Here is a 69,794-nt window from a genome sequence, read left to right as displayed (position 1 = left end):
CGCCAGAAGCGCACGCTCCGATTGGACCGTTCCCCCCCACCGCTACGCCACGCTCTCCCATTGGGTCGGCGTGCTGTCGATCAGGACCTTGAACCACGCCCCGCCGCGACTGGTCCGTCCCCACGTCAGAAGTGCACGCTCCGCTCTTACCATTGGCTCAATATGCTGTCCATCAGGTTGCCCTCGTAAGATTAAGTCCCGCCCCCGCTCCCATTGGTCCGTCTCCACGTGACGCTCTTTCCATTGGCTCAACGCGCTGTCCATCAAGCAGCCCTCGGAGGAATAATTCCCGCCCCTGTTCCCATTGGTCTGTCTACACGCCAGACGTGCCCGCTGCGCTCTTCCCATTGGCTCAACGCGCTGTCCATCAGGAGCCGCCATCTGAAGATTGAGCCCGCCTCCACCATTTACCCCCTATTAACTTTTCCAAATTGTACATCTTTTTCGAAGAAAAAAACCCACCTTTCCCTCAGAATTAACCTTATAATTTATATTCCTCCCGGATCTTTTGATTTTTGAAGATAAAAAACTCGTTTTTTTTTTAAATTAGAGCAACTTTTTTTTTCCCGCCTTTTTCAAATTTGGCAGGCCCTCGAAATCGAGGAAGACTTGCTTCCACTCGAAAGCAATCCAATTCTGTGGCGGATCCGTTGGTCGGGCTTGCGCGTCGTCGAAAGTTTTTGCGAGCTCAAATGAGACCATGTGCAAGAGTTGGTGCTGGTCCCTGAATTTCTCGTGCAGCTGCCGCGCTGGTGAAGATCATGTCCGCTGTGCCCCTCAGTGGACGGAATCGGCATTGCGAACCCCGGGAGGAGCTCTTCCGCCACCTGGGGGGAGCAGGCGGTCGAGGAGGATTCTTGCGGTGACCGGCAGCAAGGGAGATTCGAGTGCAATTGCCACAGTCGGGACTTGTCGCCTTGTCCCACTTGTCCCGCTCCAGAGATTGGTGTGCAAAATTTAAGCACATGGTATTGGGGGTAATGTACTGACGTGGATAGAGAACTGGTTGGCAGACAGGAAGCAGAGAGTCGGGATAAACGGGTCCTTTTCAGAATGGCAGGCAGTGACTAGTGGGGTGCCGCAGGGCTCAGTGCTGGGACCCCAGCTATTTACAATATACATCGACGATTTAGATGAAGGAATTGAGTGTAATATCTCCAAGTTTGCACATGACACTAAGCTGGGTGGCGGTGTGAGCTGTGAGGAGGACGCTAAGAGGCTGCAGGGTGACTTGGACAGGTTAGGTGAGTGGGCAAATGCGTGGCAGATGCAGTACAATGTGGATAAATGTGAGGTTATCCACTTTGGTGGCAAAAACACAAAGGCAGAATATTATCTGAATGGCGGCAGATTAGGAAAAGGGGAGGTGCAGCGAGACCTGGGTGTCATGGTTCATCAGTCATTGAAAGTGGGCATGCAGGTACAGCAGGCGGTGAAGAAGGCAAATGGTATGTTGGCCTTCATAGCGAGAGGATTTGAGTATAGGAGCAGGGAGGTCTTACTGCAGTTGTACAGGGCCTTGGTGAGGCCTCACCTGGAATATGGTGTTCAGTTTTCGTCTCCTAATCTGAGGAAGGACATTCTTGCTATTGAGGGAGTGCAGCGAAGGTTCACCAGACTGATTCCCGGGATGGCAGGACTGACATATGAGGAGAGACTGGATTGACTGGGCCTTTATACACTGGAGTTTAGAAGGAGGAGAGGGGATCACACAGACACGTATAAAATTCTGACGGGACTGGACAGGTTAGATGCAGGAAGAATGTTCCCGATGTTGGGGGAAGTCCAGAACCAGGGGTCACAGTCTAAGGATAAGGGGTAAGCCATTTAGGACCGAGATGAGGAGAAACTTCTTCACTCAGAGAATTGTGAACCTGTGGAATTCTCTACCACAGAGAGTTGTTGAGGCCAGTTCGTTAGATATATTCAAAAGGGAGTTAGATGTGGCCCTTACGGCTAAAGGGATCAAGGGGTATGGAGAGAAAGCAGGAATGGGGTACTGAAGTTGCATGATCAGTCATAATCATATTGAATGGTGGTGCAGGCTCGAAGGGCCGAATGGCCTGCTCCTGCACCTATTTTCTATGTTTCTTAAGGATGGTCATCGACAGCGAGACAACTCAACTCGACCCAACCTCCTATTGGACAGGCGGAGAGGGCAGGCTTGTGATTGGAGGTGGCCGACGTCAATCGCGGGTTAGGCGGTGGGCGCAGTGGATCTACACGGCATCCAGGAGCGGCGTTTGCCATGAGATCCCAAGTGTTTAGATCATCTTTCTACTTTCAGATAGCGCTTTGGGTTTTATTTTTGCTACTCTTCGGTCCGTTGCGGCGGAAAAGTTCAAGGGGTCGATTTACAATCTATATTAACGCCTTGGAAGAAGGGACCGAGTGTAACGTAGCCAAGTTTGCTGACGATACAAAGACGGGAGGAAAAGCAATGTGTGAGGAGGACACACACAATCTGCAGAAGGACCTCGACAGGCTGAGTGAACGGGCAAAAATTTGGCAGATGGAGTATAATGTTGGAAAGTGTGAGGTTATGCACTTTGGAAGAAAAAAAAATCAAAGAGCAAGTTATTATTTAACTGGAGAAAGATTGCAAAGTGCCGCAGTACAGCAGGACCTGGGGGTACTTGTGTATGAAACACAAAAGGATAGTACGCAGGTACAGCAAGTGATCAGGAAGGCCAATGGTATCTTGACCTTTATTGCAAAGGGGATGGAGTATAAAAGCAGGGAAGTCTTGCTACAGTTATACAGGGTATTGGTGAGGCCACACCTGGAGTACTGCGTGCAGTTTTGGTTTCCATATTTACGAAAGGATATACTTGCTTTGGAGGCAGTTCAGAGAAGGTTCACTCGGTTGATTCCGGGGAGGAGGGGGTTGACTTATGAGGAAAGGTTGAGCAGGTTGGGCCTCTACTCATTGGAGTTCAGAAGAATGAGAGGTGATCTTATCGAAACGTATCAGATTATGAGGGGGGCTCGACAAGGTGGATGCAGAGAGGATGTTTCTACTGATGGGGGAGACTAGAACTAGGGGGCATGGTCTTAGAATAAGGGGCCGCCCATTTAAAACTGAGATGAGGAGGAATTTCTTCTCTCAGAGGGTTGTAAATCTGTGGAATTCGCTGCCCCAGAGAGCTGTGGAGGCCGGGACATTGAATAAATTTAAGACAGAAATAGACAGTTTCTTAACGGATAAGGGGATAAGGGGGCGGGCAGGGAAGTGGAGCTGAGTCCATGATCGGATCAGCCACGATCGTATTAAATGGTGGAGCAGGCTCGAGGGGCCGAATGGCCGACTCCTGCTCCTATTTCTGATGTTAATTGGGTAACCGCCGTTTATGAGGTGGACTCGCCGCCTGAAATGCTGATTTTTACCCCCAGGCGTTAGGTGCAGGCCAAATTCAGCTTTTAACACCCAAAGGATGAGGGAGCGGCGCTTAAAAAGGTGTCGTTGCACACTCATCCCCGGACGGGACAGCTCAGCAAGCCGACTGTATGTGGCATCGGGAAGGAAAGGGAAGAAATAAAACCTCTCAGAGCCACACACAAACTTTCCCCGCTGTTAGAACTGATGAAGAAATAAAGAAAGAAAAATGTTCGAACGAAGCTCAACGCAAGCTCGAGGAACCGCACCTCATCTTTCGTTTCGGCACTTTACAGCCTTCCGGACTCAACATCAAGTTCAGCGATTACAGAGCGTAACCTCTGCCCAACTTTAGCTCCCTTTCTGCATCCCTGCCCCTCAAGCTTATGTTTTTTGTCTCTTTGTGTCCAATGGCAGCTGGCCATTACACCGCCATTTGCACCCTATCTAGATTAACCTTTCTCTAACTCCGGCCATTGCTTAACCGGGATCCGATGTAGGTCAGCGAGCACAGGGGGTGATGGGTGAGCGGGACTGGGTGCGAGTTAGGACACGGGGGCAACGAGCACAGGGGGTGATGGGTGAGCGGGACTGGGTGCGAGTTAGGACACGGGGGCAACGAGCACAGGGGGTGATGGGTGAGCGGGACTCGGTGCGAGTTAGGACACGGGGGCAGCGAGCACAGGGGGTGATGGGTGAGCGGGACTCGGTGCGAGTTAGGACACGGGGGCAACGAGCACAGTGGGTGATGGGTGAGCGGGACTCGGTGCGAATTAGGACACGGGGCAGAGAGCACAGAGGGTGATGGGTCAGCGGGACTCAGTGCGAGTTAGGACACGGAGCAGCGAGCACAGCGGGTGATAGGTGAGCGGGACTCGGTGCGAGTTAGGACATGGGGCAGCGAGCACAGGGGGTGATGGGTGAACGGAACTCGGTGCGAGTTAGGTCACGGGGCAGTGAGCACACGGGGTGATGGGTGAGTGGAACTCGGTGCGAGTTAGGACATGGGGCAGCGAGCACAGGGGGTGATGGGTGAGTGGAACTCGGTGCGAGTTAGGACACGGGGCAGCGAGCACAGGGGGTGATGGGTGAACGGAACTCGGTGCGAGTTAGGTCACGGGGCAGTGAGCACAGGGGGTGATGGGTGAGTGGAACTCGGTGCAAGTTAGGACAAGGGGCAGCGAGCACTGGTTAATGGGTGAGCGGGACTCGGTGCGAGTTAGGACATGGGGCAGCGAGCACAGGGGGTGATGGGTGAACGGAACTCGGTGCGAGTTAGGTCACGGAGCAGTGAGCACAGGTGGTGATGGGTGAGCGGGACTCGGTGCGAGTTAGGACACGGGGGCAACGAGCACAGGGGGTGATGGGTGAGCGGGACTCGGTGCGAGTTAGGACACGGGGGCAACGAGCACAGGGGGTGATGGGTGAGCGGGACTCGGTGCGATTTAGGACACGGGGGCAACGAGCACAGTGAGTGATGGGTGAGCGGGACTCGGTGTGAGTTAGGTCACGGGGCAGTGAGCACAGGGGGTGATGGGTGAGCGGGACTGGGTGCGAGTTAGGACACGGGGGCAGCGAGCAGAGTGAGTGATGGGTGAGCGGGACTCGGTGCAAGTTAGGACAAGGGGGCAGCGAGCACAGGGGGTGATGGGTAAGCGGGACTCGGTGCGAGTTAGGACACGCGGAGGCAGCCAAGTTTCAGATCACCTCTAGTTTACGTAGGGTACAATGTGGGAGGCCAGCCAGGAGCGCGTTGGAGTAGTCAAGTCTGGAGGTAATGAGGGCACGGATGAGGGCTTCAGCAGCGGATGAGCTGAGGCAGGGGGCGGAGACGGGCGATGTTACGGAGGTGGAAATAGGTGGTCTTAGTTATGCTACGGACATGTGGCCGGAAGCTCATTTCAGGGTCAAATATGACACCAAGGTTACAAACAGTCTGGTTCAGCCTCAGATAGATGCCAGGGAGAGGAATGGAGTCGGTGCCAAGGGAACGCTGTTTGTGGGGGGGACCAAAGACAATGGCTTCGGTCTTACTGATACTTTAATGGAGAAAACTTCTGCTAATCAAGTACTGGATGTCGGACAAGCAGTCTGACAATTTCGAGACCGTGGAGGGGTCGAGAGATGTGGGGGTGAGGTAGAGCTGGGTGTCGCCAGCGTACATGTGGAAACTGACTCCGTGTTTCCGGATGATGTCGCCAAGGGGCAACACGTAGATGAGAAATAGGAGGGGGCCAAGGATAGATCCTGGGGGGACACCAGAGGTAACGATGCGGGAGCAGGAAGAGAAACCGTTGCAGGTGATTCTCGGGCTACCAATGGATAGAGAGGAATGGAACCAGGCGAGTGCAGTCCCACCCAGCTGGACGACAGTGGAGAGGCGTTGGAGATGGATGGACTGGTCAACCGTGTCAAAGGCTGCGGACAGGACGAGTAGGCCACAAACTTAAGTTCCTGAGCTACAGACTGACAACAGCCGAGACTTGGAGGCCGCAAACGTCTGCAGAGATCCGCTCCTTGCCACATCGCTGCTTGTGGGAGCTTGCTGTGCGCAAATTGGCTGCCGCGTATCCAACAGCGAGCACACTTCAAGAGTACTTCAGTAAAGTGCTTTGGGACGTCCGGAGAGCTTGAAAGGTGCTATAGAAATGCAAGTGTTTGAAGGGACAGGGTCTGTTAATCGTATCTCCACCGTGGGAAAGCCAAATAATAAACTGTGGATTACCTGCTATAACACTGCAGCTTACTGTGGCCAATGCCATGGCTTATAAAAAGTGGGCACTAGAGGGCATGGCGGACCACATGGCAGGGCCCGGAAATCGGCGTGGTCCCAGCCTGCAAGACCATCAGCAGGTCGGGGTCCATTGGAGGGAGCAGCATGCGGTGGCAGGTACAGCAGGAGGGGCGAAGGAGCGGCGAGAGATTGTAGAGGGACGTGATCGGGGCCCAGAAGTGGCATGAGTTTGGGGGCCAGAAGAGGCGAGGGCCCAGGGGCAGCACGGGCCCAGCCCACACTGTGCTATATGTGCGCGCGCACTGGGTCCGTGCAGCAGAGCTGGTCTCCAGTCGTCCTGGTTAACCCTTGCCACTGGACCAAGACCTCGCTCTGTCAAGCCCGTGTGGTGGCTGGTGTGCAACGGTCACCCCACGTTAAAAAAAATCCACCCACAGGCATCTTCCACCCTTCAGGGTGTGGTTCAGGACCGGGAATATTAGGTCCTTCATTGAAACACCTGTGAGCTCATCCCTTTTTGGCGTGGAAGCAAGTCATCCTCGATACGAGGGACTGCAGCTTACTGTGGTCAAAGCCACGGCTTATAAAAAGTGGGCACTAGAGGACACGGCAGACCACAGAATTCAACTGTATGATACATGCCAGAAGTGAAATATGAAAAGATGTAAAAGAAGAAAGCAATTGGCTCTTAGAGCCAATTTTTTTTTTTTATTCATCGGATGTGGCAAGGCCCATCCCTAATTGCCCCGTGAGAAGGTGGTGGTGAGCCGCCTTCTTGAACCGCTGCAGTCCGTGTGGTGAAGGTGCTCCCACAGTGCTGTTCGGGAGGGAGTTCCAGGATTGTGACCCAGCGACGATGAAGGAACGGCCGATATATTTCCAAGTCGGGATGGTGTGTGTGTGACTGGGAGGGGAACGTGGAGGGGGTGGTGTTCCCATGCGCCTGCTGCCCTTGTCCTTCTAGGCGGTAGAGGTCGCGGGTTTGAGAGGTGCTGCCTGTGATATATTCAGAGAGCACAAGGACACACAGCTCCTAACATGGCAGGCAGGTCTGTTGGAAGCCCTCCGGAAATCTGCCTGGTTCTGTTTAATTATTAACTATGCAGTTGCAGTACACAATAGTTCCACATCCATAGTGTGGAGCTACAAACATTACAAGCTTACAGACATTACACTGCCGAAGAAGCCTTGGCGAGTTGCTGCAGTGCATCTTGTAGACGGTGCACACTGCAGCCACGGTGCGCCGGTGGTGGAGGGAGCGAGTGTTGAAGGTGGTGGGCAGCGTGCCGATCGAGCGGCCTGCTTTGTCCTGGATGGTGTCGAGCTTCTCGAGTGTTGTTGGAGCTGCAACTCATCCAGGCAAGTGGGGAGTGTTCCATCACACTCCTGACTTGTGCCTTGCAGATGGTGGAGAGGCTTTGGGGAGTCAGGAGGTGAGACACTCGCCGCAGAATAACCAGCCTCTGACCCGCTCTTGTGGCCACAGTATTTATGTTACTTTCCGTCCCAAGTTGGGTTGTTGCTTGAGGCTCAGAAATGCTCTGCGCTTACGATCCATTAGTTCTTGGATCTCCTGATCGTTTTCATCAAACCAGTCCTTGGTGTTTTCTGGTTGAGTAAGCAAGTGTCTCTTCACAGGCACTGGTTATGGAGGCCTGGAGGGCAGACCAAGCGCTGTGGGCATTGAGCATCTCAGGGTCATCAAGGCACGCCAGAATGGCTGTGAGGCATTGGCTGTATAGGGCTCTCTAGAGTCGATGTATTCACCGAAGCATATGAAAGCATGGGCCTTACGCTTAACATCCATAAGACAAAGGTCCTCCACCAGCCTGCCCTCGCCGCACAGCACTGCCATCAAGATCCACGGTGCGGCCCTCGAAAACGTGGACCACTTTCCATACCTCGGGAGCCCCTTATCAACAAAGGTAGACATTGATGCGGAGATTCAATATCACCTCCAGTGCGCCAGTGCAGCTTTCGGCCGCCTGAGGAAAAGAGTGTTCGAAGACCAGTCCCTCAAACCTACCACCAAGCTCATGGTCTACAGGGCTGTAGTAATACCCGCCCTCCTGTATGGATCAGAGACATGGACCATGTACAGAAGGCAGCTCAAGTCACCAACGATGTCTCCACAAGATCCTGCAAATCCCCTGGGAGGACAGACGCACCAACATCAGTGTCCTCGCCCAGGCTAACATCCCCAGCATTGAAGCACTAACCACACTCGATCAGCTTCGCTGGGCGGGCCACTTAGTCCGCATGCCAGACACGAGACTCCCTAAGCAATTGCTCTACGCGGAGCTCCTTCGTGGCAACTGAGCCAAAGGTGGGCAGCGGAAACTTTAAAAGGACACCCTCAAAGCCTCCCTGGTGAAGTGCGGCATCACCACTGACACCTGGGAGATCCTGGCCGAAGACCGCCCTAGGTGGAGAAAGTGCATCCGGGAGGGCGTTGAGCTCTTCGACTCTCAACACTGCGAGCGTGAAGAGGTCAGGCGCAGGCAACGGAAGGAGCCCGCGGCAAACCAGCCCCACCCACCCCTTCCCTTGATGACTATCTGTCCCACCTGTGACAGGGTTTGTGGCTCTCGAATTGGACTGTTCAGCTACCAAAGAATTCACTTTAGTAGTGGAAGCAAGTCTTCCTCGACTCAGAGGGACTGCCTATTATTGTGTTCCTAACACAGATGAGGCTGCACACAGGGAGGTTAAAGTAACAGTGACCTCAGTCTTTATTAAGACACTCCAAAGTGAGGAACAGGCCTTAGGGGCCGGCTTATATACAGTGCTCCCAAGGGATGCTGGGATCCCTTGGAACTTCAGGGGACCATTATTTACATTTTGTTGCTGCCGCCTGCTCGCTACCTGATCATGCAGGTTGGGGTGAACCAGCTCCCTGGTGGCGGAACATGGGAGTGCATGCTTTACAGATACACAACGTCACTCCCCCACCATAGTCAAAGTGAAAACTATTTACAAGGTGAGGCGGTCGGGAGCCTTTCTTTCCCTGATGGACCGCCTCAGTACAAATATCTGTTCTGGTGTGTTGGCTGTGCCCTCGCTGGGCTGGCGTGTTGTTGGCCCTGCAGGGCTGCTGGGTGAGCCTGGCCTTGCTGGGCTGTTGGGTGTGATGGGTTCGATTTCCTGGTCCGACGTGGTGTCGTTGACCCTGTGGACTCGAAAAAGGTGGTGTCTGCTGTGGGTTGTTCAGGGCAGTCTGTGAACCGCAGCCTCGTTTGGTCCAGGTGCTTTCTGCAAATTTTTCATTGTTTAGTTTGACTACAAACACCCTATTTCCTTCTTTAGCTATCACCCTGCCCGTGATCATCTTGGGACCATGTCCATAGTTTAGCACATACACAGGGTCATTCAGATCAATTTCCCGTGACACAGTGGCGCGACCATTGTTTACATTTTGTTGCTGCCGCCTGCTCTCTACCTGATCATGCAGGTTGGGGTGAACCAGCGAGAGTTTGGTTTTAAGTGTCCTTTTCATGAGTAGCTCAGCCAGGGGCACCCCTGTGAGCGAGTGGGGTCTCGTGCGGTAGCTGAGCAGTACTCGGGACAGGCGGGTTTGGAGTGAGCCTTCTGTGACTCGTTTAAGGCTCTGTTTGATTGTTTGTACTGCCCGCTCTGCCTGCCCATTGGAGGCTGGTTTAAACGGGGCCGAGGTGACATGTTTGATCCCATTGCGGGTCATGAATTCTTTAAATTCGGCACTGGTGAAACATGGCCCGTTGTCACTGACCAGTATGTCAGGCAGGCCGTGGGTGGCAAACATGGCCCTCAGGCTCTCAATGGTGGCGGTGGTGGTGCTTCCCGACATTATTTCACATTCAATCCATTTTGAAAAAGCATCAACCACCAGCAGGAACACTTTACCGTGCTGTGGAGATCCGAGATGACATCTCCCTGCCCTTTTTTGGTAGCACTACGCGGTTACCCCACAACAGGCAGTCTGCCTGAATGGACAGCTCGTCCTTTCACTGCTGGAACAGCTTGATTAGCTCTTGCATTTCAACAGAGATGCTGGCCCAGCTCCCATGCAGTACACAGTTTTTTACAAGGGACAGCAGAGGATCTTGGCAGGTCCAAGTCCTAATCTGGCGGGCCGTGACAGGTGATTTATAATTTTCAAACGCTTCCATTACCATCAACAAGTCTGCGGGCCGGGCCACCATCAACAAGTTTTCAGGCTGCGCCATTTCCACTCCCGTGGTGGGCAATGGTAGCTGACTGAGAGCATCTGCACAGTTCTCGATGCCTGGCCTGTGGCGGATGGTATAGTTATACGCTGATAGCGCAAATGCCCACCTTTGTATGCGGGCTGAGGCATCAGTATTTATCCCCTTGTTTTCAGCGAACAGGGATGAGAGAGGCTTGTGATCGGTTTCCAGCTCAAATTTGAGGCCAAAGAGGCACTGATGCATTTTCTTTACCCCGAACACACACGCTAATGCCTCTTTCTCAATCATGCTGTAGGCCCTCTCGGCCTTAGACAAGCTCCTGGAAGCCTAGGCGACAGGTTGCAACTTCCCCGCAACGTTAGCTTGTTGTAATACACACCCAACTCCGTACGACGACACTTCACATGCTAGCACAAGTCTTTTACACGGGTTATACAATACAAGCAGCTTGTTGGAGCATAAATTTTTCTGGCTTTCTCAAAAGCCATTACTTGTTTTTTTCCCCATACCCAGTTCTCACCTTTGCGCAATAACGCATGTAGGGGCTCTAAAAGGGGGCTTAACCCCGGTAGGAAGTTACCAAAATAGTTGAGGAGTCCCAAGAACGACCGCAGCTCTGTGACGTTCTGTGGCCTGGGCACGTTCCTGATAGCCTCTGTCTTGGCGTCTGTGGGCCTAATGCCGTCCGCCGCGATCGTTCTCCCCAAAAACTCCACTTCTGTTGCCATGAAGTCGCATTTCGACCTCTTCAGCCGCAGACCTACACGATCCAGTCGTTGGAGGACCTTCTCCAGGTTTTGTAGGTGCTCGATGGTGTCCCGACCCGTGACCAATATGTCGTCCTGAAAGACCACCGTGTGTGGTACCGACTTGAGTAGGCTCTCCATGTTTCTCTGGAAGACCGCTGCAGCCGACCAAATTCCAAACGGGCATCTGTTGTAGATGAACAGTCTCTTACGTGTGTTGATGCAGGTAAGGCCCTTCAAAGACTCCTCCAACTCCTGCGTCATGTAGGCCAAAGTCAGGTCGAGCTTGGTGAATGTCTTGCCTCAAATAGGTCGTCTGCCTTAGGTAGTGGGTATTGGTCCTGTAGCGAGAAACGATTAATAGTTACTTTATAATTGCCGCAAATCCTGACCGTGCCATCACATTTGAGTACTGGAACAATCGGGCTGGCCCATTCGCTGAATTCCGCTGGGGAGATGATGCCCTTGCATTGCAGCCTGTCCAGCTCGATTTCCACTCTCTCCCTCATCAGGTGAGGTACCGCTCGCGCCTTGTGGTGAATAGGTCGTGCCAATGGGACCAAGTGGATCCGCACCTTCGCCCCAGAAAAGTTTCCAATGCCTGGCTCAAAAAGGGAAGGAAATTTGTTGAGAACCTGGGTACATGAGGCCTCATCGACATGTGATAGCGCTCGGATGTCATCCCAGTTCCAGCTGATTTTGCCCAGCCAGCTCCTTCCAAGCAGTGTGGGGCCATCGCCCGGGACAATCCAGAGTGGCAGTTTGTGCACCGTGCCCTCGTAGATGACCTTTACCATGGCACTGCCCAGGACAGTGATAAGCTCTTTGGTGTATGTTCTCAGTTTCGTGTGGATGGGGCTCAGGGCTGGTCTGAATGCCTTGTTGCACCACAGTCTCTCAAACATCTTTTTACTCATGATGGATTGGCTAGCGCCAGTGTCCAGTTCCATGGCTACAGGTAAGCCATTCAATTTTATGTTTAGCATTATAGGTGGACATTTCGTCGAAAATGTGTGCACCCCGTGTACTTCAGCATCTGCCTCCTCTCTCTGAGGCTCGAAATTGTTTTGGTCCACCATGGACCGATCTTCCTCTGCCACGTGGTGGTTAGCAGGTTTTGCAGAGCTTGCAGCTCGTTTGCAAGCTCGTTGGAGGTGCCCCATTGTTCCACAGCTCTTGCAAACATACCCTTTGAAGCGGCATGAATAGGCTGAATGGAAGCTTCCACAATGCCAACAAGGTGTGAATTGCCTTGCATTCATCCTTTGTTGGGGACTCTGAGTCATCTGGGTCACCTGAGGCCTGCTGGCAGTTGCAGACTCGTGGGTTCTGCCCATTTCTACTCGCAAACACAGTTCCAGTTAATTTATGAACATTGTTAGCACTTGTGTGCTGAGAGATTTGTTTGGTGTTATCACTGGTGGACATAAACACCTGTGCTATCGCAATGGCCTTACTGAGGGTCGGTGTCTCTACAGTCAAAAGTTTTCATAGGATGGTCTCGTGGCCAATGCCCAGTACAAAAAAGTCTCTGAGCATTTGCTCCAGGTAGCCATCAAACTCACATTGTCCTGCAAGTCGCCTTAGTTCGGCGACGTAGCTCGCCACTTCCTGACCTTCAGATCGCTGGCACGTGTAGAACCGATATCTCGCCATCAGCACGCTCTCTCTCGGGTAAAGATGCTCCTGAACCAGTGTACACAGCTCCTCATACGACTTATCTGTGGGTTTCACCGGAACCAGAAGATTCTTCATGAGGCTGTAGGTCGGTGCCCCGCAGACTGTGAGGAGGACCGCTCTCCTTTTTGCAGCGCTTCCTTCTCCGTCCAGCTCGTTGGCTACAAAGTAATGGTCTAGCCGTTCGACATAGGCTTCCCAGTCCTCACCCTCCGAGAACTTCTCCAGGATGCCCACAGTTTGCTGCATCTTTGCATTAGATTCGTATTCTCGTCGCCAGTTATTGTGTTCCTAACACAGATGAGGCTGCACACAGGGAGTTTAAAGTAACAGTGACCTCAGTCTTTAATAAGACACGCCAGAGTGAGGAAGAGGCCTTAGGGGCCGGCTTATATACAGTGCTCCCAAGGGATGCTGGGACCCCTTGGGACTTCAGGGGATGCGCTCCCTGGTGGCGGAACATGGGAGTGCATGCTTTACAGGTACACAACACCTATGATATGATGATGATGTTACCTTCCCGACAGGACATTAGTGAACCAGTTGGGTTTTTACGTCAACCGACAACTTCACAAACACTTTTACTGAAACCAGATTTTAATTTTCAAATTCACTTCAAGGCAGCCACGGCTAGCTTTGAACTCACGTTCTCAACAATGTGAGACAAAGTAAGCGATAGAATCGAGACGTGGTATACAATCTTTCGCGCGCGCAGTGTCGTGTGCTCAGGGAGCCTTTGCAAAATTGATTCTCATTTTGCTTTGTAAAGCATAAAATGAATGTGTCGGCTGATTGGTAACGGGCAGGACCCAGTTTCGTTCGAAGGAATGTTTCATGTGAGTTAAACCCACAAGAGATAGAGACTGAGGGATAAACTTTCACCTTCATTATCTGCGCTTATCTCGGCTGTTTTCGGTGGAGAAAACGCGCGTCGAAAGTTTCCCCCCTTTTTGAAAGGTACCGCCCATATCTCGAAACGCCCGTCGGGAGAAAATCGCCAGGGCGTGAGTTTGGCCTCAATGGAAGCTCGTCCAGGTGGCCGAGGGAACCGCCCTGTGAAAGCAGCTGAAACAGGGTGGTAGGTGAGCACTTTGAGAAGAAAGGCAAGTTCAAGGTTCTTCATTTATTTATTTTTTAATTGTAAAACAGCGATTAGCTTTAAAACTTTCTTGGGAATGTTTTTTAACTTTTTTTTTCCAAGTGAAAATATTTTTTTTTGTTTCCCCCCCCTCCCTAGGCCCAATCACAGCCTGGGAGTAAATTTTTAAAAACATTTTAAGAACCGCCCGTTTCACTTAGTTTCGCTTTTAACCGCCGAGAATGCTGGTGCAAGATCCATTTTCTCGCCAGCCGATTATTTTTAAACTTAATTGTGGACATTTTCGCCAGCGTTACTTGCAAAACGTTAGCGGTTGTTCTCGGCGGGTAACCGGGCTTTGAGGGGCTCTCGGGGAAAGTCTAGCCCTAAAAGAGTTCAACTGTGAGAACAGTTTGCACAACCAAGGCTTGTATTCCCCTAAGTTTCAAAAAGGAGTTAGATGTAGTCCTTACTACTCGGGGGATCAAGGGGTATGGCGAGAAAGCAGGAAGGGGGTACTGAGGTTGCATGTTCAGCCATGAACTCATTGAATGGTGGGTGCAGGCTCGAAGGGCCGAATGGCCTACTCCTGCACCTATTTTCTATGTTTCTAAGTTTCTTATGTTCTTATTTTCTTAACCGATAAGAGAATAAGGGGTTATGGGGAGCGGGCAGGGAAACATACAAACGTAGAAAATAGGAGCAGGAGTAGGCCATTCGGCCCTTCGAGTCTGCACCACCACCAAAGTTTTGGTCACCTTTCTTAAGAAAGGATATACTAGCTTTGGAGGGGGTACAGAGACGATTCACTAGGCTGATTCCGGAGATGGGGGGGTTACCTTATGCTTGTGGTTACAGGTCATATCTAGTTACAGTCATGTATAGCATGGTAAGATACAGTTATATACAGTAGTGTGAGATACATGACAGGGGTGACCTAATTGAGGTGTTTAAGATTAAAGGAGTTGATAGGGGTGGATATAGAGAGAGACTATTTTTCTCTGGTGGGGTTAGTCCAGAATAAGGGGGCGTCATCTTAAAATTAGAGCCAGGCCGTTCAGGGGTGATGTCAGGAAGCACTTCTTCACACAAAGGGCCGTGGGAATCTGGAACTCGCTCCCCACCCCAAAGCTGTCGAGGTTGGGGGTTCAAATGAAAAGACTCTAATCAATCGATTTTTGTTGGGCAAGGGTATTAAGGGTTATGGGATCAAAGCGGATCGACGGAGTTAAGATATAGATCAGCCAGAATCTAACTGAACGAAGGAACAAGGCTCGAGGGGCCGAAAGGCCTCCTCCTGTTGTGCGGGATCGCTGAAGATCAACCAGGAGCAGGAACCCTGGCTAAGGCTGGTTACAAGCCGTCCCACCTAACAGCTCACCTGAGATCATCTAACCCAGTCCGGTAATTGAACCTGCGACCTTTCACTCAGTGCGCCAGTGCAGCCTTCGACCGCCTGAGGAAAAGAGTGTTCGAAGACCAGGCCCTCAAATCTGCCACCAAGCTCATGGTCTACAGGGCTGTAGTAATACCCACCCTCCTGTATGGCTCAGAGACATGGACCATGTACAGTAGACACCTCAAGACGCTGGAGAAATACCACCAACGATGTCTCACCAAGATCCTGCAAATCCCCTGGGAGGACAGACATACCAACGTTAGCGTCCTCAACCAGGCCAACATCCCCAGCATCGAAGCACTGACCACACTCAATCAGCTCCACTGGGCAGGCCACATTGTCCACATGCCCGACACGAGACTCCCAAAGCGAGAGTTCTACTCGGAGCTCCTTCATGGCAAACAAGCCAAAGGTGGGCAGAGGAAATATTACAGGGACACCCTCAAAGCCTCCCTGATAAAGTGCAAAATCCCCCACCGACACCTGGGAGTCCCTGGCCAAAGACCAGTCCGCCCTAAGTGGAGGAAGTGCATCCGGGAGGGCGCTGAGCACCTCGAGTCTCGTCGCCGAGAGCGTGCAGAAACCAAGTGCAGGCAGCGGAAGGAGCGTGCGGCAAACCAGTCCCACCCTCCCCTTCCCTCAACCACTGTCTGTCCCACCTGTGACAGGGACTGTGGCTCTCGTATTGGACTGTTCAGCCACCTCAGGGCTCATGCTAAGAGTGGAAGCAAGTCTTCCTCGATTCCGAGGGACTGCCGATGATGATGATGGAAGGGCCGGGAAGATTTCATTCTCAAAGTGTTCCGATTGGCAAAAAGACTTAAGGCATGAGAGGCCGCTGCTTGCGATGTACTCCTTGGCACACGACGGAGAGACCTCGATGAACATGGAGTCTTGACGGGTCTCACCGAGGGTCTTTGCCCTCCCCCCCCAACCCACCCCCAACTCCGTCTACAGCCAGATATCGGAGCTGCAGTCGCCGCCAGGGTAGCGAACTTCGTGGGCAAGGGCCGGCCCGTCGGGCTCCTTCCCAAAGTCCACCAGAAAGTTTTCGTTGACGATCAAGCCGCCCTTTTCTGAGTCCACGTCAACCTGCAGCAACACCGACCCGTGCCTGCAACAGAAAGGAGAGGTCACCACACAGAGCTGAAAATCCTTTACCCGTTCCACCTTCCCTTTTCCCTTCAAAAGGGGGGAATTGGGACAGGAAAAATTGGCTGGGTGATAAACATAAGAAATAGGAGCAGGAGTCAGCCATGCAGCCCCTGCTCCCCCATTTAATAAGATCCTGGCTGATCTGATCATGGACTCAGCTCCACTTCCCCGCCCGCTCTCCATAACCCTTCTACTCCCTTATCGCTCAAAAATCTGTCTATCTCCCCCTTAAATATATTCAATGTCCCGGCCCCCACAGCTCTCTGGGGCAGAGAATTCCACAGATTTACAACCCTCTGAGAGAAGATATTCCTCCTCATCTCCGCCTTAAATGGGCGGCCCAAGGGTGATGGCTCTTTCAAAGGGCCGTCACGGGCACGATGGGCCGAACAGCCTTTTCAATGTGCCCTGTGATTCTGATTGACTTTTTAAAAAATATTTATTGATTGATGGGATGTGGGCGTTGCTGGCAAGGCCGGCATTTATTGCCCATCCCTAATTGCCCCTCGAGAAGGTGGTGGTGAGCCGCCTTCTTGAACCGCTGCAGTCCGTGTGGTGAAGGTGTTCCCACAGTGCTGTTGGGTCGATGCCACATGGCCCTTCCTGTTTTTTTAAATTCTCATCATAGTTTGTCGCAGCGGTTTTGAAAGAGCAGCTAAGAGTCAACCAAGTGGCTCTGGAGTCACACATAAAGAAAGTCTTGGATTTATATAGCGCCTTTCGCGACCACCGGACATCTCAAAGCGCTTTACAGCCAATGAAGTACTTTTGGAATGCAATCTCTGTTGTTAATGTGGGAAACGCGGCAGCCAATTTGCGCACAGCAAGCTCCCACACACAGCAATGTGATAATGACCGGATAATCTGTTTTTTTTTGTCATGTTGATTGTGGGATAAATATTGGCCCTGGGACACCGGGGATTATCCCCTGCTCTTCTTCAAAATAATGCCGCGGGATCATTTACATTCACCTGAGCAGAAGGGGCCTCGGTTTAACATCTCATTCGAAATCAGACAGTGCGGCACTCCCTCAGTACAGCCCCTCCGACAGTGCGGCGCTCCCTCAGCACTGCCCCTCCGACAGTGCGGCACTCTCTCAGTACTGCCCCTCCGACAGTGCGGCGTTCCCTCAGCACTGCTCCTCCGGCAGTGCGGCGCTCCCTCAGTACTGCCCCTCCGGCAGTGCGGCGCTCCTTCAGTACTGCCCGTCCAACAGTGCGGCGCTCCCTCATACTGCCCCTCCGACAGTGCGGCACTCTCTCAGTACTGCCCCTCCGACAGTGCGGCGTTCCCTCAGCACTGCTCCTCCGGCAGTGCGGCGCTCCCTCAGTACTGCCCCTCCGGCAGTGCGGCGCTCCTTCAGTACTGCCCCTCCGGCATTGCGGCGCTCCCTCAGTACTGCCCCTCCGACAGTGCGGCGCTCCCTCAGTACTGCCCCTCCAACAGTGCGGCGCCCCCTCAGTACTGCCCCTCCGACAGTGCAGCGTTCCCTCAGTACTGCCTCTCCGACAGTGCGGCGCTCCCTCAGCACTGCCCCTCCGACAATGCGGCGCTCCCTCAGCACTGCCCCTCCGACAGTGCGGCGCCCCCTCAGCACTGCCCCTCCGACAGTGCGGCGCTCCCTCAGCACTGCCCCTCCGACAGTGCGGCGCCCCCTCAGCACTGCACTGGAATGTCAGCCTAGATTTTTGTGCTCAAGTCCCAAGAGTGGGACTTGAACCCACAACCTTCTGACTGAGAGGCGAGGGTGCTGCCATTGAGCCACAGCTGACACCCAGGCTAGAACGCGTAAGGATGGCAGATTTCCTTTCCGCAAGGACATTAGTGAACCAGTTGTTTTTTTTACAGAAATCCAGTAGTTTCATAGTCACCATTACTGATATTTTGAAATTTCAGATTTATTCAATCAACCGAATTTAAATTCCTCAGCTACCGTGGTGGAATTTGAGCTCAAGTCTCCGGATCATTAATCCGGGCCTCTGGATCACTGGTCCAGTACACCTCGTTGACGATTTACTTGATAATACTCAACTTACTTGATAATATCTGGGTAGAATTGCTTGTCCCATCCACTGTACAGGGAGGTAGTAACATACAAGCGTTTCCCATCCAAACTCAATTGGATCATCTGAGGGCCTCCATAAATCCTCGTCCCCTGTTTCAAGGTGAAAAAGTATTTTCAGAATGGCAGGCAGTGACTAGTGGGGTACCGCAGGGTTCAGTGCTGGGACCCCAGCTATTTACAATATACATTAATGATTTGGACGAAGGAATTAAGTGTAATATCTCCAAGTTTGCAGATGACTCTAAGCTGGGTGGCGGTGTGAGCTGCGAGGAGGATGCTAAGAGGCTGCAGGGTGACTTGGACAGGTTAGGTGAGTGGGCAAATGCATGGCAGATGCAGTATAATGTGGATAAATGTGAGGTTATCCACTTTGGTGGCAAAAAAAGGAAGGCAGAATATTATCTGAATGGCGACAGATTAGGAAAAGGGGAGGTGCAACAAGACCTGGGTGTCATGGTACATCAATCATGGAAAGTTGGCATGCAGGTACAGCAGGCAGTGAAGAAGGCAAATGGCATGTTGGTCTTCATAGCGAGAGGATTTGAGTATCGGAGCAGGGAGGTCTTGCTGCAGTTGTACAGGGCCTTGGTGAGGCCACACCTTGAGTATTGTGTACAGTTTTGGTCTCCTAATCTGAGGAAGGACATTCTTGCTATTGAGGGAGTGCAGCGAAGGTTCACCAGACTGATTCCCGGGATGGCAGGACTGACATATGAAGAAAGACTGGATCGACTTGGCTTATATTCACTGGAATTTAGAAAAATGAGAGGGGATCTCATAGAAACATATAAAATTCTGCGGGATTGGACAGGTTAGATGCAGGAAGAATGTTACCGATGTTGGGGAAGTCCAGAACCAGGGGTCACAGTCTAAGGATAAGGGGTAAGCCATTTAGGACCGAGATGAGGAGAAACTTCTTCACTCAGAGAGTTGTGAACCTGTGGAATTCTCTACCACAGGAAGTTGTTGGGGCCAGTTCGTTAGATATATTCAAAAGTGAGTTAGATGTGGCCCTTACGGCTAAAGGGATCAAGGGGTATGGAGAGAAAGCAGGAATGGGGTACTGAAGTTGCATGATCAGCCATGATCATATTGAATGGTGGTGCAGGCTCAAAGGGCCGAATGGCCTACTCCTGCACCTATTTTCTATGTTTCTAGTGAGGGTGGAGCAAAGCTTTATTAATGCTCAAATATGCGAGTATAAAGTTAGGTTCCATTGATTCAGTAGATGAGTGCACTGCATGGTCGAGTAAAAGAAAGAAAGAATTTGCCTTTCTATAGCGTCTTTCTCCATCTCAGGATATCCTAAAGCGCTTCACCGCCAATGAAGCACTTTTTTTGAACAAAAGACTATTAGAGCACAAGAAATTGGAGTAGGCCATTCGGCCCCTCGAGCCTGCTCCACCATTCAATAAAGTCATGGCTGACCTGAAGTGTGGTCACTGTTGTAATGTTGGGGAAACGCGGCAGCTCAATTTGCGCACAGCAAGCTCCCACAAACAGCAATGTGACAGTGGACCAAATCGTCTTTTTTTTAGTGATGTTGATTAAGGGACAAATAATCCCCCAGGGGGAGAACTCCCCCCCCCCCCCCCACCCCCCGCCCCACACCATCTCTTCTTCCAATAGCGGCCGTGGGATCTTTCACGTCCACCCGAGAGAGCAGACAGGGCCCTCGGGTTCAACGGCCCTTCCGAAGGACGGCGCCTCCGACACTGTTTATACTGGTCGTTTATCACATCGCTGTGTGTGGGAGCTTGCTGTGCGCAAATTGGCTGCCGCGATTCCCACATTGCGACAGCGACTACACTTCAAAAAAAAAGTACTTCGTTGGCTGTAAAGCCCTTCGGCGGGGGGTGTTTCTGAGGTGGGGCAAGGCGCTATATAAATTCAGTGAGCCCCGCTGGGATGCGCCCGCTCGTGTGCACGCCGGGTGCGATCAAAGTTTCTGCCGGCAGTCGTTGTCTGGGCTCGTACGGGAGGCAGTGCCGTTTGGAGGAGGTCAGCCAGCACCCGTTGGAGCCAGCACCTTCAGAAGAGATTCAAGAATACTCCTTACTTTAACTATGCGGGGCTCAGGCTGACTCTTGAGTTCCTTGTCCTCCAGGACCTTCACCGATCCACCCTTCAAAATGCACCCTCCGATAAACACCTAGAAGCAAAATTTTAATTAGTCCTGCCCCCACATATCGTAAAAAGTATATAAACTCCAGCTCTGGTTCGGCCACAGCTGGAGTACTGCGTGCAGTTCTGGTCACCGCATTACAGGAAGGACGTGATTGCACTGGAGAGGGTGCAGAGGAGATTTACCAGGAGGTGCAACGAGACCTGGGTGTCATGGTCCATCAGTCATTGAAGGTAGGCATACAGGTACAGCAGGCGGTGAAGAAGGCAAATGGTATGTTGGCCTTCATAGCGAGGGGGATTTGAGTACAGGAACAGGGAGGTCTTACTGCAGTTGTACAGGGCCTTGGTGAGACCACATCTGGAATATTGTGTTCAGTTTTGGTCTCCTAATCTGAGAAAGGACGTTCTTGCTATTGAGAGAGTGCAGCGAAGGTTCACCAGACTGATTCCCGGGATGGCAGGACTGACATATGAAGAAAGACTGGATCGACTAGACTTATACTCACTGGAATTTAGAAGAATGAGAGGGGATCTCAAGAAACATATAAAATTCTGACGGGATTGGACAGGTTAGATGCAGGAAGAATGTTCCCGATGTTGGGGAAGTCCAGAACCAGGGGACACAGTCTAAGAATAAGGGGTAATCCATATAGGACCGAGATGAGGAGAAACTTTTTCACCCAGAGAATTGTGAACCTGTGGAGTTGTTGTTGAGTCCAGTTCGTTGGACATATTCAAAAGGGAGTTAGATATGGCCCTTACGACTAAAGGGATCGGGGGTATGGAGAGAAAGCAGGAATGGGGTACTGAAGTTGCATGATCAGCCATTATCATATTGAATGGTGGTGCAGGCTCAAAGGGCCGAATGGCCTACTCCTGCACCTATTTTCTATGTTTCTATGTTGCCGGGAGTGGAGAATTTTAGCCACAAGGACAGATTGGATAGGCTGGGGTTGTTTTCCTTGGAACAGAGGAGGCTTGAGGGGAGACCTCAGTGAGGTGCATAAAATTATGAGGGGCCTGGATAGAGTGGATAGAAAAGGCCTATTTCCCTTAGCAGAGAGCTGTGGAAGCTGGGACATTGAATAAATTTAAGACAGAGACAGACAGTTTCTTAAACGATCAGAGAATAAGGGATTATGGGGAGCGGGCAGGGAAGTGGACCTGAGTCCATGATCAGATCAGCCATGATCGTAGATGTTATGTATGTTAACTGGGTTTTACCTGCCACCAGAGGGCGCGACTGTCGGAGTCCTAATGGTCACTGGCAGACACCTAATGGTCACTGGCAGACACCTAATGGTCACTGGCAGACACGTGCAAGCCGTGTATATAATGTTGACAGCCATGTTAAATCCTCACTTTGAGAATAAATAAACTGGAGTAAGGTCACGCCTGAACTCGCTCACCGTACTTAGCCTCGTGGAGTTATTCGATACTTAACAGTATTAAATGGTGGAGCAGGCTCGAGGGGCCGCATGGCCTACTCCTGCTCCTATTTCTTATGCTCTTATGAGCGGCCAACAACCAGGAGGCATAAATTTAAAGTAATTGGTAGAAGATTTAGAGGGGATTTGAGGAGAAATTTCTTCACCCAAAGGGTGGTGGGGATCTGGAACTCACTGCCTGAAAGGATGGTAGAGGCAGAAACCCTCACCACAGTGGTGATGGACGGGCGGGACTCGGTGCAAGTTAGGACACGGGGCAACAGAGTTTTATATGAGCTGAAGTTTATGGAGGGTGGGATGCTGGCCAGGGGAGGGTTGGAACAGTTGGGTCCAGAGGTAACAAAGGCCCGGGGCACTGAACACACAGGAGAGTACAAATTATTGTGTATGCCATCATCATCATAGGCAGTCCCTCGGAATCGAGGAAGACTTGCTTCCACTCTTAGCCTGAGTCCTTGGGTGGGAGAACAGTCCAATACGAGAGCCACAGTCCCTGTCACAGGTGGGACAGACAGTGGTTGAGGGAAGGGGACGCTGGGACTGGTTTGCCACACGCTCCTTCCGCTGCCTGCGCTTGGTTTCTGCACGCTCTCGGCGACGAGACTCGAGGTGCTCAGCGCCCTCCCGGATGCACTTCCTCCACTTAGGGCGGACTGGTCTTTGGGCCAGGGACTCCCAGGTGTCGGTGGGGATGTTGCACTTTATCAGGGAGGCTTTGAGGGTGGTCCCTTGTAACATTTCCTCTGCCCGCCTTTGGCCCGTTTGCCGTGGACGAGTTCCAAGTTGAGAGCTTGCTTTGGGAGTCTCGTGTCGGGGGCATGCGGACAATGTGGCCCTGCCCAGCGGAGCTGGTCGAGTGTGGTCAGTGCTTCGATGCTGGGGATGTTGGCCTGGTCGAGGACGCCAACGTTGGTGCGTCTGTCCTCCCAGGGAATTGGCAGGATCTTGCGGAGACATTGCTGGTGGTATTTCTCCAGCGACTTGAGGTGTCTCCTGTACATGGTCCACACCTCAAGTCTCTGAGCCATAAAGGAGGGCGGGTATTACTACGGCCCTGTAGACCATGAGCTGTGTATGTAGGCACTCTGTTATTGACTCCACGAGGCAGGGCTATGGCACTTGAACTGTACAGACTGTAGTCCTTTATTGCAGCTCCGAGAGTGAGGACACTAAGAGGTGAGCTCCCTTTTATACTGGGTTACCTGCAGTGTGCAGGTGACCCTTAGGTCTCCAGCAGCAGCACCCTCTTGTGTACAGGTAAGGTATATACAGGGTGAAGGTACATTCAGGTCTAGTGTTCAGTACATCATTACATCATTGGCATGCAATGTTTCCTAATTTCACTCCTGAAAGATCTAGCTCTAATTTTTAACCGATGCCCTCTAGTCCTCGACTCACCACAACCAGCGGGAATCATTTCTCCGGATCAGTTCCCCTTCAGATTTGCCCGCCTGACCATCCCATTGTTGGACAAACCATGTGAGCAGCCCTTACCTGTCCGACCAGTTTGGGATTCCTGGTGTCCGTGATATCGTACTGCCGAATGTCGCCGTGGATCCAGTTGCTGAAGTACAGGAAGCGATCATCCAGGGAGATGAGGATGTCGGTGATCAGACCTGAATGGGAGGCAGGGTCGCGTGTCAAGCTTGGCGGCTGTTGACCGGACCCGCACTGACAGGATCACCGGGGTCAGCGTCACGTCAGTTATCCTGGCGGGCTCCCACCTGCGATTCCGCGCGCACGAGGAATCCCGGCCCATGAACGGGCTGGGCAAAGAATAAGGAGGGGGGCGGAATTCTGTCGCGTCCCGTTTGGGGGCGGTTACATCTGGGAGGAAGTTCCGCCCCACTCGCTAAATTTGACCCCCCCCCCCCCCGCCCCCGCCGAAAGGAAATGGAGCACAAAATAACGCCTGGCAAACGAGCCAGATTTCTACGGCCTCAATCCCTACTGCTAAAGCAGTTTCTCTGGCAGGGTCGGTGGGGTCTTTCCGGGGGGGCTCCGCGGACGGGTTGAGAGCTGGGCGCGGCGCTACGCACTGATCTGCGTAGCGCCGCCATGTAGAGACATAGAAACATGGAAATTTACGGCGCAGAGGGAGGCCATTCCGGCCCATTGTGTCCGCGCCGGCCGACAAAGAGCCGCACGGCCCTCGGTCAGCAGCCCTGAAGGTTATGTGTAAACCTACGAACAATGAACAATGGCGGAAAGGCAAAGAGCACCCGGCCCAACCAGTCCGCCTCACACAACTGCGACACCCCTTACACTGAAACATTCTACACTCCACCCCAACCGGAGCCATGGGATCTCCTGGGAGAGGCAAAAACCAGATAAAAAACCCAGGCCAGTTTAGGGAGAAAAGAAATCTGGGAAAATTCCTCTCCGACCCGTCCAGGCGATCGACACTAGTCCAGGAGATCACCCTGGCCGTATTCGATTCCCTGCAGTACTGACCGTTATATCTGCGCCGTCCAACCAAAGGTCATCCAGTCTAATCCCAATTACCAGCTCTAGGTCCGTAACCCTGCAGGTTACTGCACTTTAAGTGCCCATCCAACCATCTCTTGAAAGTGGTGAGGGTTTCTGCATCCACCACTCTTCCAGGCAGCGAGTTCCAGATCCCCACAACCCTCTGCGTAAAGAAGCCCCTCCTCTAAACCTTCCACCAACCACCTTAAACCAATGTCCCCTCGTAATAGCCCCCTCCACCAACGGCAATAGACCCTTACTATCCACTACGTCCAGGCCCCTCAATATTTTGTGCACCTCCACGAGGTCTCCTCTCAACCTCCTCTGTAGGAGGGGCTCGCTCCTTCATTAAAGGGATGGGCCCAAGCTGTAAACTCTTCAGTCGAGAAATGGTCCTCCCTGGACCACCGGGGTTGCGGGGGCTGGGGGCAGTGGGAGGGAGGGGTGGGGGGGGGGGGGTGTTGCCGTGCCAACAGCCCGGCGCTCGAGCAGAGAGCGCCGGGCTGACTGATTGTGGCACGGACCCCGCACGTTGAAAGTGCCATCGGGGTGTAACAAAACAATTCTGGTTCACGTCCCCTGAAGCTGTCACTGGCATCGCCCTGTGTGGCTTTGGAGGGGGCGGGGGGGGGGGGGGGGAGGTGGGGCGATGCCCAGTTTAGGGTGATGACGTCATCATCGCCAGCGAAGCGGGTCGCTGTGCGGGTGGTTAGCGGCGACGCCCCCGGGCGAAAAGCCGTCGCCGTTCCCGACGGGAGCCGTATGCGACCCAGGATTTCTCGGCCTCAATCCCGAGCGCTGAAGCAGTGTTTCTCGAACTGGGGTCCCCGGACCCCCCCCCCCCCCACCCCCGGGGTCGCCAGAGAGTTTCCAGGGGCCTCCGCGACCAGAGGTAATTTCAAGCCTGCTCCTCTTCATAAAACCGACGCCGTTCGAGTCCTCGCGAATTGATCTCCACGGCCGGGCCCGTTATCGTCACAGAGGCCCAAGGCTCCACGCTCATTTTGCAACCAGCGCTCACCGCCCCCTTGCCGACCGAGCCGACTTCTCTCCCTGGCACTGCCACCCTATACCGCCATCCTGACGCGTGATAGGAGCGCACCTGAAACACAGGCCCGAACGGGTTCAATCCCCACAGTTGCAGCCGCAACCGAACATGCAGTCCTGTATGGCTCAGAGACATGGACCATATACCGTGGACACCTCAAATCGCTGGAGAAATACCACCAACGAGGTCTCCGCAAGATCCTGCAAATCTCCTGGGAGGACGGACGCACCAACGTTAGCGTCCTCGACCAGGCCAACATCCCCAGCATCGAAGCACTGACCACATTCGATCAGCTCCGCTGGGCAGGGCCACATTGTCCGCATGCCCCCGACACGAGACTCCCAAAGCAAGCGCTCTACTCAGAACTCCTACACGGCAAGCGAGCTCCAGGTGGGCAGAGGAAATGTTACAAGGGACACCCTCAAAGCCTCCCTGATAAAGTGCAACATCCCCACCGACACCTGGGAGTCCCTGGCCCAAAGACCAGTCCGCCCTAAGTGGAGGAAGTGCATCCGGGAGGGCGCTGAGCACCTCGAGTCTCGTTGCCGAGAGCGTGCAGAAACCAAGTGCAGGCAGCGGAAGGAGCGTGCGGCAAACCAGTCCCACCCTCCCCTTCCCTCAACCACTGTCTGTCCCACCTGTGACAGAGACTGTAATTCCCATATTGGACTGTTCAGCCACCTGAGAACTCACTTTTAGTGTGGAAGCAAGTTTTCCTCGATTCCGAGGGACTGTCTATGATGATGATGGCAGAGTGTGGCGGAGTGTCAGGCTTCCAGCAGCATGGGCATGGGAGCTCATGCCCGCACTCACCCTGGCCAGCCCGCTGACGGCTTTACAAATTGTCCAGCGCTAAGTGGCCAGTAGTGGCCATCTGTTGCTGCAGAGTGCCCTGAATTGGTATGAAAAGCAGGCACAACCATCTCACTGATATCTGTAAGTAAATACCTTTTAAAAGAAAGACTTGCATTTATATAGCGCCTTTCACAATCACCGTACGTCTCAAAGCACCTTACAGCCAATGAAGTACTTTTGGAGTGCGGTCACTGTTGTAATGTGGGAAACGCGGCAGCTCAATTTGCGCACAGCAAGCTCCCACACACAGCAATGTGATAATGACTCAGATCATCTGTTTTTTGTGATGTTGATTGAGGGATAAATACTGGGCCCAGGACACCGGGGAGAACTCCCCCTGCTCTTCTTCTAAACAGTGGCCGTGGGAACTTATACATCCACCCGAGAGGGCAGACGAGGCTTCGGTTTAACATCTCATCCGAAAGACGGCATCTCTGACAGTGCAGCGTTCCCTCAGTACTGCCCCTCCGACAGTGCGGCGCTCCCTCAGTACCGCCCCTCCGACAGTGCGGCGCTCCCTCAGTACCGCCCCTCCGACAGTGCGGCGCTCCCTCAGTACCGCCCCTCCGACAGTGCGGCGCTCCCTCAGCACCGCCCCTCTGACAGTGCGGCGCTCCCTCAGCACCGCCCCTCCACAGTGCGGCGCTCCCTCAGCACCGCCCCTCCGACAGTGCGCCGCTCCCTCAGCACTGCACCGGAGTGTCAGCCTAGATTTTTTTTTGTGCTCAAGTCCCTGGAGTGGGACTTGAACCCACAACCTTCCTAATCAGACGAGAGTACGACCCACTGAGCCATGGCTGACACTTTCTTCAAAGCATTATTAAAACACTCTCTACATGCAGCATTTTCGAGTATTATAATTTAGATGGGGGGGTCCGTGATTCCTAATCCATTTAAAAAAGGGGTCGTTCAACCAAAAGGTTTGAGAAGCACTGGTCTGAGGCAGTTCCCGCACTAATTTTCAAGGGGCTAGTTGCTGCACGGTCAGACGAAGGTATTTGGGCCTGTGGAGGCCTGGTGGCGGTAAGGCAAAACGTAATGCGCCACATCACTCTGTCGTTGCCGTTTTCTTAGAATCCACCTGCCCACACCTGGGTGCAGCTGGGTCCACTTCTATTCATTCTCAGGATGTGCCCCCTCTCTGTCTCTGCAACCCCCTCCAACCCTCCGCAATCTCTGCGCTCCTCCAATTCTGGCCTCTTGGGGAAAGAGCGGGTGAGCGGGACAACCTGGATCACTTCGAACCAGCCAACGCAGGCACGATGGGCCGAATGGCCTCCTTCTGTGCTGTACCATTCTATGATCTACACTGCTCAGTTAATATCAAAACTGTTGCCATGACGAAAAGGGGCAAGTTATCTCCTATATTTTGACCGATGTTGGCTCCCGGTCCGCCAACACCTCGATTATAAAATTTTCGCCCTTGTGTTCAAATTACTCCATCTCCTCGCTCCCTTCCTCTCTAACCTCCTCCAGCCCCTACAGCTCTCTCTATCTCGGTAACGTCCTCCAGCCCCTACACCCCTCCCAATCTCTGTAACCTCCTCCAGCCCCTACACCCCTCCCTATCTCTGTAACCTCCTCCAGCCCCTACATCCCCTCCCTATCTCTGTAACCTCCTCCAGCTCCTACATCCCCTCCCTATCTCTGTAACCTCCTCCAGCCCCTACATCCCCTCCCTATCTCTGTAACCTCCTCCAGCCCCTACACCCCTCCCTATCTCTGTAACCTCCAGCCCCTACACCCCTCCCTATCTCTGTAACCTCCTCCAGCCCCTCCACCCCCTCCATATCTCTGATCTCTGTAACCTCCTCCAGCCCCACAACCCTCCGCGATCTCTGCGCTCCTCTAATTCTACCCTCCTGAGCATCCCTGATTATAATCGTTTCACCATTGGCGGCCGTGCCTTCAGCTGCCTGGGCCCTAAGCTCTGGAACTCCCTCCCTAAACCTCTCCGCCTCTCTCTCCTCCTTTAAGACGCTCCTTAAAACTGACCTCTTTGATCAAGCTTTTGGTCGCCTGTCCGTAATATCTCCTTATGCAGCTCGGTGTCAAGATATTGTTTGATAACTGCTCCTGTAAAGCGCCTTGGGATGTTTTGCTACGTTGTTGTTTATGAGTCAACCACGTTGGCATGGGTCAGGACAGCAGATTACCTTCCCTACAAGGCATCAATGAAAATTACATTTTTCTTTCCCCCCCCGCATCATCATCATAGGTGGTCCCTTGAACGAGGATGACTTGCTTCTACGAGAGTTCACAGATGTTTCAATGAAGGACCCGATGTTCCAGTCCTGAACTCCAATTGAGGGGGTGGAAGATGCCTGTGGGTGGATTTTTTTAACGTGGGGTGACCGTTGCACACCAGCCACCACACGGGCTTGACAGAGCGAGGTCTTGGTCCAGGGGCAAGGGTCAACCAGGACGCCTGGAGACCAGCTCTGCTGCGCGGACCTAGTGCGCCCACACATATCGCACAGTGTGGGCCGTGTTACAGTAACAGACCAGCTCGAATACTTTGTACTTACCTGGCATCTCCGGCAAAACCCAGCCTTCAACTTTCTTACTTGGGACAGTAATAACTTTCTCCGCGGCCCAGTCCCCTTTCTGTGGAAGGAGAAGAACAGTGTTACAGAAAGCATTGTTTTACCGAAAGATCAGCTCAGTAATGGGGAAATTCTCCAAGCTCTGATTTCCTCCCACACCTATCTCCTGCCAATGGACTGCATCGGTATTTTGGACATAAGGTATATGGTGTATGGCACTCCCTACAAAGCCCCGAAACCTTGCAAACCCCCGACACAACCCAGACACCTTACAACAAGGGCAAGTCCAACCACCTCCCTGTGACATGGGGATCACCTTGGGCCAGAAACTTAACTGGACCAGCCACGTAAATACTGTCGCTACAAGAGCATAATATGTCCTTACTATACAGTACAAATGCACACAAGGCCCATACTTGAGAGAAGGTCACTCTGTGACCAGTAACATTTATTAGCCAGCACTGAAGTGATGAAGGTGGGCGGAGTTTCCCCTTTTATACCTGAAAGTCCAGGTTAGGAGTGTCTCCCACAAGTTCACCACCTAGTGGTCAGTGTTCTCACGGTGTACAACTTAGATCAGTTTATACATGGATTACAATGACAGTTGAATACATGACAGAGCAGGTCAGAGACTGGGTATTCTGCAGCGAGTGACTCATCTCCTGACTCCCCAAAGCCTTTCCACCATCTGCAAGTCAGGAGACTGGTGGAATACTCTCCACTTGCCTGTATGAGTTGCAGCTCCAACAACACTCGAGAAGCTCGACACCATCCAGGACAAAGCAGCCCCGCTTGATCGGCACGCTACCCACCACCTTCAACACTCACTCCCTCCACCACCGGTGCACCGTGGCTGCAGTGTGTACCATCTACAAGATGCACCGCGGCAACTCGCCAAGGCTTCTTCGGCAGCACCTCCCAAACCCGCGACCTCTACCCGCCTAGAAGGACAAGGGCAGCAGGAGCATGGGAACACCACCCCCTCCACGTTCCCCTCCGAGTTACACACACCATCCCGACTTGGAAATATATCGGCCGTTCCTTCATCGTCGCTGGGCTGGGTCACAATCCTGGAACTCCCTCCCTAATAGCACTGTGGGAGCACCTTCACCACACGGACTGCAGCGGTTCAAGAAGGCGGCTCACCACCACCTTCTCAAGGGGCGATTAGGGACGGGCAATGCCAGCGATGCCCAGGGAATGATTTATAAAAAAGACCTGCTCACAGATCAACTCCTCCCTCTGTTGGCCTCCAGAATCAGCCCAAAAGCGTAGCAGTGAGAGACCAGTTGCTCTCCAATATTCATTCCATTGGGGATGGGCAATAAATGCTAGGCGATGCCCGCATCCCGTGAATGACCTATCCCATCCACTTGGCAGATTTCCGACATGTCCCAGACAACTTAAAGCGCGGGATCACTCGCTCAGACCTCGGGGTTGCTTGCCGATCCAAACACCACTGCCAGAGGCGCGGAACCCGTGCCCCACCGCACCGCACTCCCTCTCGCGTCTGCCTGACATACCTCCGTCTTGTAGAAGCGGAAGACGGAGCTGTTCAGGGCACAGCCGACCAGCCCCTCCGTGGCGGCAGGGTCGTGGAGGAAGCGGATCTCCAGCGGGATCATCCCGTCCTTGCCGAGGTCGATGGTCTGCACCCGAGTGTGCTCGGCCCAATCCCAAACGTGCAGGCACTGCCCGTAGTGTCCTTGGAAAAAAGCATCCCAATTGTGAAGACCTTTGGAGTTCATTAATGGCACCTTTCACAACCAACGGACGTCCCCAAAGCACTTTACAGCCAATGAAATGCTTTTGAAGTGCAGTCACTGTTGTAATGTGGGGAAAGCGGCAACTCAGTTGCGCACAGCAAGCTCCCACAAACACCAATGTGATAATGACCCGGATCACCTGTTTTTGTTCTGTTGATAGAGGGATAAATATTGGGCCCAGGACACCGGGGAGAACTCCCCCTGCTCTTCTTCCAATAGTGGCCCCGGGATCTTTTACGTCCACCTGAGAGAGCAGACGTGGCCTCGGTTTAAGGTTCCATCTGAAAGATGGCACCTCCGACAGTGCAGCGCTCCCTCAGTGCTGCCCCTCCAACAGTGCGGCGCTCCCTCAGTGCTGCCGCTCCAACAGTGCGGCGCTCCCTCAGTACTGCCCCTCCGACAATGCGGCGCTCCCTCAGTACTGCCGCTCCGACAGTGCGGCGCTCCCTCTCCGACAGTGCAGCGCTCCCTCAGTACTGCCCCTCCGACAGTGCAGCGCTCCCTCAGTACTGCCCCTCCGACAGTGCGGCACTCCCTCAGTACTGCCCCTTCGACAGTGCGGCGCTCCCTCTCCGACAGTGCGGCGCTCCCTCAGTACTGCCCCTCCGACAATGCGGCGCTCCCTCAGTACTGCCCCTCCGACAGTGCGGCGCTCCCTCAGTTCTGCCGCTCCAACAGTGCGGTGCTCCCTCAGTACCGCCCCTCCGACAGTGCGCCGCTCCCTCAGTACTGCCCCTTCGACAGTGCGGCACTCCCTCAGTACTGCCCCTTCGACAGTGCGGCGCTCCCTCAGTACTGCCCCTCCGACATTGCAGTACTCACTCAGTACTGCCCCTCCGACAGTGCAGCGCTCCCTCAGTACTGCCCCTCCGACATTGCAGTACTCACTCAGTACTGCAATGGGAGTGTCAGCCTAGATTAAGTGCTCGAGCCTCTGGAGTAGGACAGGAACCCACAATCTTCCGACCCAGAAGCGAGAGATCAACCCACTGAGCCACAGCTGATACATAAATGTCAAATTAATTTCAATGTAGATAAGTGACAGATGATGCATTTTGGTAGGATGAATAAGGAGGCTGCATACTCGTTGAACACAAGAACAAATAGGAATAGGAGTAAGCCCGATGGCCCCTCGAGCCTGCTCCGCCATTCAATGAGATCATGGCTGAACTTCGAACCTCAACTCCACTTTTCCGCCCGATCCCCATATTCTGTGATTCCCCTCGAATCCAAAAATCTATCGATCTCAGTCTTCAATATACCCCTTTATTACAAGAGGATTTGAGTACAAGAGTAAAGATGTCTTACAGCAATTATATAGAGACCACACCTGGTATTGCGCACAGTTACCTAAGGAAGGATATACTTGCCATCGAGGGAGTGCATCGATGGTTCACCAGACTGATTCCTGGGATGAGAGGATTGTCCTATGAGGAGAAATTGAGTAGACCAGGCCTTTCTTCCTTAGTATTTAGAAGAATGACCTCATTGAAACATACAAAATTCTTACAGGGTTTGGCAGGGAGGATGTTTCCCCCGGGCTGGGGAGTCTAGAACCAGGGGGTCACACAGTCTCAGGATAAGGGGTCGGCCATTTAGGACTGAGATGAGGAGGAATTTCTTCACTCAGAGGGGGGTGAATCTTTGGAATTCTCTGCCCCAGAGGGCTGTGGAGGCTCAGTCGTTGAGTATATTCAAGGCTGAGATCGATAGATTTTTGGATATTAAGGGAAATCAAGGGATATGGGGATCGGGCGGGAAAGTGGAGTTGAGGTCGAAGTTCATCCGTCAAAAGAGCCAGCGCAGACTCGATGAGCCGAATAGCCTCCCTCTGTGCTGTATGCTTCTGTGATTCTATGATTCTTCTATGTGATCTGACTGAATGGCAGCGCGGGCTCGAGGGGCCGAATGGCCGACTCCTGCTCCTAATTCTTATGTTCAACGGCTGAGCATCCACAGCCCTTTGGAACAAAGAATTCACAAATCAGCACTACAGGCCATTAAAAAAAATCAAAACCAAGCTCTGGGATTTAATTTCTGGTGGGATGGAATTGAAAGCTGAGATGTTATGTTAAACTTGTATGGAACCTTGGTTAGATCACACTTGCCGAGTACTGTGCACAGTTCTGGTTTCTATATTATAACAAGGATATTGAGGCACGGGAGAAGGTGCGGAATAAAGATCTGCATGGATGATACTAGACCTGAGAGGTTATAACTATCAGGGAAGGCCGTACAGACTGTGGTTCTTTTCTCTAAAAAAGAGAAGGCTGAGGGGGTGACCTATTCAAGGTCTTTAAGATTATGAAAGGGTCCGATAGGATAGATGTTGAGAAGATGTTTTCTCTTCTGGGCGAGACTAGAACCAATGGCCATCAATGTAAGATAGTCACTAATAAATCCAATTGGGAATTCAGGGGAAACTCAGGCAAAAACAGGAAAGCAGAATATTAGTATAGTATAATATTAGGCAGTCCCTCGTATCGTGGATGACTTGCTTCCACACCAAAAAGGGATGAGTTCACAGGTGTTTCAATGAGGGTCCTGGCATTCTAGGTCCCGAACTACATCCTGAAGGGTGGCAGATGCCTGTGGGTGGATTTTTTTTAACGTGGGGTGGCCGTTGCACACCAGCCACCACACGGGTTTGACAGAGCGAGGTCTTGATCCAGTGGCAAGGGTTAACCAGGACGACTGGAGACCCCTAGTGCGCACGCATGCTCGTACTACCCACAGATCGCAGTGTGGGCTGGCCCGTGCTGCCCCTTCGGTCCTCGTGGTGACAGATGCGGAAAAGGGGAGGTGCAACGAGACCTGGGTGTCATGGTACATCAATCATTGAAGGTTGGCATGCAGGTACAGCAGGCAGTGAAGAAGGCAAATGGCATGTTGGCCTTCATAGCGAGAGGATTTGAGTATAGGAGCAGGGAGGTCTTGCTGCAGTTGTACAGGGCCTTGGTGAGGCCTCACCTGGAATATTGTGTTCAGTTTTGGTCTCCTAATCTGAGGAAGGACATTCTTGCTATTGAGGGAGTGCAGCGAAGGTTCACCAGACTGATTCCTGGGATGGCAGGACTGACATATGAAGAAAGACTGGATCGACTAGGCTTATACTCACTGGAATTTAGAAGAATGAGAGGGGATCTCATAGAAACATATAAAATTCTGACAGGATTGGACAGGTTAGATGCAGGAAGAATGTTCCCGATGTTGGGGAAGTCCAGAACCAGGGGTCACAGTCTAAGGATAAGGGGTAAGCCATTTAGGACCGAGATGAGGAGAAACTTCTTCACTCAGAGAATTGTGAACCTGTGGAATTCTCTACCACAGAAAGTTGTTGAGGCCAGTTCGTTAAGATATATTCAAAAGGGAGTTAGATGTGGCCCTTACGGCTAAAGGGATCAAGGGGTATGGAGAGAAAGCAGGAATGGGGTACTGAAGTTGCATGATCAGCCATGATCATATTGAACGGTGGTGCAGGCTCGAAGGGCCGAATGGCCTGCTCCTGCACCTATTTTCTATGTTTCTTTACCCAGAGAGCGGTGAGAATGTGGAACTCGCTGCCACAGGGAGGGATTGAGGCGAATAGTATCGATGCATTTAAGGGGAGGCTGGACAAGCGTATGAAGGAGAAGGGAATAGAGGGTTATGCGGATAGATTGAGATGAGGAAAGACGGGAGGAGGCTCGAGTGGGGCATAAACGCCGGCACGGACTGGTTGGGCCGAATGGCCTGTTTCTGTGCCGTATATCTGATGTAATCCGATGAATTCAGGAGAAACCTCTTTACATAAGAAATAAGAGCAGGAGTCGGCCATTCGGCCCCTTGAGCCTGCTCCGCCATTCAATAAGATCATGGCTGATCTGATCTTGACATCAGCTCCGCTCCCCATAACCCTTCACTCCCTCATCGTTCAAAAATCTGTCTATCTCCACCTTAAATATATTCAATGTCCCGGCCTCCACAGCTCTCTGGGGCAGAGAATTCCACAGGTTTACAACCCTCTGAGAGAAGAAATTCCTCCTCATCTCAGTTTTAAATGGGCGGCCCCTTATTCTGAGACAATGTGGCCCCCTCGTTCTAGATTCTAGCCAGAGAGCGGTGAGAATGTGGAACTCGCTGCCACAGGGAGGGGTTGAGGCGAATAGTATCGATACATTGAAGGGGATGCTGGATAAACACATGAGGGAGAAAGGGGATAGAGGGGTATGGGGATGGGGTGAGATGGAGAGGGGTGGGAGGGGGCTGGTGTGGAGCATAAACACCGGCACGGTGCATTGGGGCCCAATGGCCTGTTTCGGGGCTGTACCGACGATGTAAACAGGACAAGGAGGGGGTAAGGGGTGGGAGGAGCGGGTCTCATTTATTGCTCACTTACCGGCTTTGACGTCTTCGATCTTAAATCCGTCGGCCAAGGCTTTGGGTGTGCCCCATTCTGTGCTAATCATGACATTGTGCCGGGGCTGGTACCAGAAGTCGTACCCGAAGGACGCGGCATGTCCTTCCCTCTCCCAATTCCCCTTCACTTCGAATGTCTCGCCGTCCAGTAAAACAAAGCCACCTGTTTCAGGGGGGGGGGGAGGGGGCAGGCAAAAATGGGCAACATTTTAGGCCTTTTGTGGGTTGCGGGTGTGAAAATGGAGGCCCCCCCCCCTGGAACAGTTTGCGCTATAACCGAGGAATTTTCGCCGGCTGGGCACTGCGCAGGGTGTGCAGAGCAAAGGGATTTGGCGTTGTCCAACTTTCGAGACGCAGAAACAGGAACCTCGCGAACTAAAGTGAGCGCTCTGAGAGAGGCCTTTGGGAAGCGGGGTGGGGTGAATCTTTGGAATTCTCTGCCCCAGCGGGCTGTGGAGGCTCAGTCGCTGAGTATATTCCAGGCCGGGATCGCCAGATTTCCGGATTTTCAGGGCTTCAAGGGAAAATGCAGTTGAGGTCGAAGATCAGCCAGGATCTCGTTGAACGGCAGAGCGGGCTCGAGGGGCCGAATGGCCTGTTTCCCCGCATTTGCCCCGGCCGAGCCAGGGATCCTCGTCTCCGCGATCCTGCTGCAACCGTCCCGGCAATGCCCCGAGACATTGGGCTGCCATGGGTGGAAGGACCGAGTGTTCATTTACATGGAGGAGGGGAGGGGTTAGGGAGGGACAGGTGGGTGGGGACAGGTGGGTGGGGAGGGGGCAGTGGGGGAGGGGGGGGGACGGGGAAGTGGGGAGCCAAGGGGGGGCACGGTTGGGGCAGTGGGGGGGGGGACTTGGGGGGGGGGGAAGGGGGTGTGGGAGAGGGAGGGGTGATGGGGGGATAGTGGGGGAGGTGCGGGGCAGGGGATTTGGGGGGGAGCGGGAGGTGAGGGGGAAGGGGGGATGTGTGGGGGAGAGGGGGCGGATGTGGGGGGAGGAGTGGGGCGGGGGGGGTCAGGGATGGGGGGGAGAAGGCACGCACGATCGTGGATCGGAGCTGCTGCAGTTGACACATTACCTTTCCCGTTCCCAGACGGATCCCCCATTGCACTGATCATCACCTCTCCGCTGGCCAGGCAGTGAGTGGTGTGTGGATTCGCCAGGTTACACTTCCAGAAAAGGTCAGTCGGCTCGACAACCTGCAACAAAAAGGGGGCGAGGTTGACTTCGAAAGGAAAGGAAGACTCGTTTATTTACACAGTGCTGCCCCATGCCTCAGAAACATTGACGTGCGCTGATTATTGTGGCTCAGCGGGTAGCACCCTCGCCTCGGAGTCAGAAGGTCGTGGGTTTGAGTCCCTACTCCAGAGACTTGAGCCCACAATCCAGGCCGACACTCCCAGTGCAGTGCTGAGGGAGCGCCGCACTGTCGGAGGGGCAGTACTGAGGGAGCGCCGCACTGTCGGAGGGGCGGTACTCTGGGAGCGCTGCACTGTCGGAGGGGCAGTACTGAGGGAGCGCCGCACTGTCGGAGGGGCGGTACTGAGGGAGCGCCGCACTGAGGGAGCGCCGCACTGTCGGAGGGCAGTACTGAGGGAGCGCCGCACTGTCGGGGGGCAGTACTGAGGGAGCACCGCACTGTCAGAGGGGCAGTACTGAGCGAGCGCCGTACTGCGCTGTCGGAGGGGCAGTACTGAGGGAGCACCGCACTGTCGGAGGGGCAGTACTGAGCGAGCGTCGTACTGCGCTGTCGGAGGAGCAGTACTGAGGGAGCACCGCACTGTCGGAGGGGCAGTACTGAGCGAGCGCCGTACTGCGCTGTCGGAGGGGCAGTACTGAGGGAGCACCGCACTGTCGGAGGGGCAGTACTGAGGGAGCGCCGCACTGTCGGAGGGGCAGTACTGAGGGAGCACCGCACTGTCGGAGGGGCAGTACTGAGGGAGCACCGCACTGTCGTAGGGGCAGTACTGAGGGAGCACCGCACTGTCGGAGGGCAGTACTGAGCGAGCGCCGTACTGCGCTGTCGGAGGGGCGGTACTGAGGGAGCGCCGCACTGCTGGAGGGGCGGTTCTGAGGGAGCCACCTGTGACAGGGACTGTGGCTCTCGTATTGGTCTGTTCAGCCACCTGAGAACTCACTTTTGGAGTGGAAGCAAGTCTTCCTCGATTCCGAGGGACTGCCTATGATGATGATGATATAATTGCATGAAGACATCTTGACTCTTATACTCAAATCCTCTCGCAATAAAGGCCAACATACCATCATACTCTTTCAGAGACACAGTAACACAGCGGTTATATTACTGGACTAGTAATCCAGAAAGGCAAGATCAAGTCCCACCACAGCAGCTGGGGGAATTTAAATTCAGTGAATTAAATAAATCTGGAATTAGAAGGCGAGTATTTTTGTAAAAACCCATCTGGTTCACAGATAGAAAGAACGTAGAAATCTATGTCGCAAAAGGAGGCCACTTCAGTCCATCGTGTTGCGCCGGGTATGTCCTTTAAGGAATGATGTCTGACTGAAATGTGACTCCAGACCCACTGCAATGTGGTTGACTCTTAACTGCCCTCTGAAATGGCCGCTCAGTTGTACCAAACCCATCATCATCATCGGCAGTCCCTCGGAATCAAGACTTGCTTCCACTCTAAAAGTGAGTTCTCGGGTGGCTGAACAGTCCAATCCGAGAGCCACAGTCCCTGTCACAGGTGGGACAGACAGTGGTTGAGGGAAGGGGAGGGTGGGACTGGTTTGCCGCACGCTCCTTCCGCTGCCTGCGCTTGGTTTCTGCACGCTCTCGCCGACGTGACTCGAGGTGCTCAGCGCCCTCCCGGATGCACTTCCTCCACTTAGGGCGGACTGGTCTTTGGGCCCAGGGACTCCCAGGTGTCGGAGGGGATGTTGCACTTTATCAGGGAGGCTTTGAGGGTGGTCCCTTGTAACGTTTCCTCTGCCCACCTTTGGCTCATTTGCCGTGAAGGAATTCCGAGTCGAGTCATTGGCTTGGGAGTCTTCTGTTAGGCATGCGGATAATGTGGCCCGCCCAGTGGAGCTGGTCGAGTGTGGTCAGTGCTTCGATGCTGGGGATGTTGACCTGATTGAGAACACTGACATTGGTGTGTCTGTCCTCCCGGGGGATTTTCAGGGTCTTCCGGAGACATCGTTGGTGATATTTCTCCAGCGATTTTGTACTGAGGGAGCGCTGCACTGTCGGAGGGGCAGTGCTGAGGGAGCCCCACACTGTCGGAGGGGCAGTACTGAGGGAGCGCCACACTGTCGGAGGGGCAGTACTGAGGGAGCGCCGCACTGTTGGCGGGGCGGTGCTGAGGGAGCCCCACACTGTCGGAGGGGCAGTACTGAGGGAGCGCCGCACTATTGGAGGGGCAGTACTGAGGGAGCGCTGCACGGTCGGAGGGGCTGAACTGAGGGAGCGCTGCACGGTCGGAGGGGCGGTGCTGAGGGAGCGCCGCACTGTCGGAGGGGCTGAACTGAGGGAGCGCTGCACGGTCGGAGGGGCGGTGCTGAGGGAGCGCTGCACTGTCGGAGGGGCGGTGCTGATGGAGCGGCGCAGTGTCGGAGGGGCGGTACTGAGGGAGCGCCGCACTGTCGGAGGGGCGGTACTGAGGGAGTGCCGCACTGTCGGAGGGGCGGTACTGATGGAGCGCCGCACTGTCGGAGGGGCAGTACTGAGGGAGCGCTGCACTGTCGGAGGGGCAGTACTGAGGGAGCGCTGCACTGTCGGAGGGGCGGTACTGAGGGAGCGCCGCACTGTCGGAGGGGCTGAACTGAGGGAGCGCCGCAGTGTCGGAGGGGCAGTACTGAGGGAGCGTCGCAGTGTCGGAGGGGCGGTACTGAGGGAGCGCCGCACTGTCGGAGGGGCGGTACTGATGGAGCACCGCACTGTCGGAGGGGCAGTACTGAGGGAGCGCCGCAGTGTCGGAGGGGCGGTACTGAGGGAGCGCCGCAGTGTCGGAGGGGTCAGTTGTATCAAAACCGCTACGACAAAGTCAGCACTGTGGGAGCACCTTCACCACACAGACTGCAGTGGTTCAAGAAGGCGGCTCACCACCACTTTCTCAAGGGGCAATTAGGGATGGGCAATAAATGCCGGCCTGGCCAGCGACGCCCACATGCCCCGTGAACGAATCAATAAAAAGTAGGAAAAAAATCGCTAACGGCCTTATCTCCCGATGGAGTCGGGTTGGCGGCGGGGCTGAAAGAACGGAGCTGGTTGAGGCGCAGAGCTGAAAGCGTATCACCTTGTGCATTCTGGGGGCCCGGGGTTCCGTGCCGACGTCAACCACGTAGATTCTGGACGAGATCAGGGCTGGCAAGATCAACCGGTTGCGCTTCTTGGACCCGTCTCCGTAGCAACTGCTGCAAGCGTTCCAGCCGGTATGGTGCAGCTCATCCTTCAAGTTGGGCATCGGCAGGCGATGGATAACCTGGAGAAGGAAGTCACTTCAGGGTGACCTGTAGATCGTCAATGTACATTTCTCAACCTCGTGTTCAACAGATCAGCCCCTACACCCCTCCCTATCTCTGTAACCCCCTCCAGTCCTACACCCCTCCCTATCTCTGTAACCTCCCCCAGCCCCTACACCCCTCCCTATCTCTGTAACCTCCTCCAGCCCCTACACCCCTCCCTATCTCTGTAACCTCCCCCAGCCCCTACACCCCTCCCTATCTCTGTAACCTCCCCCAGCCCCTACACCCCTCCCTATCTCTGTAACCTCCTCCAGCCCCTACACCCCTCCCTATCTCTGTAACCTCCTCCAGCCCCTGCACCCCTCCTATCTCTCTAACCTCCTCCAGTCCTACACCCCTCCCTATCTCTGTAACCTCCTCCAGCCCCTACACCCCTCCCTATCTCTGTAACCTCCTCCAGCCCCTACACCCCTCCCTATCTCTGTAACCCCCTCCAGCCCCTACACCCCTCCCTATCTCTGTAACCTCCTCCAGTCCTACACCCCTCCCTATCTCTGTAACCTCCTCCAGCCCCTACACTCCTCCCTATCTCTCTAACCTCCTCTAGCTCTACACCTCTCTGAGATCTCTGTAAGCTCCTACAGCCCCTACACCCCTCCCTATCTCTGTAACCTCCTCCAGCCCCTACACCCCTCTCTATCTCTGTAACCTCCTCCAGCCCCTACACCCCTCCCTTTCTCTGTAACCTCCTCCAGCCCCTACACCCCTCCCTATCTCTGTAACCCCCTCCAGCCCCTACACCCCTCCCTATCTCTGTAACCTCCTCCAGCCCCTACACCCCTCCCTATCTCTGTAACCTCCTCCAGCCCCTACACCCCTCCCTATCTCTGTAACCTCCTCCAGCCCCTACACCCCTCCCTTTCTCTGTAACCTCCTCCAGCCCCTACACCCCTCCCTATCTCTGTAACCTCCTCCAGCCCCTACACCCCTCCCTATCTCTGTAACCTCCTCTAGCTCTACACCTCTCTGAGATCTCTGGGCTCCTCTAATTCTGCCCTCGCGCACATCCCCCAATTTCCATCGCTCCACCATTGGTGGCCGTGCCTTCAGCTGCCTGGACCCCAAGCTCTGGAACTCCCTCCCTAAACCTCTCTGCCTCTCTCTCCTCCTTTAAGACACTCCTTAAAAATGACCTTGACCAAGCCCTGTCCTAATATCTCCTTTTGTGGCTTGCTGTCAAATTTTGTGTGATAACCCTCCTGTGAAGCGCCGTGGGACGTTTTACTACGTTAAAGGCGCTATATAAATGCAAGTTGTTGTCTGAATGAGCATTTGTGGTCACTTTGTGTCTGCGGCTAACTATTTAATGCTGACAATAGAAGACGTTCTTAATACTTATTTGCTTTCTATATCCAGTGTCAGCATCAAACACTCCCACTACAGCACGGGTTAGATACAGAGTAAAGCTCCCTCTACACTGTCCATCAAACACTCCCAGGGCAGGTACAGCACAGGGTTAGATACAGAGTAAAGCTCCCTCTACACTGTCCCATCAAACACTCCCAGGGCAGGTACAGCACGGGTTAGATACAGAATAAAGCTCCCTCTACACTGTCCCATCAAACACTCCCAGGGCAGGTACAGCACGGGGTTAGATACAGGGTAAAGCTCCCTCTACACTGTCCCATCAAACACTCCCAGGGCAGGTATAGCACGGGGTTAGATATAGAGTAAATCTCCCTCGACACTGTCCCCATCAAACACTACCAGGGCAGGTACAGCACGGGTTAGATACAGAGTAAAGCTCCCTCTACACTATCCCCATCAAACACTCAGGGCAGGTACAGCACGGGTTAGATACAGAATAAAGCTCCCTCTACACTGTCCCATCAAACACTCCCAGGGCAGGTACAGGGCGTTAGATTCAGAGTAAAGCTCCCTCTACACTGTCCCATCAAACATTCCCAGGGCAGGTCCAGCACGGGGTTAGATACAGAGTAAAGCTCCCTCTACACTGTCCCATCAAACACTCCCAGGGCAGGTACAGCACGGGGTTAGATACAGAGTAAAGCTCCCTCTACACTGTCCCATCAAACACTCCCAGGGCAGGTACAGCACGGGGTTAGATACAGAATAAAGCTCCCTCTACACTGTCCCATTAAACACTCCCAGGGCAGGTACAGCACGGGGTTAGATACAGAGTAAAGCTCCCTCTACACTGTCCCATCAAACACTCCCAGGGCAGGTACAGCACGGGGTTAGATACAGAATAAAGCTCCCTCTACACTGCCCCATAAACACTCCCAGGGCAGGTACAGCACGGGGTTAGATACAGAGTAAAGCTCCCTCTACACTGTCCCATCAAACACTCCCAGGGCAGGTACAGCACGGGGTTAGATACAGAATAAAGCTCCCTCTACACTGTCCCATCAAACACTCCCAGGGCAGGTACAGCACGGGGTTAGATATAGAGTAAAGCTCCCTCTACACTGTCCCATCAAACACTCCCAGGGCAGGTACAGCACGGGGTTAGATACAGAGTAAAGCTCCCTCTACACTATCCCATCAAACACTCCCAGGGCAGGTACAGCACGGGGTTAGATACAGAGTAAAGCTCCCTCTGCACTGCCCCATCAAACACTCCCAGGGCAGGTACAGCACGGGGTTAGATACAGAGTAAAGCTCCCTCTACACTGTCTCATCAAACACTCCCAGGGCAGGTACAGGGGGTTAGATACAGAGTAAAGCTCCCTCTACACTGTCCTATCAAACACTCCCAGGGCAGGTACAGCATGGGGTTAGATACAGAGTAAAGCACCCTCTACACTGTCCCATCAAACACTCCCAGGGCAGGTACAGCATGGGGTTAGATACAGAGTAAAGTTCCCTCTGCACTGTTCCATCAAACACTCCCAGGGCAGGTCCAGCACGGGGTTAGATACAGAGTAAAGCTTCCTCTACACTGTCCCATCAAACACTCCCAAGGCAGGTACAGGGGGTTAGATACAGAGTAAAGCTCCCTCTACACTGTCCCATTAAAATACTCCCAGGGCAGGTATAGCACGGGGTTAGATATAGATTAAATCTCCCTCTACACTGTCCCCATCAAACACTACCAGGGCAGGTATAGCACGGGTTAGATACAGAGTAAAGCTCCCTCTACACTATCCCCATCAAACACTCAGGGCAGGTACAGCACGGGGTTAGATACAGAATAAAGCTCCCTCTACACTGTCCCATCAAACACTCCCAGGGCAGGTACAGCACGGGGTTAGATACAGAGTAAAGCTCCCTCTACACTGTCCCATCAAACACTCCCAGGGCAGGTACAGGGGGTTAGATACAGAGTAAAGCTCCCTCTACACTGTCCCATCAAACATTCCCAGGGCAGGTCCAGCACGGGGTTAGATACAGAGTAAAGCTCCCTCTACACTGTCCCATCAAACACTCCCAGGGCAGGTACAGCACGGGGTTAGATACAGAGTAAATCTCCCTCTACACTGTCCCATCAAATACTCCCAGGGCAGGTATAGCACGGGGTTAGATACAGAGTAAATCTCCCTCTACACTGTCCCCATCAAACACTACCAGGGCAGGTACAGCACGGGGTTAGATACAGAGTAAAGCTCCCTCTACACTGTCCCATCAAACACTCCCAGGGCAGGTACAGCACGGGGTTAGATACAGACTAAAGCTCATTCTACACTGTCCCATCAAACACTCCCAGGGCAGGTACAGCACGGGGTTAGATACAGAGTAAAGCTCCCTCTACACTGTCCCATCAAACACTCCCAGGGCAGGTCCAGCACGGGGTTAGATACAGAGTAAAGCTCCCTCTACACTGTCCCATCAAACACTCCCAGGGCAGGTCCAGCACGGGGTTAGATACAGAGTAAAGCTCTCTCTACACTGTCCCATCAAACACTCCCAGGGCAGGTACAGGGGGTTAGATACAGAGTAAAGCTCCCTCTACACTGTCCCATCAAACACTCCCAAGGCTGGTACAGCACGGGGTTAGATACAGAGTAAAGCTCCCTCTACACTGTCCCATCAAACACTCCCAGGGCAGGTACAGCACGGGGTTAGATACTGTGTAAATCTCCCTCTACACTGTCCCCATCAAACACTCCCAGGGCAGGTACAGCACGGGGTTAGATACAGAGTAAAGCTCCCTCTACACTATCCCCATCAAACACTCCCAGGGCAGGTACAGGGGGTTAGATACAGAGCAAGACTCCCTCTACACTGTCCCATCAAACACTCCCAGGGCAGGTACAGCATGGGGTTAGATACAGAGTAAAGCTCCCTCTACACTGTCCCATCAAACACTCCCAGGGCAGGTACAGGGGGTTAAATACAGAGTAAAGCTCCCGCGACACTGTTCCCATCAAACACTCCCAGAACAGGTGCAGGGGGTTAGATACAGTGTAAAGCTCCCTCTACACTGTCCCCATCAAACAGTCCCAGGGCAGGTACAACACGGGGTTAGATACAGAGTAAAGCTCCCTCTACACTGTCCCATCAAACACTCCCAGGGCAGGTACAGCACGGGGTTAGATACAGAGTAAAGCTCCCTCTGCACTGTCCCCATCAAACACTGCCAGGGCAGGTACAGCACGGGGTTAGATACAGAGTAAAGCTCCCTCTACACTGTCCCCATCAAACACTCGCAGGGCAGGTACAGCACGGGGTTAGATACAGAATAAAGCTCCCTCTACACTGTCCCCATCAAACACTCGCAGGGCAGGTATAGCACGTGGTTAGACACTGAGTAGAGCTCCGACAGTCTGCATTCGCCCAGCCTTAGAAGGGCACCCCTACAGGATTACAATCAACTGCGATGCACACCATGGTCAAACAGCTTGCTAAATATGACTGTGTGAAGAGTAGGCACTGGAGCAAGGGACTAGTGGGCACCTGGTATTGTAGTCCTGCACCCAACTGAGAGTAAGTGTCGACAGGAAGGGAAGAATAAAATGAATGAGCGGTTGTCTAATTTTATTTGGCCAAGGTTAGCGGCAGTAAAGGATGTAATCAGGTACGGATTTCAAGGCAGCATTTTTTCTCGTGGGAATGAAATAGAAATTGAGGGTCACGCTGGTGATAACTGCTATTGCTATTTATTTAAACAGAGTCTGTTTTTTGTGTCCGATAGTGCATGTAATGCGTAAAATTGATTCTGCAACAAATTTGATTAAACATCTTTCGATGTGGATGCTGGAAAAAGTTAACAAAGTTAGTTCAGCTGTTTGGGAAATGAGCAAGTGGGGAAAATCAGATTAGAGTCACTTATCCTGGCGTTAACACATCTGTTTTTCATAATTGAGACTACTTAAGACCTCAAGTTCAAACACCAGACTGCCAAGTTAGCTGCTCTCACAGGGCAGTGTTATTGGGTGCCTTATTTATAAATCTCCCTCAGTTGTTCCAGTCTCACGCTGCCGAAATCAAAATCCACGGCGCGGCCCTGGACAACGTGGACCATTTTCCATACCTCTGGAGCCTCTTATCAACAAGGGCAGACATCGGTGATGAGGTCCAACACCGCCTCCAGTGCACCACTGCAGCCTTCGGTCGCCTGAGGAAGAGAGTGTTTGAAGACCAGGCCCTCAAACCTACCACCAAGCTCATGGTCTACAGGGCTGTAGTGATACCCGCCCTCCTGTATGGCTCAGAGACGTGGACCGTGGACAGTAGACGCCTCAAGTCACTGGAGAAATACCACCAACGCTGTCTCCGCAAGATCCTGCAAATCCCCTGGGAGGACAGACGCACCAACGTTAGCGTCCTTGACCAGGCCAACATCCCCAGCATCGAAGCACTGACCACACTCGACCAGCTCCGCTGGGCAGGGCCACATTGTCCACGTGCCTGACACAAGTGTCCCAAAGCAAGCGTTCTACTCGGAACTCCTACACGGCAAGCGAGCCAAAGGTGGGCAGAGGAAACGTTACAAGGGACCACCCTCAAAGCCTCCCTGATAAAGTGCAAGATCCCCACCGACACCTGGGAGTCCCTGGCCCAAAGACCAGTCCGCCCTAAGTGGAAGAAGTGCATCCGGGAGGGCGCTGAGCACCTCGAGTCTCGTCGCCGAGAGCGTGCAGAAACCAAGCGCAGGCAGCGGAAGGAGCGTGCGGCAAACCAGTCCCACCCTCCCCTTCCCTCAACCACTGTCTGTCCCACCTGTGACAGAGACTGTAATTCCTGTATCGGACTGTTCAGCCGCCTGAGAACTCACTTTTAGAGAGGAAGCAAGTCTCCGAGGGACTGCCTATGATGATGATGACTTACTGCCCATAAGAAACATAGAAACATAGAAATTAGGTGCAGGAGCAGGCCATTCGGCCCTTCGGGCCTGCACTGCCATTCAGAGCGGAGCCTGGAGCTTTCATAGAATCAGAGAACGGTTACAGCACGGAAGGAGGCCATTTGGCCCAATACTAGAACTCAGGGGCGTTGTTTCAGAATAAGGGGCTGCCCATTTAAGACGGAGAGGAGGAGGAATTTCTTCTCTGAGAGTCATCAATCAATGGAATTCTCTGCCCCAGAGAACTGTGGAGACTAAGTCATTGAATATATTTAAGGTGGAGATAGACAGATTTTCGAGCGATAAGGGAGTGAAGGGTTATGGGGAGCGGGCGGGGAAGTGGAGCTGAGTCCATGATCGGATCAGCCATGGTCTTATTAAATGGCGGAGCAGGCTCGAGGGGCCGAATGGCCGACACCTGCTCCTATTTCTTATGTTAGAGCAAAAAAATCTATCGGTCTAAGTTTAAAAATGATTAACTGAGTCTCAGCATCGACTGCTTTTCTGTGGGAGAGAGCTGCACACTTTTCACCCTTTGTGTGAAGACGTGTTTCCTAACTTCTCTCCTGAACAGGTTTGCTCTGATTTTAAGGTCATATCCCGCATGAATGGAAACATCCTCTCTGCATCTACCGTGTCGAGCCCCCTCAGTATCTTATACGTTTCGATTAGATCGCTTCTGAATTCCAATGAGTAGAGGCCCAACCTACACTCAACCTTTCCTCATAAGTCAACCCCCTCATCCCCGGAATCAACCGAGTGAACCTCCTCTGAACTGCTTCCAATGCCAGTGTATCCCTCCTTAAAATACGGAGACCAAAACTGCACGCAGTACTCCAGGTGTGGCCTCACCAACGCCCTGTGCAGTTGTAGCGGGACTTCTCTGCTTTTATACTCCATCCCCCTTTGCAATAAAGGCCAACATTCCATTGGCCTTCCTGATCACTTGCTGTACCGGCGTGCTAACTTTTTTGCGTTTCATGCACAAGGACGCCCCCGCGCCCCCGCCCCCCCCCAGGTCCCTCTGTACCGCAGCACTTTGTAGCGCAGTGTCTTGTGAACATCACGTGACTCGCTAAGCCACTCACCTCTCGACGGCTCTCGCAGCCTGTGAGCACGCGCGCAGGTGCGTGTATGACAGTAACCTTCTGGCCAATTCTGCGCTTGCAAGGTCTTGCGTGGAATCAAGTCAACCTACCTGAGAGTACGTGGGAGACTCGGGGTCAACATCGGCCGTTGCCAGGTAGTCTGGCTTGTTGACTGCAGTGTTCCTGTAGATACAGGGCAGGTAGACAATTTTCTCCCACGGCCCTATTCCAAGAAAAACCCACCAGAACATTTCAGTGTGAAACACAGCATCAGAGTCTTTTTCCTGAAAACAAACCCAAGGCCCCCCCCCCCGACCCCGCTTTCAACAGCCACGATTTTAACGCTTCACCCAAGTATGGAGGGCCGGCATGGAAGAGACATCAAAGCTGAACCTGTTTTCCTTTGCGTTCTCCCCGGTGTCCTGGGGCCAATGTTTATCCCTCAATCAACATAACAAAAAAAAACAGATGATCCGGGTCATTATCACATTGCTTTGTGTGTGGGAGCTTGCTGTGCGCATATTGAGCTGCCGCGTTGCCCACGTTACAACAGTGACTACGCTCCAAAAGTACTTCATTGGCTGTAAAGCGCTTTGGGATGTGCGGTGGTCGTGACAGGCGCTATATAAGTGCAAGTCTTTCTGCTTACATTGACATTCATGTTGTCGATGTAGAATTACACAGATTGTCCGGCCCAGAAACAGGCCAATCGGTCCCACTGCTCCGTGTTTATGTGCTCACTAGCCTCCTTCCATCCCACTCCATCTCACCCTATCGCCATCTCCTTCTAATCCTTGTGAGCTTATCCAGCTCCCCCTTAAGTCTGGGGTGAGCTGGGGGTGAGGGAGGGGAGGGAGGCTGCTTGACAAGGTTTGGCGAGCCGATGAGGGGCGCACGCCAATGTTGCCCCGCCTCCGCGGTCCTGCACCAATCGCGAGGCTGCACGCAGGCGTTAAATCGAGGCACCGTCTGCCCTCTCCCAAGGACTTGAGCACTAATGAAATCAAGGCTGATGCTGCAGTGCCAGAGCTGAGGGAGCGCCATACTGCGCTGTCGGAGGGGCAGTGCTGAGGGAGCGCCGCATTGCGTTGTCGGAGGGGCAATACTGAGGGAGCACCGTACTGCACTGTCGGAGGGGCGGTATTGAGGGAGCGCCGCACTGCGCTGTCGGAGGGGCAGTACTGAGGGAGCGCCGCACTGCACTGTCGGAGGGGCAGTACTGAGGGAGCGCCGCACTGTCGGATGGGCAGTACTGAGGGAGCGCCGCACTGTCGGAGGGGCAGTACTGAGGGAGCGCCGCACTGTCGGAGGGGCGGTACTGAGGGAGCGCCGCACTGTCGGAGGGGCGGTACTGAGGGAGCGCCGCACTGTCGGAGGTGCAGTACTGAGGGAGCACCGCACTGTCGCAGGGGCAGTACTGAGGGAGCGCCGCACTGTCGGAGGTGCCGTCTTTCGGATGAGACGTTAAACCCAGGCCCCGTCTGCCCTCTCGGGTGGATGTAAAAGATCCCGGGGCCACTATTGGAAGAAGAGCAGGGGGAGTTCTCCCCGGTGTCCTGGGGCAAATATTTATTCCTCAATCATCACAAGAAAAAAAAAACAGATGATCTGGATCGTTGCTGTGTGTGGGAGCTTGCTGTGCGCAAATTGGCTGCCGCGTTTCCCACGTTACAACAGTGACCGCACTCCAAAAAAAAAAGTACTTCATTGGCTGTGAAGTGCTTCGGGAGGTCTGGAGGTGGCAGGAGGCGCGAGAGAAATGCAAGTCTTGCTCTTTACACGAAGTCGGCCTACCTTTCATGGCCTCGAGTGGACTCCTGTATCCGGGTCCACATGCTCCACACTTTGCTGCGGAATAAACACAAGGGATCAGAACGCTTCGAGTCGGGCCACTCCTGGGACACTTGGGGACACAAACAGCAATCCAACATGCTTCACACGATAATATTTCTGTTTAGGCTTTAACCGGTCGTGTGTCCATGGCCCAGGGAATTTTGTACTGGACCATGAACGCTGATCAGGTTCAAATACAGTTCATTAAATAAATCTGGAAGATAAAGCTTTGTGCCAGCAATGGTGAACATGAAAGTGCCAGATTGTCGTAAAAACCCATTTGCTTCACTAATGTTCTTCACAACAACAACAAATTGCATTTATACAGCACCTTTAATGCAGTAAAATGTCCCAAGGCGCTTCACAGGAGCGCTATTGCTTTCCATATTTACGAAAGGATATACTTGCTTTGGAGGCAGTTCAGAGAAGGTTCACTCGGTTGATTCCGGGGATGAGGGGGTTGACTTATGAGGAAAGGTTGAGCAGGTTGGGCCTCTACTCATTGGAGTTTAGAAGAATGAGAGGTGATCTTATCGAAACGTATAAGGTTATGAGGGGGCTCGACAAGGTGGATGCAGAGAGGATGTTTCCACTGATGGGGGAGACTAGAACTCGGGGGCATGGTCTTAGAATAAGGGGCGGCCCATTTAAAACTGAGATGAGGAGGAATTTCTTCTCTCAGAGGGTTGTAAATCTGTGGAATTCGCTGCCTCAGAGAGCTGTGGAGGCTGGGACATTGAATATATTTAAGACAGAAATAGACAGTTTCTTAACCGATAAGGGGGCGGGCAGGGAAGTGGAGCTGAGTCCATGATCGGATCAGCCATGATCGTATTAAATGGCGGAGCAGGCTCAAGGGGCCGTATGGCCGACTCCTGCTCCTATTTCTTATGTTATAAGACAAAAATTTAACACCGAGCCACAGGAGAAGAAATTAGGACAGGTGACCAAAAGCTTGGTCAAAGAGGTAGGTTTTAAGGAGCGCCTTGAAGGAGGAGAGAGAGGCGGAGAGGTTTAGGGAGGGAGTTCCAGAGCTTGGGGCCCAGGCAGCTGAAGGCACGGCCACCGATGGTGGAGCGATTATAATCAGGGATGCTCAGGAGGGCAGAATTGGAGGAGCGCAGAGATCTCAGGGGGTTGTGGGGCTGGAGGGGATTACAGAGGTAGAGAGACGAGGGACATGGAGGGATTTGAAAATGAAAATTTTGAAATCGAAGCGTTGCTTAACCAGGAGCCAATGTAGGTCAGCGAGCACAGTGGGCGATGGGTGAGCGGGACTCGGTGCGAGTTAGGACACGGGGACAGTGAGCACAGGGGGTGATGGGTGAGCGGGACTCGGTGCGAGTTAGGACACGGGGCAGTGAGCACAGAGGGTGATGGGTGAGCGGGACTCGGTGCGAGTTAGGACACGGGGACAGCGAGCACAGGGGGTGATGGGTGAGCGGGACTCGGTGCGAGTTAGGACACGGGGACAGCGAGCACAGGGGGTGATGGGTGAGCGGGACTCGGTGCGAGTTAGGACACGGGGGCAGCCGAGTTTTGGACCACCTCTAGTTTAGGTCGGGTAGCATGTGGGAGGTCAGCCAGGAGTGCATTGGAGTAGGAAGGGAAAGATTTAATCATAAACCACAAGTTCAAGAGTCCAATGTATTAAATGTGGCTTGTTTCTTTAGTTTGTGCCTTCGCTGGATCCAATCCAAACAGCCACAGATTGTTTACATTCTGTAGTAAAACTATTTGGTGCTCCTCCCTCTCATGTTGCTTGTCCATTGGCACTCTGTCCTAGCCTCTGTGAACAAACATACAGCATACTGAGGGAGCGCCGTACTGTCGGAGGGGCAGTGCTGAGGGAGCGCCGCACTGTCGGAGGGGCGGTACTGAGGGAGCGGCGCACTGTCGGAGGGGCAGTACTGAGGGAGCGCCGTACTGTCGGAGGGGCAGTGCTGAGGGAGCGCCGCACTGTCGGAGGGGCGGTACTGAGGGAGCGCCGCACTGTCGGAGGGGCGGTACTGAGGGAGCGCCGCATTGTCGGAGGGGCAGTACTGAAGGAGCGCCGCACTGTCGGAGGGGCGGTGCTGAGGGAGCGCCGCACTGTCAGAGGGGCGGTGCTGAGGGAGCGCCGCACTGTCGGAGGGGCGGTGCTGAGGGAGCGTCGCACTGTCGGAGGGGCGGTGCTGAGGGAGCGCTGCACTGTCGGAGGGGCGGTACTGAGGGAGCGCCGCACTGTCGGAGGGGCGGTACTGAGGGAGCACCGCACTGTCGAAGGGGTGGTACTGAGGGAGCGCCGCACTGTCGGAGGGGCAGTAGTGAGGGGGCGCCGCACTGTTGGAGGGGTGGTACTGAGGGAGTGCCGCACTGTCGGAGGGGCAGTACTGAGGGAGCGCCGCACTGTCGGAGGTGCCGTCTTTCGGATGAGACATTAAACCGAGGCCTCATCTGCCCTCTCGGGTGGACGTAAAAGATCCCATGGCACTATTTCGAAGAAGAGCAGAGGGAGTTCTCCCCGGTGTCCTGGGCCCAATATTTATCCCTCAACCAACATCACTAAAACGGATGATCTGGGTCATTATCACATTGCTGTGTGTGGGAGCTTGCTGTGCGCAAATTGGCTGCCGTGTTTCCCACAATACAACAGAGACTGCACTCCAAAAGTACTACATTGGCAGTAAAGTGCTTTGAGACGTCCGGTGGTCGTGAAAGGCGCTATATAAATGCAAGTTCTTTTTCAATATACTTGCTGATGGACAGGAGAGGCATAGAAAATAGGTGCAGGAGTAGGCCATTCGGCCCTTCGAGCCCGCACCACCATTCAATATGATCATGGCTGATCATGCAACTTCAGTACCCCATTCCTGCTTTCTCTCCATACCCCTTGATCCCTTTGGCCGTAAGGACCACATCCAACTCCCTCTTGAATATATCTAACGAACTGGCCTCCACTACTTTCTGTGGTAGAGAATTCCACAGGTTCACAACTCTCTGAGTGAAGAAGTTTCTCCTCATCTCGGTCCTAAATGGCTTACCCCTTATCCTTAGACTGTGACCCCTGGTTCTGGACTTCCCCAACATCGGGAACATTCTTCCTGCATCTAACCTGTCCCGTCCTGTCAGAAGTTTATATGTTTCTATGAGATCCCCTCTCATCTTTCTAAACTCCAGTGAATATAAGCCCAGTCGATCCAGTCTCTCCTCATATGTCAGTCCTGCCATCCCAGGAATCAGTCTGGTGAACCTTCGCTGCACTCCCTCAATAGCAAGAACGTCCTTCCTCAGATTAGGAGACCAAAACTGAACACAGTATTCCAGGTGAGGCCTCACCAAGGCCCTGTACAACTGCAGTAAGACCTCCCTGCTCCTATACTCAAATCCCCTCGCTATGAAGGCCAACATATCATTTGCCTTCTTCACCACCTGCTGTACCTGCATGCCAACTTTCAATGACTGATGTACCATGACACCCAGGTCTCGTTGCACTTCCTCTTTTCCTAATCTGTCACCATTCAGATAATATTCTGCCTTCTTGTTTCTGCCCCCAAAGTGGATAACCTCACATTTATCCACATTATACTTCATCTGCCATGCATTTGCCCACTCACCTAACCTATCCAAGTCACCCTGCAGCCTCTTAGCATCCTCCTCACAGCTCACACCGCCACCCAGCTTAGTGTCATCTGCAAACTTGGAGATATTACATTCAATTCCTTCATCCAAATCATGAATGTATATTGTAAATAGTTGGAGTCCCAGCACTGAGCCCTGCGGCACTCCAGTAGTCACTGCCTGCCATTCTGAAAAGGACCCGTTTATCCCGACTCACTGCTTCCTGTCTGCCAATCAGTACATTACCCCCAATACCATGTGCTTTAATGTTGCACACTAATCTCTTGTGTGGGACCTTGTCAAAAGCCTTTTGAAAGTCCAAATACACCACATCCACTGGTTCTCCCTTGTCCACTCTACTAGTTACATCCTCAAAAAATTCCAGAAGATTTGTCAAGCATGATTTCCCTTTCATTAATCCATGCTGACTTGGACCGATTCTGTCACTGCTTTCCAAATGCGCTGTTATTTCATTTTTCATAATTGATTCCAATATTTTCCCCACTACTAATGTCAGGCTAACCATTTTCTCTCTCCCTCCTTTTTTAAAAAGTGGTGTTACATAGGAACTGATCCAGAGTCGATAGACTGTTGGAAACTGATCACCAATGCATCCACTATTTCTAGGGCCACTTCCTTAAGTACTCTGGGATGTAGACTATCAGGCCCTAGGGATTTATCGGCCTTCAATGCCATCAATTTCCCTAACACAATTTCCCGCCTAATAAGAATATCCTTCAGTTCCTCCTTCTCACTAGCCCCTCGGTCCCCTAGTACTTCCGGAAGGTTATTTGTGTCTTCCTTCGTAACATAACATCTTTGCTGCACCATTATGAAAATGCAGCCCGTGTCCTAACTCGCACCGAGTCCCGCTCACCCATCGCCCCCTGTGCTCACTGCCCCCGTGTCCCAACTCGCACCGAGTCCCGCTCACCCATCGCCCCCTGTGCTCACTGCCCCCGTGTCCTAACTCGCACCGAGTCCCGCTCACCCATCGCCCCCTGTGCTCACTGCCCCCTAGTCCTAACTCGCACCGAGTCCCGCTCACCCATCACCCCCTGTGCTGACTGACCTACATTGTCTCCCGGTTAAGCAATGCCTCGATTTCAAAATTATCATCCTTGTTTACAAATCCCTCCATGGCCCTCGCCCCCTCCCCTCATCTCTGTAACCTCCTCCAGCCCCTACACCCCTCCCTATTTCTGTAACCCATACGTATAGTAATAGGCAGTCCCTTGGAACGAGGATGACTTGCTTCCACGCCAAAAAGGGATGAGTTCACAGGTGTTTCAATGAAGGACCTAATATTCCAGATCCCGAACTACATCCTGAAGGGTGGAAGATGCCTGTGGGTGGATTTTTTTAACGTGGGGTTGAGAATGTGTAAAGAAGGGTTGCGAATGTGGTAGATGGCTAGAGAATGTGGCAAAAGGATGGAGATAGGGAATCATGGGAAAATAGCTAAAGAAATGTCAAGATGCAGACAACTGCAGAATCGACAGGAAAAAAAGGGGTTACCAAGAGTTGAGGTTGAGGTTAGACACGGGTCATGAGAAAGACGCAAGGCAGCACAAAGAAAGAAAGCAATCCTAGATAGGAGGAGAAAAGTAATGGCTTTTACTGATAAGGAGGTAGGGAAACTAATTGGGTTCTTTACTGATAAGGGAAGACAGTGTAGCGAAGCTATAACTAACCTGACCCTGACACCAGCCCTAATTGGGAGACTTTCTTGCCTGCCATTGGACGTACTCGGGGGGAGGGGGGGAGGCAGAAAGGGATTGGATAGACCAAGTGCGAATCAAATGTGTTCTGTTTTGAAAATGTATAACTGTTGTTGTGTCGCGCTGAAAAGGGGCTTGTCCAGGGGAAGGTAAACAGGCTCTGATTGAGAGTGTCCCTTTGTCTTGACAAGTCCCGGCCGGAGAATCTTCAATAAAGGTCCCTTACAGAAAAGGCAAGGTGTTCGTGTCAGTGTATTCGCTGAAACAGATTGAGGGAAAAAGAATCCGTATTAACAGGGTGGCTGTTGCACACCAGCCACCACACGGGCTTGACAGAGCGAGGTCTTGGTCCAGTGGCAAGGGTTAACCAAGATGACTGGAGACCAGCTCTGCTGCACAGACCCAGTGCGCGCACATATCGCACAGTGTGGGCTGGGCCCGTGCTGCCCCCTGGGCCCTCGGCTCTTCTGGGCCCCGAACTCGCGCCTCTCCCAGGCCCCCAATCACGATGCTCCTGGGCCCTGATCAAAAATGGAGCAGTTGGTAACAGAACATCAATTAGTCTCCTCACATGAGCCACCAAGCTCATGGTCTACAGGGCTGTAGTGATACCCGCCCTCCTGTGTGGCTCAGAGACATGGACCATGTACAGTAGACACCTCAAGTCCCTGGAGAAATACCACCAACGATGTCTCCGCAAGATCCTGCAAATCCCCTGGGAGGACAGACGCACCAACGTTAGCGTCCTCGACCAGGCCAACGTCCCCAGCATCGAAGCACTGACCACCCTCGACCAGCTCCGCTGGGCAGGGCCACATTGTCCGCATGCCCCGACACGAGACTCCCAAAGCAAGCGCTCTACTCGGAACTCCTTCACGGCAAACGAGCCAAAGGTGGGCAGAGGAAACGTTACAGGGACCACCCTCAAAGCCTCCCTGATAAAGTGCAACATCCCCACCGACACCTGGGAGTCATCAGCCTTCGGTAACGGGTACTGCTCCTGTTTCGAAACCCTGTTGATCGTGGCCTTGTAGTCTCCACAGATTCTGACTGTGCCATCACTTTTCAGCACAGGAACAATGGGGCTGGCCCATTCATTAAATTCAACCGGTGATATGATCCCTTCACGCTGGAGTCTGTCCAATTCGATTTCGACCTTCTCCCTCTTCATATCTGGAACTGCCCAAGCTTTATGATGGACTGGTCTTACATCTGAGTCCACGTGGATCTGCATCTTGGCTCCCGTGAAGTTGCTGATGCCTGGTTCGAACAGCGAGGGGAACTTGGGCACGTGTATCTTCCTCCGACTACAGCGCCTTGATGTCGTTCCAGTTTCATCTGATTTTTTTTCAAGCCAGTTCCTGCCAAACAGCATTGGGCCATTGCCTGGGACAATCCATGGCGGTAACTCGTGAACCGCACCATCATACGACACTTTAATTGTGGTACTACCAATCACCGTTATGAGTCCTTTGGTGTACGTGCACAACTTGACATTGACTGGACTAAGCCTGGGCCTCAAAGCTTTAGTATCCCACAGCTTGTCGAATGCCCTCTGACTCATCATCGATTGACTCGCTCCTGTGTCCAGTTCCATCGATACCGGCACCCCATTAAATTTCACGTTGGTCATTATCGGTTTGCTATTAGTTAGGAACAAGTACAGTCCATACACTTCCTCCTCTGGTATCTCGGATTGCCTATCCGGATCTGCGCTAGTCTGACCATCATCCTCCACGTGGTGTGTCGCAGCACGCTTGCTCATCTGCGGGCACTTGCGCTGGAGATGCCCCACTCTCAGACAGCCTTTGCAACTATATTGCTTAAATCGGCACTGCCGGTGCCGGTGATTTCCCCCACAACGCCAACACGGAGAAATCGGATGCATTCCCGCTGGCGGACTATGGGTAGCCACAGGTTTCGCGTACGCAGTCGGGTAGGCCCTGCCATGTGCTGCTCTGCCGAACGCCGAATCAATCATATTTACAGTACTTGCCGAGTTTCGATTTTTCACTGATAGCTGCTTTAGACTTCGATCCATCGTCATGCACGACTGAGCGATCGTGATGGCCCTGTTCAAGTCCAACGTCTCCACCGCCAGTAGTTTACGCAGGGTCACCTCGCGGTTGATGCCGATTACAAAGAAGTCCCGCAGCATGTCTGCCAACACAGCCCCGAACTTACACGGTCCCCGCTAGACGTCTCAGGTCGGGCAACGAATTCCGCCCCATTCTGGCCCTCTGAGCGAACGTGCACGTAAAATCTGTATCTCGAGATGATGGTGCCTTCGTCTGGCTCAAGGTGGTCCTCTACCTGTGTACACAATTCTTCATACGACTTCTCTGTTGGACTCACAGGCAGGAGTAGATTCTTTATCAGACCATAAATTTTTGGACTGCAAACCGTGAGGAACAGCGCCCAGCGCCGATCTGCATCACCAACCTCCTCCATTTTGTTGGCCACGAAGAGCTCGCTGAAACGGCTCACAAAGTCTGCCCAATCTTCTCCTTCCACAAATCGCTCCAATAATCCAATTGTGCTCATTCTTGCATGCAAAGGTTCTTGTTGTCTCGTCGCCAAATGTTGTGTATGCAATAGAAACATAGAAAATAGGTGCAGGAGTAGGCCATTCGGCCCTTCGAGCCTGCACCGCCATTCAATGAGTTCATGGCTGAACATGCAACTTCAGTACCCCATTCCTGCTTTCTCGCCATACCCCTTGCTCCCCCGAGTAGTAAGGACTTCATCTAACTCCTTTTTGAATATATTTAGTGAATTGGCCTCAACAACTTTCTGTGGTAGAGAATTCCACAGGTTCACCACTCTCTGGGTGAAGAAGTTTCTCCTCATCTCGGTCCTAAATGGCTTACCCCTTATCCTTAGACTGTGACCTCTGGTTCTGGACTTCCCCAACATTGGGAACATTCTTCCTGCATCTAACCTGTCTAAACCCGTCAGAATTTTAAACGTTTCTATGAGATCCCCTCTCATCCTTCTGAACTCCAATGAATACAAGCCCAGTTGATCCAGTCTTTCTTGATAGGTCAGTCCCGCCATCCCGGGAATCAGTCTGGTGAACCTTCGCTGCACTCCCTCAATAGCAAGAATGTCCTTCCTCAAGTTAGGAGACCAAAACTGTACACAATGCTCCAGGTGTGGCCTCACCAAGGCCCTGCACAACTGTAGCAACACCTCCCTGCCCCTGTACTCAAATCCCCTCGCTATGAAGGCCAACATGCCATTTGCTTTCTTAACCGCCTGCTGTACCTGCATGCCAACCTTCAATGACTGATGTACCATGACACCCAGGTCTCGTTGCACCTCCCCTTTTCCTAATCTGTCGCCATTCAGATAATAGTCTGTCTCTCTGTTTTTACCACCAAAGTGGATAACCTCACATTTATCCACATTATAATTCATCTGCCATGCAATTGCCCACTCACCTAACCTATCCAAGTTACTCTGCAGCCTCATAGCATCCTCCTCGCAGCTCACACTGCCACCCAATTTAGTGTCATACGCAAATTTGGAGATAATACATTTAATCCCCTCATCCAAATCATTAATGTACAATGTAAACAGCTGGGGCCCCAGCACAGAACCTTGCGGTACCCCACTAGTCACTGCCTGCCATTCTGAAAAGTACCCGTTTACTCCTACTCTTTGCTTCCTGTCTGACAACCAGTTCTCAATCCACGTCAGCACACTACCCCCAATCCCATGTGCTTTAACTTTGCACATTAATCTCTTGTGTGGGACCTTGTCGAAAGCCTTCTGAAAGTCCAAATACACCACATCAACTGGTTCTCCTTTGTCCACTCTACTGGAAACATCCTCAAAAAATTCCAGAACATTTGTCAAGCGTGATTTCCCTTTCACAAATCCATGCTGACTTGGACCTATCATGTCACCATTTTCCAAATACGCTGCTATGACATCCTTAATAACTGATTCCATCATTTTACCCACTACTGAGGTCAGGCTGACCGGTCTATAATTCCCTGCTTTCTCTCTCCCTCCTTTTTTAAAACTGTTAGACTGAGTACTGTTTAACTCCAAGAGGTATAACCTTGGCTCCGCTTTATTAAGGCCCAAAGTGACTAATATACAAAATGGCTGGCCTTTTATACCTGGGGCTGCACACACGTGCGAGCAGTCCAATGGCCTCCAACAGTGACGCCATCTGGTGGCAAGTGATCCCAAAAGTACACACATGACACTGTCATTTGAAATATCAAAATATTAAACTCCAGCCTAGTTGAAGGGCTATTAACTCAGCGGAAACAAACGGCAACCAACGAACAGAACGAACACGATTCGGTCGGGAAGTGAATAACAGCAGAATCCCGACCGGACTTTCGACGACCTCTCCTCGTTGGCCCCGCTGTGGCTCAGCCTCCACCGCACACTTCGGGGCATCGCTCTTGTGCGTCATATCAATGTCGAGAAGTCACTGCTGATGGCCGAACCCCCCCCCCCCGCCCCCCCCGCCCCCACTCTTTTACGACCCTCCCACCCGGGACGGAATGGGCCCCAGCACTCGACATTTCTCTCGGGCTGGGGTGCGAGTGACCGGGCTCTGATCCCGTTGCTAGCTCGCCTTTGCAAAGGTTGCAGCGTTGTCACGACAGAAGGCTGGAAGCTCCCCAAGAAAGGCCAGCAGCTTCCAAAGACAAAACAAAGAGTATTTTTCCAACTTACCCATCCTTTTTTTTTTTTAAAAAGCACGAAATCCTCTTCTGACAGGCTGAACGCGCCTCACAAAGTTCGGCTGGGCAGTGCGTTGGGGGAGGTGTTGAGAATATTGTGTAATATGTGAGAGTGATGCAACGTCCAGACACACACACATACACACAGAGCGTGTATGAAAGTCCAGAGACTTCCCTTTAAGTAACATAGCGCCTGATACGTGCCAATATTAAAAAAAAGCCCACAAAAAAAATCAGATACACCTTTAACTCTTTGCAGCCCAAGTTAGCGATTCTCTGAACCATTACTCTGCATTTTTCCACTCCGCCCCCAATCTCATCATGGGTTTGCTGTGCATTTAAAAACAGCACTCGCTTTTGTGCATTTCATGATCAGCCATGATCGTATTGAATGGTGGTGCAGGTTTCGACGGGCCGAATGGACCGATTTTCCTGCACCTATTTTCTATGCCTCTATGTTGTATTGTGGGAAACGCGGCAGCTCAATTTGCGCACAGCAAGCTCCCACACACAGCGATCTGATAATGACCCAGGTCGTCTGGTTTTTTTTTTAATGTTGGTTGAGGGATAAATATTGGGCCCAGGACTTTAAAGGTTGCGACACAGGTTAGCAAGGCAAACCAAGAACTCCAGAGAGCGGTGAGAAAGGTTTATTTCTCGAGGGATAGAATTGAAAAGTAGGGAAGTTATGCCGAACCTGTATCGAACCTTGGTTTTGACCACACTTGGAGCGCTGCGTACAGCTCTGGTCGCCGTATTATAAACAGGATATAGAGGCACCGGAGAGGGTGCAGAGAAGATTTACAAGGATGATACCAGAAATGCGAGGGTATACATATCAGGAAAGGATGAACAGGCTGGGTCTCTTTTCTCTTGAAGAGGGGTGAGGGGGTGACCTAATAGAAGTCTTTAAAATGATGAAAGGTTTTGATCGAGCGGATACAGAGAGAGTGTTTCCACTTGTGGGGAAGAACATAACTAGAGGCCATCAATATAAGATTGTCACCAAGAAATCCAATCGGGAATTCAGAAGAAACTTCTTTACCCAGAGAGCGGTGAGAATGTGGAACTCGCTGCCACAGGGAGGGGTTGAGGCGAATAGTATCGAGGCATTTAAGGGGAAGCTGGATAAACACATGAGGGAGAAAGGGATAAACACAGGAGGACAAATACAATCAGTTTAGATTTAGCATTTGCAGTTTCTCATGTAATTTAAAGCCTCAATTACTTTACATTCCCATTGTTAGTCCCATTATTCTCCACAGAACAACAGTACACAACACCGCAACACCCAATCCATTTAGAAATATCCCAGCACAGACAGTGGAGGTCTGAAAAGACGCATTGTCGGAGGGGCTGATCGCCGTGGCAACAGAGGGAAGCGGATTCGGTCATTAGTATCAGCCGTGGATCAGTGGGTCGCTTACTCTCTCTCTCTCTCTCTCGCCTCCGAGTCAGAAGGTCGTGGGTTCCAGCCCCACTCCAGAGACTCAAACCCGTAATCCAGGCGAACACTCCCAGTGCAGTGCTGAGGGAGCGCCGCACTGCGCTGTCGGAGGGGCAGTGCTGAGGGAACGCCGCACTGTCGGAGGGGCAGTACTGAGGGAGCGCCGCACTGTCGGAGGGGCGGTACTGAGGGAGCGCCGCACTGTCGGAGAGACAGTACTGAGGGAGTGCCGCACTGTCGGAGGGGCAGTACTGAGGGAGCGCCGTGCTGTTGGAGGGGCAGTACTGAGGGAGCGCCGTACTGTCGGAGGGGCCGTACTGAGGGAGTGCCGCACTGTCGGAGGGGCAGTACTGAGGGAGCGCTGCACTGTCGGAGGGGCAGTACTGAGGGAGTGCCGCACTGTCGGAGGGGCAGTACTGAGGGAGCGCCGTACTGTCGGAGGGGCAGTACTGAGGGAGTGCCGCACTGTCGGAGGGGCAGTACTGAGGGAGTGCCGCACTGTCGGAGGGGCAGTACTGAGGGAGCGTCGCACTGTCGGAGGGGCAGTACTGAGGGAGTGCCGCACTGTCGGAGGGGCAGTACTGAGGGAGTGCCGCACTGTCGGAGGGGCAGTACTGAGGGAGCGCCGCACTGTTGAAGGAGCCGTCTTTCGGACGAGACGTTAAACCGAGGCCCCGTCTGCCCTCTCAGGTGGATGTAAAAGATCCCGGGGCCACTATTGGAAGAAGAGCAGGGGGAGTTCTCCCCGGTGTCCTGGGGCCAATATTTATCCCTCAACCAACATCACGAAAACAGATGATCCGGGTCATTATCACATCGCTGTGTGTGGGAGCTTGCTGTGCGCAAATTGAGCTAGTGTGGGATGTAGGTGTGAGAGGTGTGTGCATTGTGTAGGGGGGGGGGGGGCGGAGGATTGGTGTTGTGTTCAGGGATAGTTCCCCAAATAGTTCCCCCCCTGGGCAGAATGGTATGCCCTGGCCAAGTTTGATTGACACGGACTGCATCATTCACTCTGAAGGTAATGACAATAAAAATATATGGTCTTTAACGCGTGAAGAAGCAGCTGAGCAGCGGGGAAATGTGATTTCTATGGGTTATTTTAATGCTGTGATACGGGGTGTGTGTGTGAGAGTGATGTGGGTGGGGATTAGGTGAGAATTGGTGTTGTGTTCAGGCATAGTTCCCCCCGTTGGATAGAATGGTGTGCCCTGCCGCAGTTTGATTGACAGCGACTGCACCATTCACTCAGAAGGTAATGACAATTAAAAGATAATGGTGTTTAAAGAGTGAATAAGCAGCTGAGCAGCGGGCAATGGTGATTAAGCTGAGTTAGTTTGGTGACATGATGCGGGGTGTCTGTGTGTGAGAGGGGTGTGGGTGGAGATTGGGTGAAAATTGGTGTTGTGTTCAGGGATAGTTCCCCCCCCCTCCCTGGGCAGAGTGGTGTGCCCTGGCGACAGGGACTGCACCATTCACTCCCAAGGTAATACGAATGCAAAAATGTGATCTTTAAAGGGTGAATAAGCAGCCGAGCCGCGGACAATAGTGACTAAGCTGAGTTAGATAAATGAGATAATGCGGGGTGTGTGTGAGAGAGGGGTGTGGGTGGGGATTGGGTGAAAATTGGTGTTGTGTTCAGGGATAGTTCCCCCCCCTCCCTGGGCAGAGTGGTGTGCCCTGGCGACAGGGACTGCACCATTCACTCCCAAGGTAATACGAATGCAAAAATAAGATCTTTAGAGCGTGAATAAGCAGCCGAGCCGCGGACAATAGTGACTAAGCTGAGTTAAGTAAATGAGATAATGCGGGGTGTGTGTGTGAGAGGGGTGTGGGTGGGGATTGGGTGAGATTTGGTATTGTGTTGAAGGCCTGGATTCCCCCCCCCCGGGGAGCAGTGGTGTGCCCCTCCCTCTCCCCTTCAGTGCGGGTAAGATGGCGGCGGCGAGCGGACCGGGGCTGGAACTGCGGCTGGGCGGCCTGGGAATGTGGGGCGGTGGAGGCGCCAGTCCGGGCAGCTTCTACTCGCTACCGGCCAGCCAGACGGGGCCGGCGCGGCACACGCTGTGAGTATGGGCCAGAGGCAATCTTTTTAAAAAGAAACTTAAAAAATAATGTTTAATTTTTTTTTCGCTGTCTCATGGAAGACAAAATGGAGATTTTTTTCTTCTTCTTCCCTCTCCTTCCTCTTCCTCCAGCAAGATGGGCTTCTCCCCCCCCCCCCCATTTCCTCCTCCAACAACTATTTCAGAAGGCTGCAGCGGGGAAATGAAGCCCATAATTTTTTCCCCTTTGCTATTCGGCTATGGGGGGCACCGCCAACCCAGCTGCGATGCCCCCCGTGGCTCAATAGATGGGGGTTTTTTTTGTGGGTGGGTGTTAGAGAAGGTCAATGCCTTCCCCTGCCCGCTCGCCTCAGGGTTTCCACCCCACACACACGCAATGTATAAGATTATGAGGGGGCTCGACAAGGTGGATGCAGAGAGGATGTTTCCACTGATAGAAACATAGAAAATAGGAGCAGGGGGAGGCCATTCGGCCCTTCGAGCCTGCACCGCCATTCAATAAGGTCATGGCTGATCATTCCCTCAGTACCCCATTCCTGCTTTCTCTCCATACCCCCTCGATCCCTTTAGCTGCAAGGGCCACATCTAACTCCCTTTTGAATATATCCAACGAACTGGCCTCAACAACTTTCTGTGGTAGAGAATTCCACAGGTTCACAATTCTCTGAGTGAAGAAGTTTCTCCTCATCTCGGTCCTAAAGAAGACTAGAACTAGGGGGCATGGTCTTAGAATAAGGGGCCGCCCATTTAAAACTGAGATGAGGAGAAATTTCTTCTCTCAGAGGGTTGTAAATCTGTGGAATTCGCTGCCTCAGAGAGCTGTGGAAGCCGGGACATTGAATAAATTTAAGACAGAGATAGACAGATTTTTGAGCGATAAGGGAGTGAAGGGTTATGGGGAGCAGGCGGGGAAGTGGAGCTGAGTCCATGATCTTAAATGGCGGAGCAGGCTCGAGGGCCCGTATGGCCGACTCCTGCTCCTATTTCTTATGTTCATTGAATATATTCAAGATGGAGATAGATAGAGTTTTTTGAATGACAAGAGAGTTGTGGGTTATGGGGAGGGGGCAAGTGGTGTTGAGGCCAAGATCAGATCGGCCGTGATCTTGTTGAATGGTGGAGCGGGCTTGAACGGCCTACTCCTGACTCCTAATTCTTACACTCTTAATCCTCTTGCCTCTCTTCTCTGTCCCTGTCCTCCAGCCACTTCTAGTTGAGTGAATCTTCAAAGGGACTGAGGCTTTATCATCATCATCATAGGCAGTCCCTCGAAACGAGGATGACTTGCTTCCATGCCGAAAAGGGATGAGTTCACAGGTGTTTCAGTGAAGGATAGAAAAAAGCTCGGTCTCAGTCCAGTGGCGAGGGTTAACCAGGATGACTGGAGACCAGCTCTGCTGCACGACCTAGCGCGCACACGTATCGCACAGTGTGGGCTGGGCCCGTGCTGCCCCTGGGACCTCCGCTCTCCTGGGCCCTGATCTGGGCTGCAGGTTGTGAGTGGCCAACATTCCCTTTTCCAACCCTCCCCATGCGTGTGTGTGTGTGCGCGCCGCTGTTCGCCCATGGAAGGTGTGGCATATGTGCCCGATGTCCCCTCGAAATAGGAATGTATTGCCTCCCGCATAGCCGGGAATCAAACTTGCCCCACTTCTCTTCTTCCCCCACCCCCATCAAAAAAAAGATGTATTTCTATAGTGCCTTTCTTCATCTCAGGACAAACAGAAGAACATAAGAAATAGGAGCAGGAGTGGGCCATACGACCCCTCGAGCCTGCTCCGCCATTTAGTAAGATCATGGCTGATCTGATCATGGACTCAGCTCCACTTCCCTGCCCGCCCCCTTATCCCCTTATCGGTTAAGAAACTGTCTATTTCTGTCTTCAATTTATTCAATGTCCCAGCTTCCACAGCTCTCTGAGGCAGCGAATCCCACAGGTTCACAACTCTCTGAGTGAAGAAGTTTCTCCTCATCTCGGTCCTAAATGGCTTACCCATTATCCTTAGACTATGACCCCCTGGTTCTGGACTTCCCCAACATCAGGAACATTCTTCCTGCATCTAACCTGTCCAATCCCGTCAGAATTTTATATGTTTCTATGAGATCCCCTCTCGTTCTTCTAAACTCCAGTGAGTATAAGCCTAGTCAATGCAATCTTTCTTGATATGTCAGTCCTGCCATCCTGGGAATCAGTCTGGCGAACCTTCGCTGCACTCCCTCAATAGCAAGAATGTCCTCCTTCAGATTAGAAAACCAAGACTGAACACAATATCCCAGGTATGGTCTCACCAAGGCCATGTACAACTGCAGTAAGACCTCCCTGCTCCTATACTCAAATCCTCTCGCTATGAAGGCCAACATGCCATTTGCCTTCTTCACCGCCTGCTGTACCTGCATGCCAACTTTCAATGACTGATGTACCATGACGCTAATGTACATTTCAACCCCTCCCGGGTGCTCTTCAGGGGCTGGGTTCCAGCTAGTGAATGATGACCTTGTCTATTTGGCCATGGAAGGCCTTGCACCTCTATCGTGCAGCAGAGCAGGTCTCCAGTCGTCTTGGTCAATCCTCGCCACTGGACCAAGACCTAACTCTGTCAAGCCCGTGTGGTGGCTGGTGTGCAACGGCCACCCGATGTTAAAAAAATCCATCCTTTAAGATGTAACTCATTGTTACACCTGTTATCCCATCTTTTGTTGGTGTGAACATCATCCTTGTTACTAGGGACTGCCTAGTAGTAGTAGTAGGAACGGGTTTGATGGGCTGAATGGCCTGTTGCTAATGCAGCCTTGTTTTTTGCAGGAGTCCCATGGTGACGGGTACTTCGGGGTGAAATTCGATGGGCTGAATGGCCTCCTGTTCCTAACGCGGCCTTGTTTTTTTGCAGGAGTCCCATGGTGACTGGGACCTCCGGGTGAAGTTCGATGGGCTGAATGGCCTCCTGTTGCTAACGCGGCCTTGTTTTTTGCAGGAGTCCCATGGTGACGGGTACCTCGGTGCTCGGGTTGAAGTTCGACGGCGGCGTCATTCTTGCCGCCGATATGCTGGGCTCCTACGGGTCCATGGCGCGGTTCCGCAACATACCCCGGCTGATGAAAGTGAACGAGAGCACGATCCTGGGGGCCTCGGGCGACTACGCCGATTACCAGTACCTCAAGCAGGCCATCGAGCAGATGATGTAAGTGACGGGCGCGGTGGCCTTGCTGCAGTCGGCGCTCTCTGCCTGCCGCCTGTTCACTCCCGCGCGGCGTTAGCGAGTCCTCCAGTGGGAGAAAGCCCGCACGCCAGTAATAGAGACCCTCGGCTAATGACACAGCTGCCTAGAGTGACACCAATTATTCCCGGCTGGAATGGAGACTGCGCTGTTTAAATAGATTCTGTAGACTGTTTTCTGCACTGTTCTGTTTATAAATAGATTCTGTAGACTGTTTTCTGTATTTAAATAGATTCTGTAGACTGTTTGCTGTAGTGTGTTTAACTAGATTCTGTGGACTGTTTGCTGTAGTGCGTTGTTTAATTAGATTCTGCAGACTGTTTGCTGTAGTGCGTTGTTTAAATAGATTTTGTAGACTGCTGTAGTGCATTGTTTAAATAGATTCTGTAGACTGCTTGCTTATAGTGATCTGTTTAAATAGATTCTGTAGACTGTTTGCTGTAGTGTTCTGTTTAAATAGATTCTGTAGACTGCTGTAGTGTGTGCATAGCATGGAGGCCCCAACCTGCATGAGAACACCAGTGGCAGGTCGGGGCCACAAAAGGAGTGGCGAGCGGCCTCGGGAGCAGCGTGGAGGCATACCACTCCAAGGGAGCAGCAGTGACGTCATCAAGGTCCAGGTCGGTGATTGGAGCGTGGGCAGGTACAGCAGGAGTGGCGAGGTCGGGGCGAAGGAGCTGCGAGAGTTTGTAGAGGGACGTGATCGAGGCCCAGAAGAGGCGAGGGCCCAGGGGCAGCACGGGTCCAGCCCACACTGTGCGATATGTGTGCGCACTGGGTCCGTGCAGCAGAGCTGGTCTCCAGTCGTCCTGGTTAACCCTTGCCCCTAGACCAAGACCTCGCTCTGTCAAGCCCGTGTGGTGGCTGATGTGTAACGGTCACCCCACGTTAAAAAAATCCACCCACAGGCATCTTCCACCCTTCAGGATGTAGTTCGGGATCCGGAATATTAGGTCCTTCATTGAAACACCTGTGAACTTTTTGCCGTGGGAGCAAGTCATCCTCGACTCGATGGACTGCCCATGGTGTACAAATACCTATATGGATCATATACAGCAGACACCACAAATCGCTGGAGAAATACCACCAACGATGTCTCTGCAAGATCCTGCAAATCCCCTGGGAGGACAGACGCACCAACGTTAGCGTCCTCGACCAGGCCAACATCCCCAGCATCGAAGCACTGACCACACTCGACCAGCTCCGCTGGGCAGGGCCACATTGTCCACATGCCCCCGACACGGGACTCCCAAAGCGAGCGCTCTACTCGGAACTCCTTCACGGCAAACAGGCCCAAGGTTGGCAGAGGAAATGCTTCAAGGACACCCTCACAGCCTCCCTGATAAAGTGCAAGATCCCCACCGACACCTGGGAGTCCCTGGCCCAAAGACCAGTCCGCCCTAAGTGGAGGAAGTGCATCCGGGAGGGCGCTGAGCACCTCGAGTCTCGTCGCCGAGAGCGTGCAGAAACCAAGCGCAGACAGCGGAAGGAGCGTGCGGCAAACCAGTCCCACCCTCCCCTTCCCTCAACCACTGTCTGTCCCACCTGTGACAGGGACTGTGGCTCTCGTATTGGACTGTTCAGCCATCTAAGGACTCATTTTAAGAGTGGAAGCAAGTCTTCCTCGATTCCGAGGGGCTGCCTATGATGATGATGATGTGTGCACTAAGTCTGTACAGCAGAGCTGGGCTCCAGTCATCTTGGGGCAGCACGGGCCCAGCCCACACTGTGCGATATGTGGGCGCACTGGTTCCGTGCAGCAGAGCTGGTTTCCAGTTGCCCTGGTTAATCCTTGCCCCTGGACCAAGACCTCGCTCTGTCAAGCCCCGTGTGGTGGCTGGTGTGCAACGGCCACCCCACGTTAAAAAAAAAAATCCACACACCGGCATCTTCCACCCTTCAGGATGTAGTTCGGGATCCGGAATATCGGGTCCTTCATCGAAACACCTGTAAACTCATCCTTTTTTGGCGTGGCAGCAAGTCACCTCGCTTCGAGGGACCGCCTGTGATGATGATGATGGTGTTTAAATAGATTCTGCAGACTGTTAGCTGTAGTGTGCTGTTTAAATAGATTCTGCAGACTGTTGCAGTGTGTTTAAATAGATTCTGTAGACTGTTGCAGTGTGTTTAAATAGATTCTGTAGACTGTTGTAGCGCGCTGTTTAAATTGATTCTGCAAACTGTTGCAGTGTGTTTAAATAGATTCTGCAGACTGTTGCAGTGTGTTTAAATAGATTCTGTAGACTGTTGTAGCGCGCTGTTTAAATTGATTCTGCAGACTGTTGCAGTGTGTTTAAATAGATTCTGTAGACTGTTGTAGTGTGTTTAAATTGATTCTGCAGACTGTTGCAGTGTGTTTAAATAGATTCTGCAGACTGTTGCAGTGTGTTTAAATAGATTCTGTAGACTGTTGCAGTGTGTTTAAATAGATTCTGCAGACTGTTGCAGTGTGTTTAAATAGATTCTGTAGACTGTTGTAGTGTGTTTAAATTGATTCTGCAGACTGTTGCAGTGTGTTTAAATAGATTCTGCAGACTGTTGCAGTGTGTTTAAATAGATTCTGTAGACTGTTGCAGTGTGTTTAAATAGATTCTGCAGACTGTTGTAGCGCGCTGTTTAAATAGATTCTGCAGACTGTTGAGCATGTGCGCTGTTTAAGTAGATTCTGTTTGCTGAGTAATTTGACTGCTGTAAAATATATTGTTTGCTCTGACTCCCGCCTCCAATTCATTGGCTGACGGCTATAGGTGTTATCAATAGACACTCTTATTAAACACCGCAAGGCCTGTGATTCTGGTGACGCCATCAGTCCCAATGTGCGGTTTGCCTGAGGCTTCTCTCCGTGGGCATCCCGCAATTTCAGATCAGTAGCGTGTATATGGCCTGTTTCTGTGCTGTACATTCGATGTAATTCTCTGCGTTTCTCCCCAGGATCGATGAAGAACTGCTTGGAGATGGTCACAGCTACAGTCCGAAGGCGATCCATTCCTGGCTGACCAGAGTCATGTACAACAGGTGAACTTATTGTGCGAGCAGCAGACGAACATAAGAAATAGGAGCAGGAGTCTGCCATTCGGCCCCTTGAGCCTGCTCCGCTATTTAATACGATCATGGCTGATCCGATCATGGACTCAGCTCCACTTCCCTGCCCCGCCCCCTTATCCCTTTCGGTTAACAAACTGTCTATCTCTGTCTTAAATTTATTTAATGTCCCAGCTTCCACAGCTCTCTGAGGCAGCAAATTCCACAGATTTACAACCCTCAGAGAAGAAATTCCTCCTCATCTCAGTTTTAAATGGGCGGCCCCTTATTCTAAGATCATGCCCTCTAGTTCTAGTCTCCCCCATCAGTGGAAACATCCTCTCTGCATCCACTTGTCAAGCCCCCTCATAATCTTATACGTTTCGATAAGATCACCTCTCATTCTTTTGAATTTCAATGAGTAGAGGCCCAACCTACTCAACCTTTCCTCATAAGTCAACCCCCTCATCCCCGGAATCAACCGAGTGAACCTTCTCTGAACTGCCTCCAAAGCAAGTATATCCTTTCGTAAATACGGAGACCAAAACTGCACGCAGTATTCCAGGTGTGGCCTCACCAATACCCTGTATAACTGTAGCAAGACTTCCCTGCTTTTATACTCCATCCCCTTTGCGATAAAGGCCAAGATACCATTGGCCTTCCTGATCACTTGCTGTACCTGCATACTATCCTTTTGTGTTTCATGCACAAGTACCCCCAGGTCCCGCTGTACTGCGGCACTTTGCAATCTTTCTCCATTTAAATAATAACTTGCTCTTTGATTTTTTTTTTCTGCCGAAGTGCACGACCTCACACTTTCCCACATTATACTCCATCGGCCAAACTTTTGCCCACTCACTTAGCCTGTCGAGGTCCTTCTGCAGATTGTGTGTGTCCTCCTCACACATTGCTTTTCCTCCCATCTTTGTATCGTCAGCAAACTTGGCTCCGTTACACTCAGTCCCTTCTTCCAAGTCGTTAATATAGATTGTAAATGGCTCTTGCTTCTTTCTACAGCGGAGTCACTTACAGCTGAGTGCATCCAGCCACAGTGGCGTTTACCCATCACCCGCCGTGCCCGATGACCCACATCGGCTCCCGGGCCGGCACCGCCTCCATTTTAAAATTCTCGTCCTCGTTTTCAAATCCCTCCATGGCCTCCTCACCCCTCCCTATCTCTGTAACCTCCTCTAGCCCCACATACCCCCCCCCCCCGAGATCTCTGCGCTCCTCTAATTCTGCCCTCCTGAGCATCCCCCGATTTCCATCGCTCCACCATCGGTGGCCGT

General features: G+C 52.6%; 2 protein-coding genes across 3 annotated transcripts in view; one reads left to right on the top strand and one right to left on the bottom strand.

The window, feature by feature from the left end:
* Positions 1-13,040: 13,040 nt before the first annotated feature.
* selenbp1 (selenium binding protein 1) lies at positions 13,041-58,869 on the bottom strand. Of its 2 annotated transcripts, XM_070868626.1 has the most exons (12): positions 58,752-58,869; positions 48,691-48,744; positions 47,007-47,119; positions 39,333-39,518; positions 36,152-36,272; positions 35,055-35,237; positions 30,434-30,615; positions 28,893-28,971; positions 23,487-23,608; positions 20,477-20,569; positions 18,389-18,507; positions 13,041-16,311 (listed from the first exon to the last, which is right to left on the bottom strand). In XM_070868626.1, the coding sequence occupies exons 1-12, from the start codon at positions 58,753-58,755 to the stop codon at positions 16,149-16,151; spliced, it is 1,419 nt and encodes a 472-aa protein (XP_070724727.1). In that variant the 5' UTR covers positions 58,756-58,869; the 3' UTR covers positions 13,041-16,148. The 2 variants fall into 2 exon arrangements, with proteins under 2 accessions (XP_070724727.1, XP_070724728.1); XM_070868627.1 differs by lacking the exons at positions 48,691-48,744; positions 58,752-58,869 and having other exon boundaries at positions 39,333-39,534; positions 47,007-47,115.
* A 3,252-nt stretch (positions 58,870-62,121) lies between these two features.
* The window catches only part of psmb4 (proteasome 20S subunit beta 4), a 16,978-nt gene continuing 9,305 nt past the window's right edge, over positions 62,122-69,794 (top strand). Inside the window, exons 1-3 of the mRNA XM_070868625.1 lie at positions 62,122-62,269; positions 65,242-65,448; positions 68,416-68,499. Of these exons, the coding sequence (XP_070724726.1) occupies positions 62,139-62,269; positions 65,242-65,448; positions 68,416-68,499 (422 nt within the window). The 5' untranslated portion in view covers positions 62,122-62,138. The remainder of the gene's footprint in view (positions 62,270-65,241; positions 65,449-68,415; positions 68,500-69,794) is intronic.

This window comes from Pristiophorus japonicus, chromosome 30 (assembly GCF_044704955.1).
Source record: "Pristiophorus japonicus isolate sPriJap1 chromosome 30, sPriJap1.hap1, whole genome shotgun sequence".
NCBI classification, from domain to species: domain Eukaryota; kingdom Metazoa; phylum Chordata; class Chondrichthyes; family Pristiophoridae; genus Pristiophorus; species Pristiophorus japonicus.
The sequence above is the reverse complement of the archived record's forward strand: the minus strand, read 5'-3'. Positions and strand labels throughout refer to the sequence as shown.

Bases quoted from the DNA above. Each gene is read 5' to 3' on its own strand.
- selenbp1 (XM_070868626.1), bottom strand. The intron at 39,519-47,006 runs GTAGGTTGACTT...TTCCTTCTCCAG, and splicing joins AGTCTCCCACGTACTCTCAG to GTTATCCATCGCCTGCCGAT. The intron at 36,273-39,332 runs GTGATACGCTTT...TTTTTGTTGCAG, and splicing joins GGGCCCCCAGAATGCACAAG to GTTGTCGAGCCGACTGACCT.